Consider the following 72,089-nt stretch of genomic DNA (forward strand, 5'->3'; position numbering starts at 1 on the left):
ATTACTAGTTTACAAATTACAAATATCACAATATTTAAATTATAATAGTTGTATTTGTAAAACTATTAACTATTAATCTTATCAGTTATTTGTAAGGAGACTAAAGTTTTTTAGTCTCTCTAGTTATTTGTTATAGGTAATAACTATAACATATAATGGTGGCACACAAGAGTTGACGTAATCTTACGAGAGACTAGCACCCTCGAGTAATTAATATTCATATTAGCCCAAGCGACAATGAGTCACACAACCTAGCGGATAAAATTTATATTTATTGCTCAAGCCTTATTAGAAGAAGGATAAATTTCGTGCAAAATTGACTGTTGAATATTCTCTTGAATCTAGAAACGAAGGAGAAATACTTTTGCGCCAAATTTCGACATCCTGATCTTCCACTTATACAAAAAGTTGGACGTAATATCAGTGATGGTGATAATGAGATACCTCCATCTAACAAGACTTTTGGAGATCAAACCAACTTTTAGTTTACTCCAGCAACTTATGTGGACGTTGAACGTATGTTAATATGTTTAAAAATACAAATTCTGATTCAAAGCAAAAATTAACGGAAGAAAATCCTTTTAAAATTTTGATTTGTCGATTTATTATAATAGAAAAGTTCATGAATGATCAATATAAAACAACAATAGTTACTTTAAATTATCCTTATAAAATTGTATTATTTCTTTGAATAAAAATTGGTTAGGTTTGATATTTTGGGTGCTTATTATTTAATAATTTTGTGCTCTTTTTCATCCTCTACAAACACTCCATAAGACCTCTCTCAACTTCCAATATTGCTGAAAAATACGGGTATTTTTTTTAGTGGTCACACCATTGCAGATGCAAATAATGCACAGGGTAGATTAACATGTTTTCAATAAACACGTGATTCGCCTTTTTGAGTTCATTTAGAGAAGTCTGAATTCGGATTGAAGGCTGAGAAATAATTTTCGGAGGAATATGCCTCATATTTCTCACTTTATTGAAAAGGTCCCTGTCCTTTGGAGCATCAGAGGAATCGGCCTACGACATTGGTAAGCTGGGAACTAATCCCAACAAATGGTGCCTCGACAAAAATGAGGCTCCTAGTAAAGATGGGATGGATACCCTAATCCCCATGAGAACAAACAAAAGCACCTTGTAACATTACTCTCCCTTTTGGTCCATCCTCGCAGCCAAGGCTACCTTAAAAGTTCTATGAAATCTTTCCAGTATTCTATTTGACCTAGGATGATAAGCCTTAGTAAATAAACTGTTTCGCCCGAGGAATTCTCCCAGTATCCTCTTTAATAAAACAGTCCTTGATCTCTTCGTAAGAACCCCTCAAATTTCTGGTGGAATGTTTCTGAAGATATGATGGGTAGCGTTGCTATCATTATATTTGTATTCTCTTTGTCCTCGACAATCGTGTCTGTCCTGAATTCACTCTAGCGAACCAGATTTCCAAGTCCTCTTTATCAAACTGAGGAGAGCTTACATCATTGATTCGAGATCTTGGGACGGCTCACGTTGGAGGAGTTGCCTCCTACACCGTAGAGAGTTCTGAAGGTAGTTCCTTGGGCCTAGTGATTGGCATTATGCTCAAATGTTGGGGTTACCAATGAAGATGTCTACACATGTTGGTTATTTTACTTTAACTAATATTTATTAGAGTAATTCTACGAGACATATTCACACGGTATAAACAAAAAGAGCTCTAAGAAGTCCTTCAAACACATCTTCATTAATTTTTTTAAATAGTCTTAAAAAAATAAATTATGGAAACTGTTTAATAATAAAATAAAAGGGCCAAGCACATTTATCTTTGATCTATACCCTACTCATGGTAAATATAAAACTAGCCTAAATAATGGATGTTCTGTTAATACAGATTCGAATACATTTACAATAACGATAATCCTCAAAAGATAAACTTTCGATAGACCACTAATGTGTTTATATCCTAAATGGGATATGTGTATAACTATACCGGGTGTAAATGAATCTTCCATGTGTACTTGACTGTTTCAGACTGAGTCTTTAGAATCATGAATCGTCTCAGTTCTAGTCTCAAAATGAAAAAATCAAGTAAAATGACATCTACCTAGATCAAATATGGATTAAAAATAAGGTATTACTTCACTAATACAAAAATGTACTCGGTAGTTTGTTGTCAGTTGTTAATTTTCCCGTTTCTTTTTTAATTATTAGTGCTCTAAATTTCGATTTATGATTGAATTGGAATTATATATTGTTGTCAAGCTGTGAATAATTCGATACAATGATTGAATGATAATAATTCCATAATTGTGGAAAACCGACTAACAGCTATTAATTGATTTTGAGCCTCCCCCAGGGCGTCCACAGGATATATTTTGAGAGGGCGTGGTTGTAGGAATTTCTTTGAAAAAAAAAAAAAAATTGAACAATTATAATTTTTCCAAAAAATAAATTAAAAATTTTTTCATAAAAAAATGGAGAAATTCAGTTATTCTCAAAAATCCAGAACTGTTCACAAAAACAGAATTTTTTGTAAAAAACTTCTTAAATTAAATTTGAAATATAATATAGTTCTCAAAAATCCACAAAAAATTTCAAAAATTAAATATTCTAGTAAGAATCAAAAATTTATTAATTTGGGAGGCTATAACCCCTCCATCCCTCCCATCGCAGACAGTCCTGCTCCCTCCTTGTTTATTTTTAGAGGAAAGGTTGTGAGATAAATTGAAGGTAATATCGTAAAAAGGGTATTTCTCCATGTTTTTTGGCATCGACAAGTTAACAAAAAGTTGGACAAACTGTACTTGAAAGATATAAATATGTAATCCTCTTTTCTTTTCTTTTTTAATATGACTCGCTAAGCATAAGTTACACACTCTTGTTGTTGCATTAGATCAAGTAGTCACGCAGGTGTAAGCTAAGTGCACACTCAAAAATGAGTCATCAAGATACATACAGTCAAATTTTCCTTTATTAATGACGAAAAACAATTTTTTATATTCCTTTTACACTCTTGATTAAACATTATTGATATGTAAAAATGATTTTCTTAACTTTGTTTTCAAGGGGTTATAGGGGGAGGGGAGTGGGGAATGACTAACAAGTTTATTTTTATATTACCTCAGTTTTCTACAAGTTATTCTATTGCACAAATATTCATACAATATACTCTTTATATAAACTCACTTTGCATATGAATTTAATTTTGCATAAATATAAACATAAAATCAAATTCAAACGTATATCCCCTTTTTCGTCTTCTTTTTTTGTCTTATATATACATAGGTACACTTTGATAAGATCAAAGAAATAGCAACTTTGATATAAAAAATGTATAAAGAATTAAAAATAATCTTTAGATAAAAGAGCATTATTTCAACCCATTATGTACAAATATGTTATAACCTTTGTCTATTTGAGTATAGCTCACAAATTTCCCCGCGGATCAATTTTTTTCTTTTTATCTTGAAATTGGAGACAACATAAGAGTGAAAAGTTGTAATTCAAATATCGTAATCTTTTAATATTTTAAGTACAGAACTTTGCTATGCGAATTATATGATTCATGCGACAACATAACCTCCTTTTTCTAAAATATAATATAACAAGTATTATGAATTAAAAAAGTTTTATTTAAATATCATAATAATGGTATGCATTAAAGATTATTTTTTTTACATAGTTTTGAAAATCATATCAGGTAGGTGATGTCCCCCATTACCCATATACTGAACTTTGCTATTTTAGTACTCCGTGATTTTTTCATTTTTGTGTTTCTCTTTAAATTGTTTGCGATTAAGAGGTTTTAGAGAAATAGTTGTTTACAAAAAAAAAAAAAACATTTAATTGAAAAAATACTTTATGCCATACTTGTGGTTAGAGTCATTAGTTATTAGCAATTTAGTAAAGGTGTTAAAAAGGTTTCTTTTTTTTTTGTAAACAAATCTGTTTTCAATCACCCTATTCGGATAATCTGGACTGTTTTAAAATTCTAGTATGACAGCGTTTTTTCTAATTTAGAAATGGAAGCAATTTACTGATTTTCATAAATTGCAAAAATTAAATAGTCTGTCAAACCTTTTTTAGCAATATTTATCTTTGAAGGCAACCGCACTTTCCTCATTACTCCAAAACATGATAGCGAATTACTGTATTTCTAAGAAAACCTTATAATTTCGCCTCCTAAATGAAACACCGCTCACTTCCTTACTTCTTTTACGGTCTGATTGCCATGCACCATAATAAGGGAAGCTATGTTACAGCACCCCTCGATTCGAGAAAGATTTGTGTGACCTTACCAAATGAGATATGACCTCCAGGGATCATCTTTCTGTCCATGGATCAAGTCCAAGTTCCTTCTCTCCACCTTGACACTCTCTAAGAAAAGAACTTACAACTTCCTCCAGGTCCACTTTCAAGACCCTCCAAAGAGCTAATTGTCCTAATAACTAACGCAAATGAGTGGAGATCCCTGTCCTCCTACTCCAATAATTTATAATTCATGCCACTTCACTTTGTTTTGTGAAGTTCATTCCTTATTATTTAAATGTTGCAATAATTGAATTTCAACTTTTCGCATGGAATGTATCTATTTTCGAGATAGAAATATAAAATATGACTATATAGCTACAAACGATAGCCATCTTTTTTATGTATTGAACTCTTGAGTTAATTTATTTACTAGAAAAATCTGAGAGAAATATTCGAAAGAGAAATGAGTCAGCTATTAATTGCTGGCTGAAATTCGAATAGTTAATATATTATATTTTCACGACTTGCTTTTTGGAATAAGTAAAGATAAAATTTATTCTACACTGAGTTGTTTTCTTCAGATGACTCCTGCAAGATTTAAACCAAAACTAGGAAAGATAACTTTGGAATTTTGCCTTGGGATTACTTGCCGTGCGGAAAATACACTTTCTTTTATTTAATCCCCATATATAATTATGTTTTAAAAACATTGTTGAACCTTTAATTCTTTAACTTTATAAGAGGCTTTAAAATAGTCACTGAGATCCCTACATTATCCGTTTTTACAATTTTAGGAGACATTTTAGAAATTTGTTTATATATCTTAGACTGATACACCCTAAATAATCTTCTCAACATATTAGGGTATAATTTTATATTCAAATCAAATTACGGTAAAATGATCTAGAAATAATTAATAGTATGTTTTTTAAAACCTTATTGCTTATATGAAATAAAAAAATGCTAATTTTCCTAACGGTGTTCAATCTTGCGGCATATTTTCCATTTGTTATTTCTTAGATGAAAAATACATTCTTTTCAAAGATTAAAACATACATTCATACATAATGATAAACTTTGCTTTATTAGTTTATTGGCAGTAATACCCGGCATTGACCTAAGTCGGCTCAAATACAAATTTTTCTTTTATAATATAGAAGATAATTTTCCAAGAAATTCTAAAGGCTATTCGCTATTTTTATGAACGTACTCACACAAAACTATTCATATGTATTCCCGCCTCAATAATAAAAGAATTACAATAGGAGTTTGAGATTTTTTTTTAATTTTGAATGATTGATGGCTAGTTTAGTCATTAGAGCGCTCGCTAATAAAAAGAAACAAAAATCATTTTAACATACTAGCTTTTATATTTTTACATATATTTTCACATATACTGAAAATGCACATGAATTATGATATACGTACATCAGAGAGCAATCACAAAAATGTTTTCCTTGTATGCATTCACACGCCTGCAATATTTAAATAAAATACTATACTGTTATTTCTTAGACAAAAAATATGTTTATGATAAACATCAGGGAGCACTATATACAGTGCACCTGGAGACTCTTCTTCCTTTTTCAGACATAAATACTTTGCTTTATTGATATAGATAATAAATACATATTTATATTTATTCTAGAGTATGGACCAACTGCCTCTACGATCCAATTCCAGAAGAAAATGCTCCTATTGCTGAAAACATGTGAACCACCATATTTACTCCTTCAACAAAAAATAAAATTTATTTACCTTGTTTGCTCAGCAAAATTTAATAATATTTTTGAAGGAAATATTTTTTATTGACTCTGATGGAAAAAAATCGATTAAAAATACTAAAAAGTATTTCAACTATATACAGGTGTATGTATATATAAAGTACGTCATAATATAAATATTTTAATTGTTAACTAACTGGTTACCAAATCAATCGTGCGTGTGCACATCTAAGTGTATATGCACAGTAGAGATTGAAATCCAGTAGAATCCGTGATTCTCTTGGTAGAGATTATAATCCTATTCTCTCCTAGGACTAATTACAATTTCACTGAGGGAGATAGTAGCATTGAATATTTGAAGAGGCTCCGTGTTTTCGAAACTATGAAAACAAATCATACCCTCTATGGTAGCGTGACCGTTAACTTTATTCCCCTACATTTCATTCCCACTATGAAGAGGAATATTTAGTGACATGAAACGGTAATATTTTTATTGCTCTTCTTCTTCTTCTTCATCGTCTATCACTACTCGCTTCTACTCCTTCTCATCCATCGACAATCATAAATCGCATCATCCTCTTTTCTCTTCCCTTCCCCTTTTCATAATTCAAATCTACGTAAACAACTATAAGGAAATTGATTGGGGCCCTAACTTCCTTCTCCATGATCACTTACTCTCCCCTGATTCAAGCTCAATTCTGGATTGAATCCTACAAGTTTCAACAATCATCATCATTCAGTCCATGAAAGTATGCATACATTTCATGAATATAACATTAAATATATCTAAATAATTCATTAACATATCACAATCATAGATTGTGCTGTGCTCATTTCAAGACTTAACTTGTGCCTCGGAAAACAACTCGGTTCTTTGTAGCAAGTAACCATCTTCATATTACGGGGAGGATTTTGAAACATAACGAATGGATGTGAAAATATGGTTTCAATACCCTTCCGAAATAAAACATGATTTTTAGTGGTTGATAAATACAAAAAACATATGATCTCTTTAGTTGTCGAAATTTGAGGATTGAATAGGATAAGAATATCTTTACAGTTTGGGCTTTAAGATTGAAATGTCATTTACTAATATAATAATAGCTATAATTTAAATTTCACAGTCAAATTCAAACTCAGAAAGTCCATGCATAGGATGGAGCATTGGACATCGTTAACAGTGAAGTTATTAGGAACTTCCTTTTTAAAGAGTAAATCAAAATAGATTATAGTAATTCTTATTTTTGTAAAAATAAATGATAAAAATATACTTAAACTATAGATTTTTTTAAAACTATAATTATCTTAACGTGTGTACTAGGGTATCTGATATTTTGGATGATCTGTTGCTCATAGATGAAAAAAAGATGTTTCAAAAGTTTCAATCTTCAAAAACTGTTTCTTTGACCTATCTAGCTATCTATTATTTAAAGAATTGAGAGGTTTTAATTATAATTATAATGATATAATCATAGGGGTGTCCACAAGGGGGCTGGAGGGGATATAGCTAAATTTAAGATTTATTTTCTACAAAAAAATTTTGAAGAACTTTCTTCTGAAAGACAGGTTAATAGAGAAAGAAAATACTGCGTACGTCCCTGGTTCCGTTTGTTACTTTACAGTTGTTTGTGTGTGCAAATCAAAGTAACGATTGATTCCAATGTTATGAAATTTTCAACAAGCTTTTGTGATATAGTTCTTATTTTTACTTATTATTTAATATTATTATTAAGAAGTGACATCTTTTTCTGTCATCAAGGATGTCAAATTTTCTTTCAAAAATATAAATGCTTATTTATGCTGGAGACAAATTGGTTGAGATGTGCTGACTGTCAACAACATACAATTAAATTTGAAGCTACTGGAAACTTGAAAAAAGGTAGAAGAAATCCCTCACAGTCCTTACCGAGGCCAAAATGAAGGAAATTACCTTTATTATTCAATTTAATCCTTCAATTACTTTAAAGAAGATTGCAAGATACAATAACATCGCTGAAATAACTATGAAGAACTTATTAAAGAAATATTTCGGGTTTAAAAAGCCGCTAAATCCAAATGTTTACTGTATTACAACAACAGAAGCGAGTTGGAAGATTACGGCGGATTTTTCAACTTTCTCAAAAATAAGCAAACACCAAAGGGGTGGGAAGATGTTTGTCGTTGATAAGGTCATCTATTATCATACAGAGAGCACCTCAGCCAAGGCTGCTCTATCAGAATTAAGATATGTAGAAAAGTCCAAACATCCTGACAGAGTCATGATGTTCGGTTATATTAGCTCTGATGGAAAAGTTTTCCCCTTCCATATTTATTAAAGACACAGTAAATGAATTCACATACCCAAATATCATCAACCAAAAGGACTCCACTCTTTGAGGCTACCTACGGTGTAGGTAGAAGCTTTGAATTTTATTAATCACTCACAAGACATTATGACGCATACAGTATATAAATGTTCAAAAAATATAAAAAAAAAATTTATAATAATTTATATACATTTTTTTGAAAGGAATAGAAAGCAAATCAACTATTGAAATCTTTTCTAAAAATATAAAAATTAAATAATGATCTGTCGTCAAAAAAACACATAGATATTTAAAATATATATATGGCTATATATAAGGTATGTATAAATTGTAATTCTGCCTTTGACAATAAAGAAATAATTGCCAAAAAAAAAAAAAATCTTTTCAACTGATAAAAGTATATTTAACTAATCACAAATATAGTGTAAAATTATTATCGATGAAAAAACTTTTTTCATTATTACTGTGTGAATGTGTGATAAAACTTTTATTTTCAATTATATACAGTGTGGTCCATTGTTGATATAAATTTTTTTATACAAATTTGTCATTCGAGATTAAAAAAATGTAGTGTGTACTAAGCTACTTTGAAATATTTTTCAAAAAAAAATTCAAAATTGCCCAATGATGTCTATAGACTATAAATAACATTTGGAGACCCTAAGAACATTTTGAAAATAAACTGTCATGATGTTTAATTAAATTAGCTGTGATTAGCTAGAAATAGGAAGAAATAATCACAAATCCCACTCTGAATTTAGCAAACATAAACGTAGGAATTACTCTGATGTCGATACTCAATTCTACTCTAATAATTTTACAACAAATCCTCATCGTTGCTCTTCGTCATTCATGAGTGCACACACTGCTGGGTATACAAATTTGTTTTCTCCTCCAAATGAAAGAATAATGACAAATTAAAAGATTTTTCTGGTTGCAACTATGAAAAAATAAATTATAGGCTAATAATAATAAGGATTTGCAATCCCAAATATCACTATTTCAACCACAATGCTTCATAATTATAATTTAAAAAACATAAACAAATCCTATTTTTTGTTGTAAGCTATTGATTGGCTCTACTCTTGCTCTTTACTAATGCTTAAAGTTCTCCAGTCGCCATTCTTTGATCAACGCAGGTGCCTCATAGACAGTTATCAGGGGTGTCCACAGAATAATATATATTTATCTTTTTTTTTTGGGGGGGGGATGATGGTTCTTGGATTTATTGAAAAAATTCGAAAATCCATAGCTATTCTTAATAAATTATTTTTTGTTGTACAAAAATTCCAGTTATTTACAAAAAATCGTTTAATCTCATATATTTTTTAACTATTCCTATTGCCCATACCCTAAAGGCCGTACATTACAATAAAATTCTACAATCAACTTATACATGCATAATGTAGATTTATATCCTCACATACTTAACGATGTGTGGATTTTACTTCTATAGCTATGGCCTATTGTTATAGTATATCTCATTATTTCCCCACCAAAATTCATAGAAGACAGCTCATTATCACAAGGATATTTATAAGTAAATCGTAACATCTAAAGAGACTCTAAGGAAAAAGACAAATTGTCGGTTGAAATAATAATTATTCAAAAAACAAGTACCCAAATAGGTTCCCTCGTTCACACAGAGTCGATCAAGAAAGACTAGGGATAGGACATATTTAGTAGTTTTGAGACTTAGTCCATCCCCAATTTTTTTTTTTTTGTTTCGTTCGGTCTTAACTGATTATTTCTAGACCGATTTTTCCGTCCAGACCACGGTCTCAGACAGTGGACGGATTTTTTTCAGTCCTACCTTATGGAACAATTTTTTTTGGTCTCATATATTATGAGAGATCATATTTTTTTTTTTTTTTCTAGATCAACCATCATTGATTTTTTTCAAAAAATCTCAAAATTAAACGATATTTTCTAGAACAAATACTGTATGTCCATAAAATATCTATTTATTCATGCAATTATTCAAGCAAATCAGTTGAGTTATAAGTAATGAGAATCCGATTCCTCGCACATTAGTTAGTGCAGAAAATGACTTTATATTTTGTGACTTATATATTTTATTATTAAGTGGATTTCTATGTTGAAAGGAATCGAAGGAAGATACCTTTAACTTTAACATCCATCTCAAGAGATGCTAGAATTCAGAATTCCATATTCCACGGAACGACAGGATTAAAATTAATTCGAGCTATCTCTGTTTTTGTATGACGTCATTGTAGTTGAAAATATCATATGTTAGAAACAATTTAACTATCAAATAGGTATAGACCAATTTTTTTGGGACCGAACTTGACCGAATTTTTCCTTTGGACCATCTAGACCAAATTTTCCTAAGACCAATCCAGATCGATATTTTTGTTGGACTGAACTAATTCGATCCAACAAAAAATATATCGGTCTCAGACCGGTCTAGGATTTTCACACCAAAACACAACACTAATATTTAGTGATGTAAATCCTTTAGATTTTTTAGCTCCTACATTTTTTTTTTCTAATTGATCATCTGAAGAAAGAATTTTCTTTGACTTAGCAGTTTTTGCAATTTATTATTTAATTTTGAGTAGAAAACATTTTCCCCTAAAGAGATGCAATTATGATTTTTAATTTAATCAATTTTTTTTTTTTTGATACATCCCAATTTGATAAATCATTTTACTTTTAGAAGACACAAAAAACATTTTTTATTTTATTTTTATAATTATTTGGAATAGATAAAATTTTAACGAATAACCTGTTTTTTAAAAGTGAAAAATGGAAAAAAATGATTATCTTGAATACTGATAGGTATAAAATTGTCTACCTTTTCTATGAACATCTAATAATGAACATTATTTCTATTGTGATGATTTAATAAATTATATTAAATTAGCATGTACGGATGCATTGAAATCGGAATTAATCGTTTTTTTAAAGTATCAAATCCGTTATCGGAATTGGCATCATAATGCCAATTTCACCGATACTTGGGCCCGGATAAAATTATTTTTAATTTATATTTCAAAATATAATAAGTGTAATAATAATCTGTACTACAAAATTCAGGGCATGGTATGTCCTTGTTCTGAAAATAAATTTATTATTGTTGTTGCGAGTCGTTATATACAAAAATAACCTTTAAAACCTCTAATATATTCAGGGTTGGCCTTTAAAGTCCTTCAAAAAAATCACATTTTTAGGATATCTATACGATTTAGAACCATATTCTGCCGTAAAAGAACTATACAGACGTAAATAAAACTTAGTAACTATTTATCAACGACATTACAGAATTTCAAAGATGCATAACAATATTCACATCTATCCGATGAAAATCTTTTAAGCGTACAAATATCACACACAGATAAAATAAAACTTGAGAAACCTTTTAGTCCCCTCTCAACACAGAGGATGTGGCTATCTGAGACTAAAGGAGGTCAGAATTATGCGGAAAAAGAACCAAATCCTTCGCACCAGTAGTTCGCAAATCTGGTTTGTAAAGTCTCACGCATTTTGCGTGAGGTTTATACAATTTTTTTCTCTAAACATGATTTTCTTATATTTTTATTTTGTAAATTCACATAAGATCTCCAATTTTCAAGCAAGTTCAAAATTTGAGAGCCTTGCATCATTATATTTATTTACCCAATCTGAGTAAGAACCAATCGTCAATTATCCCTGGACAGTAGCTCTTTTATATACATACAAATAAAAACAAATCTTTTAGTATTTTAAAACACATATTCTTGCATAAATTCAATTTCAATCAAGTTAATATTCAGATAATTATTCATTATACAATAGAGTTGATAATTTTGAATTATATAACGCATATTTCACAAGAGCAAAGAGGTGCTAGAAATTTGCTTGTAAATACTTATCATATCTACTTGCATTCATTGAAAATGAAAGACTGTTATTTGTGCAGGAAATACGTATAATCCAATGTGTAATAGTTTTACAAATGACTCCGAGTAATGCCGAATACTGTCGCTAATAATTAATATGAACACTAATATTTTTCAGTTTATCTCTGTATACTTATTTTGAATCTAACCACTCCTAAATATTACAACAATTTTTACGTCTCTTGTTATAGCTGCAATTCCATTATCCCATTAATAAATAGGACACATTGTGCATACTAAATTAATCATAAAAAATAATTTTAAACATTTATTACGCTCTATTTTTAGAAAATAAATATAGTTTATAAATAGGTAATAATATATTTATATGTTTAAGGGTCTGAAGATAGGAAAAGGGATAAGATGGGGGAATGAAGGGGGATTATTATTACTATTGATAGGATAATATTTGTGTCAGGGTAACATTAGGATCATTACAAATAAAGCATGAATAAGGAACATATAATATATGTATTCATTTTAATCTACGCTGCTCTTGATCATCTCCACATTGTGGACATCGTCCATCCGCATATGAAATGGATTCTCCCATAATTATGAGTTTGCAATTCAAACAACTATTGTTTCGTGTTACACCAGAGTTGGAAGCGTTTGCTAAGGGTGAGCGTCGAAGCTCTGACTCCAATAAGGAATGCGATTTTGATATACGTCGGTTTCCACCACCAGGGTTTTTTGTAGTTCCTCCCTTATCTATGAATTAAAGAAGAGCTTTTTAAAAATATGTTAACAGACAATAGAACTCGTGAACAAATTTTTGCCCTTGGATTGAGATACTCTGTTTCCGATTGTTTTTACCTCAAAAAACAGGAAAAGAACTTTATAATCCGACATCTCCGCTTTTGTGAGCAGAACTTTCGGGTTATAATGTTCATTTTCGTATGCTACTCGAGCTTCAGGAGGTAAAAAAAGTTAAAAATTTGTTGACAACTGTAATAATTCAAAGGATCTCACCTTGTCTGGATGGAATGGCATGAATATTACTGCCTTTACTGTCTCGTCGGAATATATTTTCCTCCTCTTCTCCATGATTGATACTATTATCGTCGTACTTCTGTAATGCAAAAAAAGACATCAATACACGGATTATTTAATAGATGATACAATCATAACCTAATATATATATTTAACAAAGTATATCGGTATGAATGTATGAGAAACATTCACTGGGTGCTCTGTATATAGTGCTCCCTGAGACAAATCATAAACATACCTATAACAAAGAAATAGCAAAATAATCGTACTAACTAATGAAATATTGCAAATTTGTAAATATAGCATCCAAAATGCATACAGGAGCACTGTATATAACGCTTCCTGATATAAATCATAGGAATATTTTTTTATAAGAAGTAACAACACGAGCATATTAATGAAAAATTAAAGGCGTGTGCATGTAGCATCGAACATGTAGCACTGTTTCTGTTTGGTTTTGTTATTACTGTCTTATGTACATCCTAATTCAAATGCATTTTCAGTATATGTTAAGATTTGAATAAAATAAAAATTTGTGTGTAAAAATGACTTAACACTCTCAAGCGTTTTGTATTTAGCGTACGGGGATCTGGTCTGTTTCTTTTTATTTGTGAGCATTTGAAAGCCTAAAGTACGCATCAGTCCTCCCATCATATTATTTTTATTTTTTTCAAACTCATATCATTACCATTTTATTCTCGAGGATAGAACCCATATGAATTGATATAAATATTGAGTAGTTACGAGGATTTCTATTAGAGTTATTTTTTATGTCCTTATTTTGGTCAGATGGAGCTGCACTGATTAAGTATAAGTAAACATTATTATAATACAAAATCTCCATCTGACCTAGGAATGATCTTTGAAACCCCTATGCATGGAGTATATTTCCTTCTCTAGGAACGACCGCGACGCGAACCTACGTATTTACATTAAGTTCAAGAAAATAATTTCTCTCGAGAGTGTTGTCCGTTGACCTTCGTCGTTCTATTGTGAGTTTATTTTATATATCGGGTGTAGAAAAAGTAATGAACCCTTCTAAAAGTACAGTTTTGAATAGGTATAGTTAATAAAATCTTAAAATTATGATTATTTTTGGATAGCTTAGTTTCTAAGCCTTTGATTGATGTACATTTTGTCAACAAAAAATATGTATATGTCGTGATGGAGGCAAGAAGATTAATCATAGGCAATTTAATCCGCGCCGGGAGTACAACCTCGGACATCATGAAGGCCTTAAAAGTCAGCAAGCCCATAGCTTGTCGGGTCAGAAATGGCTGATGGAGACAACTTTAAGGACAAGCCAAGGGTACAACACCCACCAAAGTGAAGCCTGAATACATAATGGAGGCATTTCAGGTCAACCCAACGATAAGATGTCGGAGTACATAAAGAAGAAGAAGGGGCATCGGTCTACTATGGGCAAGGTCATCCAAAAGCCTGGAGGAAGGTTACTTAGAATAGTTGAGAGGCCACTCCTGTCCAACATCAAAAAGAACTCCGTTTTCAGCAATGTCAACAACTCTTAAATGATCTAAAGCATAACAATAACATGTAATTTTTTCTCTCTGATAAAAATACCTTTACCGTTGAACCCGTCTAAAACAAGTAAAATGATCCGGTTGTATGCATTGGCAAGGCTGACAATAGTAGCAAGATAGTCACCATGATCAAACATCCGGCCTGTGTGAAGATGATGGAGGTTCCTGTTGGATACGAGTTACTTGCGGCCGACTACTTGATGGTGTTCAAGAAATTTTTTGTCCCAGAGATCACCAAGACAATTAAGAAGTCCAACAAGGCCACGTATGTATTTCAGTAGGACGGACTCCGTCCCATAATGGCAATATTGTACAAGATTGAATGAGTCGCAACATGCACATCTAGTCCAAGAATCTTTGGCCCCCTCACAGCCCAGATCTGAATCCACTGGATTACTCCATTTGTTGGCAAGTTGAGAAGAGGGCCTGCAATGCCCGTCGTTCGAATATTGATACAATGAAGACTTCTGTTAACCAGCAGTGGAGGATCATGAAAAAAGACTATGCTATCAATATGTGCAAGGGATTATGGATGTGTCATTGAGGCTGATGTCGACCAAATTCATAATTAATGTGCATTGTTATAGTAAAAAATATTATGAAATAAAATTTTCTATGTACAACATCATCCTGATCAATTATGAGTATTTTAATGACTACTTAGAGGCATGTCTCAGTACTTTTTCTACAGCCGGTATGTTTGATTCAAAATTTATCTTCTAGCCGTACCCTAATACTCTGAGCAGTTCGAGGTACTACCGCTAGTACAAAATATAGTAATAAAATAAAAGTTCTACTTATTCAATTCATTGAATCATTTTTTTACTGCATCAAACTGCACGTTACTACTGATTATAAAAGATACTTATGAAGAAGGAAAAAAAGAGAACAATAATAAAAGATAAACGGGTTAATGTGCAGATAGAATTCATCCTCTCTATACAGGGAGGGAGTACATTTATTATAGGATTGTTTAAGTTCAATTCCCAATATCATTTGACTACAATTCTAATCCAAAAGAAAAATGTGACCTTATTTGGTCAAAAATAAGAGAGAATAGAAAAATACACTATACATATTCTTTGAGTAGTGAGTATTACTTGCGGATCAGGTGTAACTACTACTTGTTCCATTCTATGGTGAACGTGCTAGGAGGTAAAAAATTGGCCTCAATAGAGGCCTGTGCAAATTGGTTTCTGATTTTTTTTGGCAATAGGAACAAGGGCTTCTACAAAAAGTGCATTATTAAGTTGGGTTATAGTGGGCAACAAGTTATCAAACAGATCAGGGTATACATGGCTTAAATCGGATGACTCTAACACTTATTATAAAGCATTGATATAACACAAAAAATACGAAATTACTTTTTCCCCATCCTATTATAGTTTACCGTTTGATAACTTGTCATTGTATTTTTCAGACTTTATGTCGCAATTTTTTTTTCTTTCTTTTTTTTGTACCTCGGTAAATCTATATTTCCACTTACTATTTTATAAAAAACATTGGTTTTAATTTTTTTAATATATTAAATACAATATTCTTCAATAGTATCGTAAAATCCTTAAGCAATAGTGTTCTTGTGCATCTATATTTAAATAAAATAATTTTTACTTTTGCAGTAATGTAATACCAACTTAAAAAATGTTGGAATGTTGTAGGGATTGTTTCCAGAAGAAACATGTTCTCTCTTTCGATGTTCCACAGTATATACTACCTAAGGTAAGTAAGTTGCTAACCACTCTGTACTACATCCAAAATAATGCATCCTATTGAGCCCTCTGATTATCTCCCCAGACCGTGGCATTAAATCCAACCCTATCTCTTTTCTTCTTTATTTAATCTAAAAATTGATTTCGTTTTGATTTGCCCACTAAAAGCATTCTCAGCCTATTCTTTCATATTATTTTCATGCAATTAAAAAAACTCTCACTAGGGTCAATTTCTCTTCTCTTAAATGCAACTCCCTTTAAAATTATTTCTCTTTCTAAAATCTCATTTGCCGTAAATTCAACATTTTTATTAAGAAAACTTCTCCCAAGAACGATATCTTTATTTTGATAGATGAATACTTTTATTGGTTTAAAAAATATTATTCGAAATTTAAGAAGGAATATTCAAAATTTGAACTTAATTTCAAATCTTCAAAAAGGAAATAAATATAAGAGTCCTGCGAATTTATCTTTGCATGAGGTTCCACTCACACTAAAACTATTTCTGATTGCAAATATCAAAGTGTTTTTCTTATGAATATGATTACTTATCATGAATATGGTCCAGAAATTACGATTGTTGTATTTCCATTGAGTGCCTTATCAAAAAGTTCTTACTTTGTAAGAAAATTTGGGAAGAATTAGCTAAATATCAACTGATTTCGGCTTCTTTCCCCTCCTTTTTTCGGAGGAAATGCTGCTATGGAAGCAAATTTTATTGTATAAATGCATGGATATATAACAACAAATCACAAGGTGCACTATATATCCCTGATGTAACAAGTAATACAAGCATATTTTGATCTACGAAATATGCTTGTATTCGTAGACATGAAATATTGAAAGCTTGTTCTGTTTGTTTTTGTTATTGGTCTCCTTTGTATATCATGAATTATAATTCATGTGCATTTTCAGTATATATTAATATTTGAATAAAAATATAAACAGAGGAAAAGGGATATAAATGATATCATGAAGAAAAGGTTTAAAAAAATATGGGATTCAAAGGAAGAAATGTCTTTGGTGTTAGGAAGGCCATCGTAGAGGTTGTAAAAAAATTCTTGAAGGAGATCTTTCAGGCTTGTGTTAATCCGCCTTAACCACTAAGGATTTGTTAGGAAATTATATTCCACATACCTATATCATTAAAACAAAGCTCATTTATTCTTCGACGTCTAATAACTTCGGGTAATGCCACAGTTTAATAATATATGTAAAATGTTTATTTAAATCGATAACAAAAACAATATTATTATTCAGTTTGGGCTTAAAATTGAACTCAATTTTAAATTTGCAAGTGAGGATGGATGATTTTTTAGGCCTGTAAAGTGGCTGTAGAATGTGTACTGGACTCAGTAACTAATATCATTGAACTAATATTTACAAAGTTTCATCTTAGTCTATCTCATTTTTTTTTTACATTAATTTAAAATAATAGACTGTTTTTTTTTTTTTAAAGAATAAAAGTATAAGCTTAACAACATGAAAGTTTTTCTTGGTATTCAAGAAGAGAGTTTCTCTTTTTAATGAAATTAATAAATTAATTCTTGAGGAGTTTTTTTTCAGTTCCGAAAAATAAGGTAACTCAAAAGTTTATATCCAGTAATATGTACACAGATGGATATGTATGCATATTATTATACAGAAATAAGAAGTATGAAGACCTCTCTTCTCCTTGGAAAACTTCAAACTCTAAAGAAACTTATGAATGCTCCTTATAGCCTACTAATGGTATTTACAAAAGATGAAAGCTTAATATCCCTTCTTTCTTTTAGTGTTTACAAACATTATAAAAATACACGGTCCTATAATATGTCGTTTAATTAGTAAATTTGCCTTCTCCTTACCTTTAGTTCCCTTTTAAGTCTTACATGGTGAATAACTACATCCTACATTACCTTACAATTTTTCCTACATTTAGATCTTACAAATAAGTTTCATCCTCAAATGATCAACATTTTTATATTATTCTCCTAATCCATCATGACAATACGCTTAGAGGCTATGCAAGATTCTGCAATAGAGTAAAGATGTTCTCCTTTTGTGGGGCTATAAATGGTAGGAGATAACCAGACTTATATCCAAATTCTAGGAAGAGCCAGAAGTGTAATGAAATTTTTTGTTGGTCGATTCACTAGCCTCGGAAGACATTTACATTAAAGTTAAAAAAATTGTAGTTTCCAATATTTTTATGAAAACGCAAATTGTGAAATGATCTATGTATATTAAATACAAATGTCTGCGTGTGCGTGTGGGCGTATGTGAGTCCTGAAATCATGGCCAAACCATTTTTCCTAAATTTTTTATGCAATTTCTTAAGGCTCAAGATATGGTAATTGTAACCATTTTTGGCCGGCTCTTAAATAGCACTTTCTAAAAAAGAATTTTTGGACAAGGAAACTAGTATTTCATGTATATATATATATAGCATAAAATTTTAAGAATGATTCTCGATGCATGTTGGTTGATATCTTTGCATACTTTTTCAAAGAAGATTATAAGATTTAGAGAAGAAAAAAGGGAAATTAATATAAAGTATTTTTGACAATAATATGAAAGCGAGCGAACGATATTTTTATTTGAATATTTTTTATTTTTTAAATCATATGATATACTATAATCCTTTAATAACACCGAAGAATTCAAAGTAAATTTTAATTTCTCAATGATCCAGGCAACGCCGGGCAAACCTAATCCATCTCATTATATAAAAAAAAAAACATGCAAAGATAAATACCAACACCAACATACAACAAGAATAATTATTAAAATTTTAAAGTCGTCATTTTTTTTGTTTTATATTAAGCAGAAGAATTCTTAATCAGTTTTAATTTCTTAATGTTCCAGGAAACGCCGAGCAAACCTACTCTAGTTATTATTATTTGGCAAAAGCAATTTCTTTAAATTTTTTGTTATTGCTAGAAAACTCAGCGTTGCTTGGGTCAAGGAAGGAGTAGGAAATGACTTTGACAATTGTCAATATTATTTTTTCTTAATTTTTAGACCGCTTCGGTTGACGATCATTATAATATATGTATTATTAAAAAAAAATGTTGTTTAAACTTTAAATACCATTCTAACATATATGCATAAAATAATCTAGATAAGAAATCCATCTTTTATTTTTGTAAAAGAATTGCAAAATAGAAAATTAGCAGAAGAAAATTATAAAAAAACTATTTTGCACTAATATTCCAAAAACGTATTTTATAGCATTTATTGGCACTGTAAAAGGAAACATAAAAGTACCAAGATTTTTTTTTTACCCCGATAACTGGTTTATTTTTTGAAATATTGCATAATTTTGCCAGAAAATGTTCTGGAAACAGTTTAGATTTAAAATTTCATGTTCAAAATGAATTTTTTTGTGGCATTTCTTCTTAAAGATTAAAAATTGACATTCAATGAAAAAATTGAAACAAATTGAAAAACTATTTTGTAATTGATTTTTATTAAATTTATTAATTATATCAAATTTATATACAAACAAATTTCTGCAAACATTGTATTTTCTAGGAATCCAATATTCAATTAAAAATCCATTTTTTTCACCTAAAAATAATGAAACTATCATTTTCGCTGACTTTTTTTTTTTTGCTTCAAATAATTTTTTTACTCTATGGAGTAATCTTGTAATTAGCAGATTTGTACAAAAATAAAAATAAATGAATATATATTTCACTAAGTATATATGTGGAACATCAACATAAAAACAATATTGAACACAAATGAAGAAAAGGACAAACTCACTGTTTATTTTTTCCATCATATACATATATGAACAATGTAAAATTTACAATGTTATACAACCCACTGATATTTTATAAACATATTTTAGTCAATTATAGGTTTTGTATTCAAATTTTTGGGCTAAGTTCAGTTACTCAAGAATTTTAATTATGATTTATAACCTTTGTTTGATTTAATAAACTTAAATGACCCTGATATGCACCCTTTCAAATAAAATCCATTCATCTTTCATTTTTTATTGTGAAAATTGATTATGACTACTTTAAGTATAATTTGCGATACAACAAAAGGGTTAATATAAATAATTTGTGGACAGAAATTGCAGATAATTTATCAAAAAATACATATGTAATCCATATTAAATGTTGAGAAAAATAATTCCAGTTTTTGTTTTGTGTTAATGGTTAACATATATAGATTCGTCACAATTTTTTATTATTTCAAAACGAATTATTTATGCTGAAAAATTACTATATTAACATTATTTGCAAATCATTATATTAAATCGATCTATATCAATCACAAGAATAGATTCATAAAAAAATAGTCACTGAATCGATACATTCCTATTAATCAATCAATATATTTAAATGATCAAATAAATCATAATTAATAGGCATTAAACTATAGTATGACAATCATATAAAAAGGAAAATTCTGAAATTTAGTGCTGTTAACATAAATTTTAACTTAGGTATTTATAAATCAATGGGTCAAATTTTAGGTCTTGTCATAGATTTATAGTCTTAAGATCACTGTCATTTTTTCTAAATCTAATTTTTATGCAGTATACTTCGGTATATTATTTGATGGAGTTAATAACTGACTCTAGCCGTAAACAATTACGTTAAGATTCAAGCATGATAACTTAACTCTAATACTCAGTTGTGGCTTCATAAATTAATCACAAGAATAACAGGATTGAACACATCTAGGGATGGCTAGGTGAACCATTTAGTTACACTCATTTAGTGATATTTCATTAAATATCTAAAATGTTAGTTGGTTAGTAAATGCTTTGATAAATTTGGTCACACAGGAAATAATATGATCCTTTACATCAAAATAAGAAAATACAAGGGCGACCTTTATTAAACAACCAATAATATTATTTTTTTAACTAAATTTCATCCTAAGCTAATCGGTTGACTTTAATAAAACCAATATCAAATGAAAACTGAATACATAAAAAAAAATATTATTCAATATAATACACCATTTGGTATCAATAACGGCCTCGACTCGACCTTTGAAAAAGGAGCAGGCCTTGAAAACATTCTTATTTGGCAGATTCTGGTATTCCTCCCAGATCCCGGAAACCAGTTTGTAGTTTGTGTTTCGCTCAACTTCTCCCCCCCCCCCAAAAAAAAAAATGCAACTCTATTCCAACTAAAAACCATACGAATCCATTGCTTACACATTAAGGAGTATTCCGTCTCTCTCTCTCTGTCTGTGATAAGATTTGAAATGGAATATTACACTTGTGGCATCAAGATTTCAAGACCCGGAATATTGATTAAATAATCAGAAAGGCATATTTTTTTCAAAAAATCCAAAATCCTAGAAAAAAATAAAATAACCAAGTTATTACCACACCGAAAATCCAAAATCAATTTTTTTAAAAAGTATCCCCGTATTCAGGAACGAAATAATATTACCCGCTGGTATATTTAAAGAAAGAAATTCAAATAAACTTGACCGTCCTGATAATTTGACGAATGTTTAGGAGAAGAGAAGCTTATTAGATCAGCTGCCAGCAACTATGAGATGCAATATATACACAAAAACCTTACTAGCAATGATATATACCTTAATTACTCTTATATCGATCCTCAATTCAACTCTGCAACAAATCGTAGTGACTCTTCGTCTAGTAATTACTTTATACTTATATGTTCTCTATTGAAAAATTATGAGAACAGTCTTGAAAAATTACAAACACATATTCAGATAGCAACTCCTCTTTCATTATTATATTATTTTCACCTATTAGTTATCATAACAGCTTTGAAAAAAAAAAAAAAAAAAATAGCAAAAACAAATGCTCAGATTACCATCCACAAAAAAATCTTGAGAATTTTGATTTAAATTTATACTTTTGTCACTCAATTTCTGCATAAAAAAAATTTAGAAGCAGCCAAGAATATGCTTAGAATTTATAAGTTAATTTTTCCTATATTATTATATTTATTTTATATACATCTATAATTACATACACATACTATAAATTAAATATCACCTTGAATTTCATCAGGTATATTAAATTTATAAGTTATAGTTTAATTAATACATTAATATCAATTGAAAAATGGTTTATGTGCATTATTATAATATAAAAAAATATTAATATTTATACAATTAACTCTAATCAAACGAGACCAATGATCTAGTACCACAACTTCATATTTTTATTTGTCTCTCCTCTCCTAAAGAAGCTTATAATAATTAAATCTCCTATTAAAAATTCTCAGAGATGGAGAATTAGGTCAAGATTAACAAACAACGCTGCTTGATTGGATGTTATTTGTCAAGAATAGTTAGTATAGTATCATTAAAAATGATTATGGTGCTAGTGGTCTGACTCCACTTGAGAAGATTTATAAGCTTATTAATCACACTGGGGTTTTTTTTCTTTATGAGTTTCATAAAATAACCTGGTTTCCCTTGTGTAAATGTATAAGAAAAAATTGTATGTTTATCATTAATTCTATATTTTTGTCCAATCAAAACATATGTACTCCTCCTCATATGATGTAATAAAAAATGAGTTATTTTAGATATATATGTAGTTTTCATAGCTTGTCCTCCATAAATTATGTATACAAAAAAAAATCAATTATTTTATATACGTGTATGTATTCAAGAAAAGCAGAACTTTAATTTGGATTAGTATCTCCATCGTAAATACATACATAAATGCATTAAATATATCCTGTCTAATATCATAAATTGCTTCATTGTCTGTCTAATAAAAGATAGGAAGCATCATCATAGATCATAGCCTACCAAGAGCTTTTAAATATTACTGAATAGAGGTGTGTCTAAAATATTAAACAATGAACAAAAAAGAAAAAAAGAAGTATAGTCTACGTTTTGAATATCCATACTTTAATCTATAGTCTAAAAAAAAGTGATCTCTGGGTTTGTTAAAAAAAATACCGAAAATTAGCATGATAACCGTCACAATTTGATAATTGTTTGAAAACAGAGTATTTTTGCTGTCATAACTTCTCATTAGATAAGTTGCAGTGGGTTATAGTAAAATAACGCCGTGTTATATTCATATTTCGTCATTAGTAGAGTTTACATTTTTGTAAAGAAAAAACTAAGTTTAGAAATTACGAAAGGAAAAATAGTTGTTGCGAGTGCTCTTTTTTTGTTTTTTATTTATTTCCTTAATAGGCAGTCAGTGTATTAACCTTTCCCTCTAAAGTAAGCCTTCTCGCCTATCTATAGAGTAAATTGTTTTAAAATGCATAATAAAATAAATACATACGAATTTAAATATCATCGTGATATTTTTCCTGCACTAACGCCATTTAAAAAAAAGAAGGTTCCCCTCTTTAGACCAGTAATATATTTTTACTTCTTATAAGAGTAATCCATTTTCTCCCCCAAAATCATATAACATGATATTAACAAGAGTCTTAATTCAGTAGTATCGTATGACTCTCTCCCACCTTCTCCACACGCCCTTTTTTCTTTATAAAAATGTCAACAATGTCTAGTAATTAATGTAGGTATATGTAGTTATTTCTACAAAAATATAATTTATTGACTCTTTTTGATGTTATTTGATTAATAGATTTTTAATAATATGTACATATAGTATGTAAAAAAAAAGAATCTAAAATTGACTTCGTAGGCACAACAGTTTGAACAAGAGGAGAAGAGGAGCTTAACTGTCAATTTTTTAGATATTTTTAGTAGCTGCGAGTCGTAAAGAAAGGCAAAAAATAAGGAACAATCCCATTCCGTATCTAGTAAAGACATAACCAATAATTACTCCTATGCCAATAATTTCATCTACTCTGAGCTCAAAAAGGATTTATACTAATAACTCCACAACAAATCACCAGTGTTTCACTTCATCCTTCATGAGGGCACGAAAAAGCGATTACGTTATACTTCAATGTATAACTGGGATGATGAGGAAAAAAAACCGGTTGTTGCGTGTGCTTGTACTTTTTTTTTTTTTTTGTCATTATGGTACTATGAAAATTGCCTGCATGAAAAAAACCTTCTGGAAAGATGCCCTCGGAAAATTGCCGCAAGAAAATTGCACTCAGAGGAAAGTTGCCTACCGGACAATTACCCTCAATGGAAAATCCCTACAGGGAATTTGCTTAATTAGTCACAAACAAAAATACAATTAAAAAAACACGAAATAAAAGTACATGGAAATTATTTTTTTTGATTTCAAGAATGAAACAAACTCCTCCTTCTATTATAACCCAAAAAAAATGGATCTAGAAATTAAAAACGATTGAACTTCGGTCTATGATATAAGACTGCGTTGTAGACCGAAATATTGGACTAAATCGGGGAAAACCGAACAAGAGAAAAAATCGCTCTCGGAACGAGTTTCAACTATAGCCAATATAATTTTACATATCATTGGTGTCTTCAATGGAGAAAGAAAAATACTGAAAGCTCCGAAAATGAGGAAAGTGGATGATAAATATCAGAAATGTAAACGATTAATATATGTAGAGCAAAGGCATATAATAAATATGGTACAATGAAGGACTTTTGTCTCTCTCCCTCAAAACTTATTTCACATTCACTCTATTATGTACTTCTTCTACAATTGAGGTCTGAACTATTAATGTTTTTAGCTAAATGTATATCTATATTAGTTAGTGACACTATTAGTATGTGTAATTTTGTAAGGGAAGGTATATGAATCTCTGCTTGTGCACGTTTTTGTATCTATGTCAATTAGACTGCCACATTTTTAGGATAAAATCCTATTTCACCTTCACTAGTGATAATCAAAAAACTGAATATAGTAAAGTTTGAGACCTCTCAGGTCATTTTTTGCTTGTTAAAAATCGTTTAAATTTGAAAAATGGGGGGTTCCGGTCCTAATTGGTATTTGTAAGCCATTTTTACTGTCCCAAATGATACTATTGAGTCAATAGTTGAACTTTATATATTCTTCAGTATTTAGTTTATTAGTAAAAATATTGTACACATTGTAATTGTGCTCAATGATTAGCGGTTGGTTCCCTTATTTGTAAATATATATAACACAATACAGCAAAATTTAAACCTAGTTGAAATTATATTTGTTTAACAAAAAGAAGAAACATAATCTGTGAGGTCATTAACTTTCAAAAGTCATTAATTCTTTCAAAAGTTTTTGTGTAGGGAGTCAGTGATAATTGATAGAATTATTTAAATAAGGAAAGGGTTACAGTTCAAATCATCCCTCTCTAAGTATGTATGTATATAAAATTGAAAATCTAAGTGAAAGAAAGTAAAGTATGTATGTACACATAACGTACCATTCACACTATGTACATGTCAACACACTTTTTAATAATAATTTCGGTCGATAACATTTACCTCAGTCAACATTGGTGGCAAAGATACATTCAGCAAAAAACAAAACAAAAACCACATTCCTCAAATACTATAATTGTGACGAATAAAAACCTGATAGTGGAATAAGTTATATTGAAAACCGAAAAAAAAAAAATGCAGATAGGGATTATAGTAGCTGTAAGGGCTTCTAAAAAAAGCAGCCTGATAAGCAAGGGTCCTTTTTTAAATAAAATCACCTAGAGGCAAATAAAGGGGGGAGCTAATAAATATAAACTACTTAGGTGAGGTAAAAAAAAAAAAATAAGTGTAAGAGTTACTATGATAGTCCTTATAATATATAAAAACAATAGCTGTTAGCTTAAAAGGTAATCTAATAAAGATGTTAAATTTTTACTTTAATTATGGAAGGTCCTCTTTTAATCCTCCTAGTATTATTTAAGGTCTTGCATTAGACGTTTCACTGTTAATGAACAGAAGAGTTTGTCTAAATACTCAGTTAGTATAATAATTACACTTAATTTCCAATTAAGAGATTTAAAGGTTAAACTGACTATTAATCATTTTAACCTATTTTAAATTCTTACGGCTGCATAGATGCTGGGGCAGTTTTTTCATGCATATCCTCGCAGTATACTATGGCAACAGATGGTACATGCCCTTGAAGTATGACTAGATAGCAAAGTCAAGCGAGTTCATTCAGGACTGTAGGGGGGGGGGCAATTTATCTTTATCCAGATGTGAACCCTGTTGCTGTTTTCATTGCAAAAACTTTGTGTGGTTTTTTCCATATGGGCAGGGTTGCAATCCTGCTGGATGACAACTGCAAAGTCGATTCAGGTATTCTCGAGCTGATCAGAAATCTCTGTGGGAGTTATTTCCGACAAGAGAATTATAGATTGTCTCATTCTGTGGTCATTTTTACGGTACAATGCTGGAAACCAATGATATAATCAACAGTTCCTGATATAATTTCAAACTTTGGAATGGATTTAATCAATTTTGAGTTAAGAGAGTAAACGGGAGATCCCTCATTTCTCTGCAACAACCACTACACTGTACATACGATGTACAATATGACTACCTATTGGCTAAAAAACCAATATACTTATTACATATTCATTTATTCGATATTAATAAATAAATGAATAAATATTTGGGAAATGGTCCTTGCCAACAATTGTATTTACAATAATACCAGGACAAATATATTTACTTTGAGTGTTAGTACAACCATAAATATTTCTTTTGTGTTATAAATAACTTTCACTTTTGTAGGATTTAGATATAGGTATATAGGAGAGTACATTTAATATATGAGTATATTGGTTTGTTTCATAAAGCACATCATTCAAATATTTTAACTTTTCCTTTCTGCCATTACCTTAATAATCCCAGTAGATTAAAGCTTCGTCAGAAGTATTTGTTTTTTTAAACAAAAGTGTTGAATTTTTTGAAATTAAATCGCTTTTTTTTATTAAAAACCATTTTTTTATTATTTTGAAAATCAAAGAAAAAATCAATTTTATTTTACTTTAATAAAAATTTTTGAATTTTTGGTTAGAACCTAAAAAATTTTAGATTCAAAAGAACTCTACCAGTTTTTGCTTATTATTATATTTATAACTATAACTTTTTTCCAATCAGATTTGTAATTTCTCAAAAATTGATTAGGTTGTGTTTACAACACGGGAAAGTCATAAAATAGAAGTTTGTATTTTTTCTGTTTGATGATCCATTGCTCCATTAGCATACAAAGTATTCCGAAGAGTAGTTTATTGATATTTACTCGCTAGTGTTAACCTACTGAGCAAAAAATTACAAAATACATATGCGATTCGTCAATATATAAGCAATCTTGAACAAAAATCAAGGAAATCAGAAAATTCCATTTAATTTGTTTACTACATATATAAATATAGCCCAATATTTCAGAGATATACTTGAGTCAATTACAGGTTTTGTGTTCAATTTGTATGATGAATTAAAATATCCAAGTATTTGAAGCATCTACAAAGGTTTGATAAGAATAATTGTTAGATATAAATTAACGATAATGCGTTGAAGAATACAAATGTAATCAATACTCAATTTTCAGAAAAATCATTCCATTTCACTTTTGTGTTAACCGTCCACATATACTAATAATGTAATACAAACATATAAAAATAGACCACCTCTTCTGGTATATAAGTGAAGAGAGGATCTGTTTAATGAAAAAAAAATTCAAGTTGTACATACAAAATCTCAACATTTACTACACAACGTACATAAATCCATTCATCAAATTTAAGATATGAGAATATACTTTTGATTGCTACGTCTCAAACAATACAATATCAATTTGGGAATTAATCAATCTGATATTTGTACATTCATACATTAAAGAAGACGGGTTTATATTTAATAAAGCCACAATAATCACTATAAAGAGAGGTATGGCGAGCGTTCTTTTAAACTATTTTTTCCCACAAATTAATTATAAATATGTTATGTAAGTTTAAGGAAAGATTACATGGAAAGGTTATCAAAACTTAATTTTCAATCTTGGAAAGATAAAAGTAATTCAATTTTATCTTGTACTTATTTATAAAAGGTTTAGTCTTTTAATATAATGACTCCGCAATTGTTTTCTTTTTTTCAATTACATATTAATTTTTATAAGGAACGCTATAAATATTATCTTATTTTCTTAACCTTCATTTAATTTATTTTTCTTTGCATTTATTTGACATGCCTATGTTTTTAAATTTTAACAAACAAACAGGAAAGAAGAAAACAAAAATACAAAACAAATTAAACTTATAATAATAAAAAACAATTCATTATCCCTTACGTCATAATAAAGATTTTATAAAAGTACTGTTATAAATAATTTAAAATACTCGCGTACAGTTTTGGGATGGTCAAAACTCTTCCAGTGTTTTTTTTTTTCATTCCTTGACCTTAGAAGATATAAAATATACTGTTACTTTTTTGGACAGCTATTGTTGTGTTGTTCCTTATTTAGAACTGAAGACTGCAGTCCCATCTATCTCAGTCCGGTCCGGTACAGAACAATCTTGCACATCAGTTTTAATAACATATAAAGTTCAGTCTTTGATAACGTCATGAAACTTAATCAGTTTTATTACTGGCATTTCTAAATACTGACAGTCTTAAAATCGGTCCTAAGACCGGTTTTAAGACTGGACTGGACTTGCCAGAATAAATAAGGGTCCAGACAACACTAAGGACGGCATTTACTTTTTGACTGTCTGTCACACTAAAAAAGTTCAAAAAGTTATCCCTTCGGAGCTTGTACCCAAAATAATTATCTAAAACCGAAAGTACGTCTATATAAATTCCATTTCAGAGATGAAATTCTTATACAAATTTGTTATTATTTTGTATTATATGTATAGACAAAAGAGAAATCTCTACGTTTGCTTTTATAAAATTTACTTGCCACCACGATAAGTAAACCAATTTTTTTTTTTTTTTTTTTGCAAACCTTAGCAGTTTAATATTATAGGATCCAATAACTTCATGTATTTAAGAATGAAAGGAAAAAACAATAATTCATGTTAGGATCTATAATTTATGATAAAACGCTTATCTTATATCGTATAATGTATGTGGTTAATATTTGTTCTTAATGCATTAAACAAACTGCTTATAAATTACTATTATCGCTGATTTAATTTTTTTTAAAAAGAAGTGAACTCCAATAGATATTATTTTTCCATTATACTACATTCACTTTTTAGAGACTTTTCGCATTAGTGTTAACTAAAATTTAATTGTTTTAAAAAAGTAGATCGAATTTCTCCTATCCCTGATTTTTGATTTATAAAATTTGAGACACATATAACATATTATAACGTTATTGGGAGCATGTCCATCTATAAAATCGTACAAAGTTGTTATCTACTCATATTAGTCTTGTTCGCTATACCAATACTTTAGAGCAACAGGAGTACTGATGTATTTAAAATGGTACTTTACTAAATTGAGATTTATGAAAATCGTAGTTTCATTTATATAGGAAAATATAAAAGTAGGCTTTCATCGAGCGAACCCTATTACAATCAAATTGATAAAAGTAAACATCAATATATTTTATAAAACATTTATGAATTTTATAAATCATATTACTCCTTATTCCATCAGTTGACCGCTATACACATTTTTCAAAAAGTTTTAGAATTTTTTTATCTTTAGATGATTCATATTTCATAAAGAAGTAAACACTACCAACGTTATATATGCTTTTGTGGAGCGAAAATGTATTTAAAATAGCATAAATATAGGGAAAATATTTATAATTATTGTTCATAATGGCATAGATGTTTTTTAATATAACATCCAAAGCGCCAACGACAATCTATTAAATAATGAACAAAAAATAAACCTAATCTCATATCTGTTATGTTTCTTGACACTTTGCCATGCGTAGTCCTGAAAAATAATTTTTATGTTATATACATTAAGGTATTGCAGTAATTTTACAAACTGTTTCTATTATTCCTTTCCCTAAATTAATTTAAGGCACAGTCAGTATATATTAATTGATTTGTTGTCAGAATATGATAAATTGTCAATAAAAAACCCCCTTCATCACTTCTTGGACTTTCTTTCTTCATCATAAACACTTAGAATAATAAATGAACCATAGTTGGGAAATATTTTTCAACTACATATCAACTACATTTTTAAAACACTGGTTTGTTTCATTAATTAAATTTTTCTTCAAATATTTTTTCCTAAAAAAATATAAAGATCTATCATGTTTTTCATTGCTAAAATAATTTAATTTTAGCAATAGGTAACAAAAGAATGCTAAAGACTTTTATAACCTACTTCCCCCTTCCTTCCTTCCCCCTCCCTTCCCTCTCCATGATTAAACATCTTGGATTTTGTATACCCTCCCCTCCCCCCCTCTCATTTATGTAGACGATCTATAATACATCACTTAACAAATTTGTTTTGTTGTGTTTACGTATAGACAATTTTTGCCTGACTATTTTCATAGGTGTTGTTTCATACAGTAAGAGAAACACTAATTTATACTCTTTAAAGTTAAACCCTGCTACAGTCAAAAAACATGCTTTTTACATTGTATAATATTTTAAAAATTGTAATTAAAAAGAAGAAAATAGTTATGAAGTAAACGGAAATCTTTTTAGAATGCCCTAGAAGAAAAAAAAGTAGAAAACTTACTCGTAAATTCCGTAATTTGCTACTAATATAAAAAATAGAAACAGTGATGATCATTCCAACAAAGGCTCCAACAAGAACAAGGAGCACATAGAGTCGAACTGAGTCTATTGCTAGTGTACATTCATTTTGCGTTTCTTCACCGTTGTCAATTCTCCCCAATTCTCCCTTGTCTGTTCCCATTCTTTTGAAAGACATGAACTAAATGCTTAAGAACCTCTGGAAAAGTAGTTGATTAACCATAATGGAGGTGCAAAAAGTCATATTTTTGGTTTTTTCTCTCTTTTTTTCTGTAATAGAAGAATAATTATTTGTACAAATGTGGAATAAAGTAATGATATTTGATAAATATTTTAGGGGAAGCATGGAAAATCAGGGATCTCGCAGACGTTCATTTATATTGTCAGGTAAAATGATTGTGGATAATATGTTTGTTAAACAATGCATTGCAGTCAATTTGATCAGTAAGGATTTGATTATGATACAATTTCAATGTAAACCATTTGATAATTGTGTGCATTTTCATTTGAAATTTATATTTTATTGGGACAATCAAACTAATGTATGATAAGAAATTGTCACGAGAGAACCCATTTTATTTTGCAAACTATACCTCGGCCAACAAGTTGTGCAGGTACACAAGTGGTCCCTAACAGGGAATCCAAATCTTTCGCCATCGCTATTGTGAGTATCAAGGACCCCTTATATTATCCTAGAAAACACACTCCGCCCACGGGTTGTGCAAGGACCCTTTTTAATATCCTATTATACACCCGGGCCCATGGGCTGTGCAAGTGAACTGCTGGTGAAAAATGTGGGTCAAAAACAACCGTCGCCAATTCCATAAGCATCAAGGACCTGTGTTATTCTTCACAACTCAAGGGCTTTGTCGATTATTGGTATTGTATTTAGAGAGCTTTTAAAGATATATGAAACTTTATTGGTGATTAATGAACCACATGCAGCTCCTCTGCGACTGAAGGGTTCAGTTGTTTTTTAATACTAAAATGTAAGCCAAAAAGGTGAGCAATTTGAATGAACGTCATAAAATGTGGGTATATCAGGATGACTATAGCAACATTAAAATTTATATTAGAATTGTTGATCCTTTTTCATAATATTCGAACTACCCAGTTATATATTTCATATAAATATTTTTAATTTGTTCAAAATAGAGATAAATAAAAAATATATTTAAATAAACTTTTCAACATCAAATGTAATAATTTCAAAAAATCATCTTTTTGAACATACCTAACATAACTAATGTTACCTAAATATATTCTAAACATAAACACATCCACCAAATAAACTGCTTATGCTGCATGTTGTTCTATTATGGTATTTGCTAATTTAGAGGACAGAGGTGTCATTAATATTTTTTTTTTTCAGATTCACTTATTTGTTTAGTAGCGGTTGGAGATTGTACAATTGCCATTATCATCCGACATAATTGATGTAGTTCTCCCCATTGCAACTCTGCATGGTTCTGAGGTATGACATTTACGGCTGCAAATGAAACATTTTTGTTCTCCAGATACAAATTGCTGATTGTACTATATTGGCGTCCTACCCATTTTGGTTAATTGACTTGCAAGCTTTATCTGTTCGAAAGGAATGCTGTATGGGAGATTTAAATGCAGCAATTAGTATTTTCTATTAATTTGTGTTTCAAATGTTGCAAAAAAAATAATATTCTTGAAGTGGACCTTATCTCCCAGAAATCAAAATAATATCTCCTCCCAAAAAAAAAAAAAAATTCGAAACAGCCTTCTTGAGCTCCAACCCCCCCCCCCCTCTCCTTAGCCTTTCTTCCATTTATTTCTAAAGAAATACATACATACAATTTTATAAGTATGAACTTTTTACATTAGAAAACTTGTTTGTACCTACGTGCCCAGACTCCTAAATGGACATTCTTCCGATCTCTTAAGAAAAATAATAGAAAATAAGTTTTGTGTAAAAAAAAGCTTTTAAATATAATTACTTTGGACTTTCAACTTCTACCTATATATGATTAACGTTCTTACAATACCTTGGTAACTATGAAGAAACAAGAATAACTTACGTTTGTGCTGTTATATAGCCTTTAAAAATACAAACTGGGATTAATAGAGATAATTATAAGAGTTGAAACTCCCCTGTATTTTGCCCATCTTAAAAAAAAGAAACAAAAAATTAACATGGTCACCCTACAAATTTGAAGCATGACTTGGAGGATAAATGCTTCGGTGTCATAACATTTCATTCGAATAGCTACATTCAGATGTGAGAAAGGAGGAGGGGGAGAAGGACATTGGCGAGAATTACTCGATGTCGGTCCTCAATTCTACTCTGAGCCTTATATGACCACACGCGAAACTCAAATAAGGTTTTGAATATAATTTAATGCAGTTGGAAAGCAAGTTCACTACTCCAGAGTTGAATATTAATGACAACAGCTGAGTAAAAAAATTATTTTTTACATTACCAGTTCTAAAAAAAATTACCACCAAATGATTTCTGACCTTTTTTCTGTTTCTTTTTGGAAAAAAAGTTTCGTGATACAATAAAGATAACGACGTGTAGTATTCTTGGTTATTATATACATTGATAAAAACATTAAATACATAAATTTTTCCCCAGATAAATATTTATTTTTACAAAAATAAATTGAAATTATAAAATGGAGTCGCAATTATTTAAGAAAAGGAATTCCAACGTAGATAAATGTATGGTAGTGGGAATTTCTTATGTATTGCCAAATATATGGATGGTACAAATATTTACAGTTTACTTTATTTATTTAGAGTCTTTTTACTGACGTCACGTAGATTTCATAGTATACCAAACTCAATTCAATATTAAAGGCAGACTTCTTTTTTAAAATGGGCAATTTTCCAATCAAATAACTAAATAAAATTGATCTAATTTCACTCAAATGGAAAAATAAACTGTTGGAATGTTTTTAGTTTAATGGTAATTGAAAAGAAAGATATTCGAATAAAAATCTGCGTAATAGATGTTGAAAATTTCAAGAAAATCGAATCTTTATTTTTTCTCGCTTACCTATCCTTATTTGTATCCGAAACAATATTTCTATTATGAGTACTGTATAAAACCAACAGATCAATGATGTATCATCTCTGGATTCTCCGCATTAGAATAAATATTTGAACCCATATCCAAGAAACTACTAAAAAAATACTCGTATTTACATTTTCCATCATGAATCTAGTTACATGATGAGGTTGGCCACCAATTTTTATCTATGGATTAAAACGACGCACCTGTCCACAAATCTAACAACCCAAGCCTTTGTTAGAGTAAACATTGACTTGTTGGAGAAGGTCCCCGATGATAACCCATTGAAATATAACAGCGACCTTTTGTGGAGGCAAAGAGTTGCAGTATACAACATCCTTAATATCATCTCTCTTAAATGTCAATAAATGAGGGTACCAGATGTTTCTAATTAAACTATTAAAATGGGGCCCGTATTCAAAAAACCCTTGGAGGGAATGATTACTGCTAAAGAATAGAAATAAGTACATCCTAAGATTATAATTTTTTTTTTTAATAACTGTAAAAAATGCAATTGAAATAGCAAAGCTATTTTTCTTCTCTCGATGTGCCTTTTAATCCATTAATAGATACATACGAGTACAAACAAATAATTTATTTATTCCTGAGTGCTTTTTTTATTCACTATTATTTACATGAAAATTAATATGCAGTTAAAAGCAGAAAAAGGAACTCGTTGTAATCACATAATGTACACAACAGTCAACACTCAATTTTGAAAAACTTGTCTTGCAAGTATTTTTGAGTTTTCATTTAATATTTTGATTATGTGATAGTTTCCCTTCTTTCAGTGCCCAAACTGATGTTGATGAAAATATTGCACTTATTTCTAACTCAGGGTGAGATATGTATAGAATTGTAAATCCTAAGCATTTTTGAGATGTATATAAAAAAAGAAACAAAAATTCAAAATGATAACTCTGATAATTTGAAGAAGTTTTGACGAAAAATGTTCTATATCTATGAATAAGTAATCAAATTAAATAAAAAATTATGCATCTCGAAGGATTTGTACACCATTTTGTAATTTTTAAGTGATCCTATTTTTTAATGGGGTGTACTTATTGAAAGGGAACATTATCATAATATTGTTTACAATTTCACAAATTCTTAATGAACATGGAAGTATTTCTGTCTTTAATGAATAGAGATCAATCTAAGCAAATAAAAATCATATTCATTCATTAAAGAGAGACATACTTCCATGTTCTTTAAGAATTAGGACAAAAAAAGAGATCCAATAAATGATATCCTTAACAAAAGATGCTTGATTTCTTATATATATATACGGGGATAAGGATAAATGAAAATTTATCCTAAGAAGAGAACCAAACCAATGTAAGCTTCATACAGAAGTAGAGTGGATTCCTTCCTAGCGTAGGAATCTATTTGTCTCTATATAAAAATGAATATATGCAAGGGTTGAAACTATGACGGGATCAATTCACTTTCAGATTCAGATATAAGGCTCTGGATGTGAAATATAAAATAAGATATGTCAGTTACAAATAATTACTACAATTCGAAGCTATTGCCATAAAACTATAATATATTAAGAACAAGACATTGAAACAATTAAATAATTCCAACAATTTGATATTTAGGTATGTTTCTAATTTGACAGTTGCTAAGGCCTGAGACCATTTTTCAATCATTAAGACAGAAAGAAGTGGACTTTTATATTCATTAAAAGTTAGAAACAAACCAAAAATCAAGGGAATTGAAGGAAAATACTTCTAACTTGATTATCCTTGATTACTATAATGTTCGGATAACAAATTCCACATGGGACCACGAGATGAAAATTCATCCAAGGAAAACTACAAGATACAAAGATCAAAACAATGAAGAGATCCATTTACAATGAGTAACGAATTCTAGTATTTAGAATATAATAAATAATTATTTTATTTGAGTTTGTAAAAAATGCGGTATTATATTATGATATTAGTCAATATTATTTATTACAGGGGATGACGTCATGAAATTGAAAGTTTTATATTGCTAAAATAACCATTTTAATTAAGTGTTGCCAGAGTAATACTCGCGTTAGGATTTGATAGTCAGTAACAGAGGACTAAGTGAAATAAATTTTCTCCTTTGTATATATTTTTCTATCGTTTAGTTCATGCTATAGCATATTATATGTATCCATAGGATACACTAACAAGATATGAGAGAGCAAGAGTTAACAAATAAGTTAGTCGTCACAACAAACACTAAATTCATCATATACATGTTTTTTTCAAAATTTGGATATTTTCAAAAATTACGAGATATGGGATCAATAATTAGATCAACGATGACGTCATTTAGCAAAGATTAATATATGAAAGGGCTTTCGTGTTCCTTTTTCCTCGTCTCTAGGATTTAAGAGGGGACTTTTGTGAAATTTTGAGAACGATACATTCAAAATTTGTGGTATAAATATTACTCAGCTTGTATAAGCGAACTTTTTTTTTTATCAAATTCAAAAAAAAAACATTAAGCAACTTATGAAACATTCTTTATAGCATGATTTTTGGTAGTTGAGTTGTAATATCGATTTTCGTATTGGTATTTTTCGTATAAAGTTATACAAGGAATGAATGCTCTTTACATGAAATAACTATTTTGTCTACCATATTTTAAGTAAAATAGTGAACCCATTCACTACACGATTACTTTAACTCAATTTCCCTTTTGTTGTGAAAAGGGAGTGTTGTGAATAAGGGGTGTAAGAAGATGAGCCGTAGATCCATCTCACATGTCCTTGTATAATTATATATTAAAAAACAAATTTTGTCTGTCTTTTTGTAAGAAAAACATTTACGGAGTGCACTGTGCAACCTAATGTATACCATAGATATATTTTTGATCAAAGAAATAACAATATAGTCATATTAATGAAATATTGCAGTTGTGTGTATATAGCATTGAAAGTGTATACATAGTTTACTGTATATAGGGATCCCAGATGTATAGCATAAACATATTTTGATCTAAGAAATAATAACGTAGTCGTATTCATGAAATATTGCAGGACTGTCCATGTAGCATAGAATATCCAGCAATGTTGCTGTTGTTCAGTTGTATAAGCATTTTCAGTATATTTTATATTATAATAAAATATAAGCATTGCAAAAAAATAGTCTTTGTATGTGATCGCTCGAGATACTAAAGTACTCATCATTCATCCGTCAAAATATTTTTTTTTACAAACTCTTATTATTATTATTTCATTCTTGAGGACAGAACACATGTTTTGAGTATACTCATGAAACATGGAGAGTAACTCTGACTTGTCGTTTCTCTTTTAGTAGTTGACGGTTAATTACTCTAAGGAATGCCGGGTACTTTGGCTATTAATCAATAAGAGCCCAAATATCTTGTTATAGGACATCAAAATATATTTTCTCTTTAAACTTACACTCTCCGGAATTTCGACTCTGTTCACTTCCCCTTCTTATTTCATTTTCAAGAAAGTGCTCAAGTATGTCTCATATAATTAAAGTAACGTCAGCTCTACAATGAATGTACCTTCCATAATTGGGGGTGAGATCCACTAAGTAAGGCATGTGATCCTCTTCATAAAAGGACGATATCCCTGAACATATCAAGTTCAAGGCTGGAGGTGTGTGGCTAGGATATTCCAATGAAAATATACATTCAAAGGAACAATTCAAGTCCATATACCATGAGATTAGTCTAGTTAATCAATAAATTAGAGAACCAAACTGCTAAAATATTTGTTTACTCTTCACACACTGACCATCTAGAAATACAAGAACACACTTCTATCTTTTCTCCTCCTTTTTTTATTTCTTCTTTTTATTTGTATCTCTTTATGTAGCTACCCTCGGCAGGCTTCCCTTCCTTGTCGTTTAAGTCTTCATTGAAGTATAGAATAGATCGAAGTTTTAAAGAGTACTTTGAAACAATATCCCCGGAAATCACTTGGCCAACCCTAGCTATTTGTATTTAATAGATATAGTAACAAAAATTCCATTATTTTCGTAATAGATGGCTTTTGTAATGTACATCTCAGGATGTATTAGTGCAACCGATTTACGCTCGATGGTATTACAATTATAAGATTTTTTACTTAATAAACTTTCTGGACAGCTTTTTATTGTTTTGCTCTTTGAGCGTGCGTCAAAGATAGACACCAGCATAGATAAATTACGAAATATTTTACAGTCTTTCTTCAAATAAGGTGAAAATACAAGTTAAGACACAGAAAATTTGAATATTGTTTATGGCTTGATATTTTAATAGGTAATCACGCGCAATTTAAATGTTTTCCTCAATTCCTACTTGTTCATAACAAAATAACTTAGCTCATCATCACACAAGTTTAGACAACTTTTTTCACATCTCTAGTATAGATACCTATACATATGAATTTCTTAGCAAATTCTACATATATGAGCCAAAGAACAGTGAATATAAAGATTAATATAAGAAGGGACACAATTTTTATAGAGATAATATAGAGAAATGTAAATCAGCCTACTTTGTATCAAAAAAAATATACATGTATTTATTTTAATAAGGAAGGAAATATATATAAATTATAGGTAAAAGTTTTGTATAAATAATGAAGGCACTAATCTCATTAAAAAAAACGAATCCTCTTAAGATATATTTAAATTGTTTATCTATTCTAATTAAATACATAACAATAAATTATAATTCTTTCTATTCACAGTTCATATTAGTGAGGTAAACAAATTGGGGTTTTACCAAGCCTAGGCTTAATCTAGGGAAGAATGCTCACTATCAAGTTGAAAAGATCCATGGCAATTATAAAATAGAATTCCTCATAATTGAACGGAAAAAGGAATATTGATCCTACTCCAAAATACTGCAGGGGCGTCTGCAGTGTGGACTGGAGGGGCTGTCACCCAATAAAGGATTTTTTTTTTACAAGAATATTGAATATTTGATTTTTTTTTTGAAAAAATTAATTTTCGGAATTTAATTTAATTTTTCTATTATTTTTCTAAAAATTTAATGTTTTATTAAATTCTATGTATATTTGAAATTTTTCTCCAAAAAATGTAATATTTGAAATTTTTTTCGACAAAAAAATTATATTTTTGAAACCTTTGGATTTTTTTTTTTGTAAAGCTGTGAATTTTTGAAATTTTTTGTAAATAGCTTTGTATTTCTGAATTTTTTTCCAAAACAACAAATATATCTGAATATATAGATGAAATATTTTAATTTTTTTTTTAAAAAATTAAAAAAACCAAGCCCTTCCCCCCTCACAAAAAAAACCCAGACATATATATATAATCCTGTGGACGCCATTATACTAAGAATGGTTACACGTTTTAATACCCAAATAGTTCTCGAAGTCATTTATTCTATCTTCTAATGAGGATGAGTAAGAAGAATTAAGGACGATGATTGGTTGTACTACAAATGACGTCAAATCTTACTCATAATGGGAACTCTTGCTTGAGCCCCTAGGATAGAAATATTTCCCTCCATTTGGTCACATCGTAACCAAGATACTTAGAGCAGAACTAGTAAGGATCAATAAACACTATTAATACGAATTATTCAATGCATGCCGTTATTAGTTATGTAAAGTGGATACATTTCCGGGGGGACGGTAACCCGATGATACACCTCCAAATAAAAGGGAAGTCTGGTCAACCTACTATTGAATAACATTATTCAACTAAATTTCTTAAACAAGCCTATATTGTGAAGTTCTGTGCACAAGCTATTACCAAGCTTTTCATCTTATTTGACTAGCCAAGCCCAAGCATTTGAAAATGTTCAACAAGTCCTTCATAAACCAAGCCAAACCTTAGCATAGGCTTGTTTACAATATTGGTTCATATTATTGATATAATTATACGTGAACTGTCAATGAATATTACTTTTATATTTAATAAAGGAAGGTTTTGTAATTATTTTTTGGATTCCGGTTCAATCATTCTTTGTGTATGAACAACTATAATAAACATTTCGTAATCATGAGTGAGCAATAAGCCAAAAGGCAGTGTATCTCAGATCTCCTAAATGCTAAAGTAGTGGTGTTGATAATTATGATTAAGAGATATGGCCACCTTCCTCGCCAGATTTGAGCCCTTTGCTGTTTGGGGCACCTTTGAGAGAGAAACCAACAAAGCTCTACAGCCAAATGTGAACTCACTCAAGGCTGCCATAGTGGTTGTGTGGGACAACATGTCTGATGAGTTTATTATCAACTCCTACAAGGCCTTCTGGCGACTTTTCCAAGTACTTGTTTACAAGTTTTGTAAAAGTTATAATTTTTTTAATAATTAAATATAAAAAATTGATGGAGTATTTCTAAAGCAACCTTTAAGGTCCACGTTTTGCTACTCCCCCCCAGTAAATAGTTACTGTAGACAAACAAAAAATTAAAAAATTACTTTAAAATAAAGCAAGAACAAGAACATTAAAAAAAATCAATAAATATTAAAAAAACAAAGCCATTAATTAATGGTAATTTAAAAAGGAGACTAAATTATTATTTGAACATTCTTCTAAAGTTTAATGAAATTTAAAATTATATCGAGGTTGTTTTATTTTATAGTGCAAACTTTATAAAGGATATATTTAAATAATAATTGTATCAAGTTTTTCAATACTCGAAGTAGAGAAAAAGTTTTATTTACCCATTAAAGAATGATTCAATTTCACACCAGTTTTAGAAATGATCATCAAGCTATTTGGTATGTATTTTTTTTCAAAGTGTAAGCATTGCAAACATGATTTCGATAAGGCATCGATACTCATCTTTTTCAATTTAATTCTATGAGAAAAATCACAAGAGAAAAATATATATTATCTACAACAAAGGTGTGGAAAATTTATCAACAAGAAAAAGTATGACTGTAATCTTAAACTATGTCAACAGAGACAAAAATAACCAAAAACCCTGGGCTTATAAAATAGAAGAGAAGAAGACAGGAACTCAAAGATGAGAATTCCTTGTAGATTAAAAAGAATTTCAACCATTTTTCATTTTTATATTAAAAATATTCACTCATTATGTGACATCTAATGTCATCAAAACGAAAGTTCGATACCATACATTGAGTAATGAACATTGATGAGATTTCCATTGGACATACACTACATAATATTTGGGTACAGTTTTTTTAAATCATTCTTTTTGGAAGTTATCAATGAAAAATATCAATTTGGTAAGCAAAAGTGACTTCTTAAACTGTATCTCGTATCAGTTAGTATAAAAATGTCTAATAAAAAATTAATTATCTTGTCAGTTAGTTTCCTAGAACAAGGCCCACCAATCCCCTTCTTTAAAGGAATTTGTTCAGTGGAAAGAAAAAAAAACTAGTTACTGTGTTTACAAACTCCTCCAGTATTTTTTTCTCCAATACATTAACCACTAGGATAATTTTATATTTATAACAAACTTCACTGGTCTTGTTTTTTGTTTTCTGCATATAACCCTAAAAATATCACAAATTACAAATATATATATATATATTTTAAAATCACTTACAAATATATATATATATATTAAAATCACTTACAAATATATTTTTTTAAATCACTTACAAATATTATAATATTAAGTAAAAATGTACATGCTCTCTCATTCTTTTAGGAAAAAAATTATAAAATTTTTAACCCAATGGTTGTGATCTGACTTGAAATTTAAGAAATCTAATCTCGTATGAGTACCCACACCAGTGGCTATAGGAGGCTGAAACTTTGGATGGGTGGCACTTTTGAGCCTGGGCAAGCTAAGATGGGGTACCAATTTTCGGGGAGGGGTCACATAAGGGGGGCTTATTCTATATCCAAAACAGAAAAAAATGAATCTTTTTTGGAAGTCAAAGAGACTAGATAAGGGCTTGAGTTATAAATCAAAAGGTGACTGGCATCCCACAGAACAACTATTGGAATATAGACGTTTTCTAAATTTATTCAAAAAAAAAAAAAAAAATTATGGGTAAAAAAACAAATCACTGAAAATTGCATTTACGTTTTAATTATTCATTTCAGCTGAAAAAAATGACTTTACCAATGGAATTCAATAAAGTTTGTAGAAATTTGTCTGGAACTTAGTTTCCATAAAAAATTGAATTGAGGTTTAACTGAAATTTCTGTTATTTTCTTAATAATTTTTCAATTTTTTTCATTATTTTTCTCTTTTTTTATCAGACGTCAACAATCACTTTTATTATTTTTTTGAATAAAAAGTTTCAAAATATTAAGTTTTAGGAAAAAAATTAAAAATATACAGCTACTAAAAAAAATTCATAGCTGATTACAAAATATCCAATTTTTATAGAAAAAGACAGCTGTTTGCATAAAAATTATTTTTTTTGACAAAAAAAATTTTAATATTAAATTTTGGAAAGAAATTTTTTAAATTCCAAGACTATTCTCAGTAATGAAAATTTTTGGACAAAAATTTGATAAATTAAATTAAGTTTCAAATTTTAAATTTAAAAAAAAAAAAAAAAATCAAATATTTCATTTTCTATTTAAAAATAAAAATCTTTTTTTTCAGGCTCTCTACCTGCGGACGCCCCTGGTATATAAGTAAGTGTAAGGGATATAATTTTTGCAGAAGAAAAATCCAGCTTTTTCTTCTGCTTTGCGCTATACAAAAGATCCTATCCTATTTTAAGTCATTATTACTCTATTTTTATATCAAAGTAGGGTTCATGATTGAACATAATTTAATTCTGCTGTCTATTTTAAAGTCATTAATATATATTATGTATGTAGTCATTACGGATTAGGAAGACCCTTAAACCCATAATCGTATACCCTTCAGCTCTTCTGCACAGATAAAAAATAATGAAGACCTTTACATATAAAATTTTTGTAAGAAATTCTCGATTGTGTTCCATTGCTACAATGAAGACACATTAAACAATCTTATGATGTTTTAAATATAAAAAAAATAGTTTTAACGTCATTTTTGTCAATAGAAAAAGATTAAAAAACTTATCTTAATATTTATTTATTTAAATATAACTTCTTTTTTTCTTTCCTATGATAAAATTGTATTAAAAAATAATTTTTAAAAAGATAAAGTATACTATAATTATATGTAAATATTTTAAATTGAAGTTTAAAGTAATTATGTTAAAAAAACATTCAACAGAAAATATTTTTTAATAGATTACAATTTAAATTTATAATCCTTTTCCAATTTTACTAATAGTTTTTTTTAAAACGTTCTTTTTTAACACAAAAAAAAGAGTTTTGACTAATGGTAAGTTATCATACAATGTACAAGGTCATGATAAAATAAAACATCGTTTATCTAATCAAAGGAATGGAGCTATATATTTTGAATGGATTGTAAACAGTTTCTCATTGGTCTCTTTCTCTGCAAATATTTGCGTCTTTAATTAATTATATTCGTTTGCTTTTTCTTGATAAGCTACAGTTTTAAGAATAATATATTTGTGTAAACATAATTTATAAAGAGATATTTGCTCTCCCATGGTCATTTAAAAGTAAAAGGATAAATAAGGATAGTTAAATTTTTAAAAAATTGTTTAACTTTTACATATATAGAATTGGTTAGAAAGTGTACATAGTAAGGGATAGGAGTGTGATGCAATTTGGAAATTTATCCAATATTATTATATATGTGTAGGTAGAAGCGTCTTAAGCGGGTTCCACGTTACTTCTGAATTATATACAAAATCGGACCTCCTTGAATTGAAAACAATAGATATAGAGAGTGCAGCCGTTTTTTAGCAATTAACTTTCAGCGCATACATAGGTGGGACGTTGTTTATTGCTTTACAGGACATCCAGAAGTGAAAAAAACTCCATGCTAGACAACAGAAAAACGTTGATCTGTTTGTCATATTATTTTTTTACTTTGTTATACCCAGTATTTAGCCTCCAAGCTCACTCGACTTCTTTTAACATACGCAGTTGAACAATACTTCAACATATTCTTCTCACTAATGAATCCAAGCTGATGTCCAGGATCCAGAAGAAATTCTAGAATATGCCAAAGGAGACTGTCATCATAAACTCCTCCTGTTACTGAGGTTTAGACGAGAACATATATTTAATATTATTTTTTTATTATTATTTATCTTTCATTTGGCCAAAGTTTTTATTAAAATCGGATGGGTTATTCAGGAAAAAATCAATTTATACATAAATTGTCTTTGTTGCAAAATAGAAGTGGCACCCTGTAGAGTATGGTTTTAAATCACTCATCAATCGTTTCATGGTTTTTTGTGAGTAACAAAGTTAAATGAAAAAAACCCTTCAATGCCTTAAATAATTCGTCGGATATATCGGACTGTTCTAAGCTGTTGGTGTTACCAACTAACATTATATTTATTTTGCATGTTTCAATAAATTAATATTCGTACTGTAGGAACTCGATCGAAACGAAGCATATTTTATTTTTTTGAGCCTATTGCTTAATATTTGAGAGTAGGTTCAATTTATAGTAATTTTCTACGAGTTTTAATTTAGTTGAATTACCAACTATTGGTGCGCTGCATTAGCTACGGCTCTTTGAGACTGTTGAGCATACTCAATCATGAGCCATGACTCGTGATTGAAGTACCTCAGAGTACTTTTTTCATATTCATTAATTTTCTTCTGAAAATCAGTTTAAATTCTTAAACTCTTTTTATTTTGTGAAAATATAATTATTTGTGTTTAATTTAAGAATTAAATGTTTTTATTAAGTGAAAGATTGGTGTTTGAAGTTAAAAAATAGTTAGGAGGCTACTGGTTCCCTTTTGTAGGATCAAAAACAACAATAAAATAAATTTCTTAGGAATAATTTAAAATTATCGTAATTTTTAATATTATGTACTATAGTTAGATGAAGCTCAAAAATGTTTATATGCAATTTATTATTTATTTTCTACATATATACAATATTAATTAAATAATATGAAATTCATATTTTTAATTTCATTATTTTTTTTTCCGTATCAAACCCACATATACAATTTTGTTTTTCGCATATCAATTCTGCTCCAAATTGCCTCATCGATAGGCACAATTGATAAAAAAATCCAAGATTGAAATTGATACAATAGCTTAAGTATGATTAACAATGTTATACAAAAGTCGAACCCTGCTTTGAACTTTGCAAACTCATATCTCTTTTACTTCTACAAGTTGAGTAATATAGCAAAAAGTGATTAGTACACCGAATAGCATCACTCTACTTACTGTATTTAGACAAATAACTATGCACAGCGTTATCCTACGAATATGAAAATGTATTACTAGGAAAAGCTATTATTAGAATGTTTACTATTCCCTACAATTAAATGAAATCCAATTTTCCAACAGTTTGGAAGAATTTTGACGAACTGATTTTTTTCCTTTTTGCTTTTTTTATAAGAGTAAAATACAGCTTGATATAGTCATTAGCTTTCACCCATGATAGCCACACATAATTTTCTACTCTAAATTTTGTAACTTCAGGCAGATTTATTTCCAAACTGAAAAGTAATTTCCTTTCATGCACTCTAAGATGTTTTTGGTATCCTGTCCAGTACTGTACCAAATTTGTACGTGTCCGAATTGGAATAAAACAACCAAAGATTTCAACTAGTTTGTTGTATTATATGGCCTAAATTAACAATATTGACAAACTATTACCGTGCACACAATATTCTTAAAGTTGTATTACACTAATTCAGCTGCAAGCTGAGATACTTTATCATAATTAGTGTTATTCCCATCCTAACAGATTTGGTCTATTCAACTTTAGATCCGTTCCTAGACTATAACTTAATGAGATAAGTTCATAGGGACGAAATATCTCATTGAACTCATGAGGGATCGAGTTTTTTATTAAATTTTGAGGAGTAGAAAGTGGAACTAAGCTGGATCGTTGGGTTGAGTCTTAGATAAAGACCAACATATCACATATTATAATATTAGTGGAAATGATGCCGTGTAGAGGGTATTTAACGGTTTAGAGAGTTTTTCATGGACCAATAACAAGGATGGAACAGGACGGACTGATTTTAAGTTCCATATTATGGACTGATACAATCCTACTAGTTATCATTCAGATCTTCAAATTGCCACCCAAAGCTATGTCAAATAGTAACAAATTAACTAATGATTTGGATGAAGATTTAATAATATATTCCTAGAAAGGAATATTTTCTCATATGAAAAAGCCATAGGCGAGAGTGGGCATACTTGTTACGGAGGAGACATGTTACACCGCCAATAACTTTAAAACGTAAAGTTATCTAAGAACCCTGTTCTTATACATTTAATGTCTTCCTTTGTTTATCCAATCAACATAAAACCAGGGTTGCTTAATGCTTACAGTTATAGATAATTTCGATATTGAAAAGTTTCGTTGCAGAGGTAACAACAAAAATCTTTTAAATTCCTTTATCATTTTGAGTAGTAGTTGACGAGTTTATCACGAATCTGTGATTAGTTTTTTCGTATCAAATTTTTTTTTTTTTTTGCAAATTTTCAGATTGAAATTTAAGGTAATATTTTAAAAACTTTTTATAGATTTGACCCAACTTTTGAATACGAAAAAGGAAATCACTTATATAAAAGTTAGTTTAATTTACAAAATAATATTTGGTTCTACAGGGTCTAGTTGAGCAGCAGTATTGATTTAAATTTAATTTTATTGAAGTAATAATCAATGCAAGATTGATAGAAATAATATTGAAAAGCTAGAGTGTTTACCTATTTATTTACGAATATAGTTATTTCCTTTTAAATAAAAAAATCATATCAATATTGTAGCATAACTAGACCTTTTAGAACCAAAAATTCTTTTTTAAATCAAATTATATTTATTTGCACTTCAAATAAATTCCTTTCTTGTAAAAAATATTGAAAAACTAAGTTGTTATTCCTTTTCAAATAAAACCGACAACATATGATGGTTTTTAACCTATTATTTGCAGTTTCTCAAGATTTGATGATTACATAAAAACGTAAGCACATATTTGAAAGTTGTATAAAATTTTGCAAAAAGTAAATGTACTTTTATGTAAATTATCGACTTCCTTCATACGTAAAGTTAGTTCAAACTAACTAAAAGTTGTAAATTAACTAAAAAATTCGAATGGAAAATTATTAAAAACAAAATTTGATTTTAAAACAAATATTACAGACTCGTGATAAGCTAGTTAAGAACTACTATAATTGAATGCAGAATGTCAAAAAATTTAGTAAAATTAAAATTTTGTTGATTTGTCTTAGTTACGTAATTTAAAAAAATAGTGTCATTATTTACAACCCTTCGACTATAATCCAGGTCTTCATAATTGTTTTACATTTCTGACTATTGGAATAACTCATAAATAAGTTATTAGAGGCGTGGGGATTACTTTGTGATGGGTTTTTTGATTTATTTTTTTAATTTGTCATAAATTCCTTATAGTGTTTTCCTCTAAAGAACCATATTAAGTTAAATAAAAGTTTCTCAATATGAACTATTTTTAGTGAGTAAATCTTTAGACATAGATTTCTAATTTTCAAAAACGAATTTTAGCATTTATAAATAATTACATGGTTATACAACCAAGAAATTTAATATAACCATTTATTAATAAGTATTATTTAAAAAAATATAAAAACAAATTGTTAGATTCCAAGTAGAGTCGTAAGTGTGAATCAAAAGTTTTATATTTATCATCTTTAGGGAAATTTTAACTTTCTTAGTTTAATAAATTTAGCTACTTTGCCCCAGCATATCGGCCCTCCTTATAGTTGTAAGGATTTCAATGGAATTTAGAATTATGACTAAGTATATAATTTATTACATATGTTTGAACATTTGATAGATTATATGGGATTTATCAAATTAACTTTAAAAAAAAAATCAATCTAAAGTATTTGTATACGTCTTATACATTTTAAATGCACTTCTATATGAAAAACAGACTAATGGTATCTGGACTATAAGAGATATTACTATGTATGTCAGAAAAAAATGATTTATAACTAAATATATCAAATTTGGCTCTAAGACTTTGAAATAAATCATTGTAATGACATATTTTATAAACGTGAGTGGGGCCTATGGCAAAGATAAATGTGCAAGGCTTATTTATTAATTTTTAAAAAAAATGAAGTTCATTATCTTTTTTTATATATATTTTTTTAAATGAAGTTTATCATCTTTTTCATTAAATAATTGCACTTATTAAAAAAAAAAAAAAACAATGCAGACACATTTTTTTTTATAATTAATAAATTTTTATTTTATGGCCTCCTATCAAAAGTCCTATCAATGCTTTTCCCACTGAAACATGCCCTGATTATAATTTTACAAAAGAACAAATGAATAAACAAAAAAAATACAGTACCTTTGTATAATTTGGAACAAGGTCTGAGAAGAGATTGTTAGAAGACCTTTTTTTTTTTTTTTTTTTTTGTTATATCCTTTGGTATGAAGATTGATTTATTAAAAAGATTTATTCAAATAACGGATGAAAAAATCCTCTACTTTTTCCCGGAAAAATGCATGAATGAAGTGAGCTGTTCTTATTTTGGGCACGGTTGAAATATTACTAAGTTATAAATAGGAGAAATAGGAGAGGAGAACAAAAAAGAAAAGAAGAAGAAAAATCATCTGTATCCTTTCCCCCCTCCCCTTTTTTTTTCTTGTAAGACGAAGAAGGTAATGCTTTTTTTTCCTTGCTGTTTTTGGCGATGTTTGAATAAGCAGTAATATAACAGAGTAAATATTGAAAAAATAAAATGTAAAAATGTGAATACAAGTTAATATCATTTACAAATTGGTAAAATATATGTACAGGATCATAATTCTATTTTTTTCTTTTTTTGATGTAAACCTGATCGGTGTTTTTTATTTTCTAACGCTGTAATGATTAGTGTTGTATATAATATGAAAGTTTTGTAGGAGATCAGCTCTGTTGTCATGACGTAACAATGAATTCGCTGTGGTATGAAGGAAAGAGACACTCAAAGGCCCACTCCGTATCAAGAAAGGGAAGGAATAACCTCGTTGTCGATGCTCAATTCTGCTATGAGTCCAACACAGACTTACACCTATAGGTAACTCCGCTACAAATCCTCAGTGTTAATCTTCATATTTCATGAACACACGCACTATTGCTTACTTTATATCTGGATGTTCTCTTTTCAAGAATAAAGATACAATCGATATATACATAAATAATTATACAGTTCAAAAGGAGTTACATGGATTTGAGTTCCACCAAAACTACATGGAATCTTTACACATGTGTAGGAGTTTAGTGCAAATAAAATTTGTAGCCTTAGCTTATTCATAGAGCAAGCAAGTAAAGCAGTACATCATGATTTTCAAATAACTTGGGAAAAATTCAATGAAACTATGAAACCTTTCAGTCAGCACCTATTTCAAGCTGTCTTAGAATACAACAGTAAGTAAGAAAGAAAGAAATATGTGAGTTTAATTTAAAATTGTTAATTTTTAAGAGAATAAAAGTTAAGTGGAAAAATATTTCCCAGATATGAAGCTGTTTCTTACTTCTATTGAGAACCCCAATATGCATCCTTTCTAAGAATGTAGCAAGCTCTTGACATCAATTTATTCCATCTCAGAAATATGGAAGGCACCAGTTTCTGTCATGGTTGCTTTATTCTTTTACATACCGAAGATGCTTAGAGTTTAATAAAATATGTATATACAAAAAAAGATGTGACGAATCAAATTCCTTGAAATTTTCAAAATATATTGTTAAATATTATAGGTTTGTGGATATCTTCAAAAATATTTCTTTTCGTTTGAAGTTTTTATTTTACTCTTTGCATATATATCTATATTTCAATCTTTTGCCTCTTAAAATATTCGACTTTAAATATTTCATGTAAAGAATGGCAAAATAATGTACATATATTGTACATTATTACCATAAATAAAGGAAAAGTATTGATAGAGGCTTAGATGCAAATATCTATAAGTAATCCTTAAAAGTAGGAATGTATTTCTTTAGATCCAGTGTAGAGACGAGCAATTAAATTCCAGACTATTTAATATACATAAGTAATTTGTAGCTATATATATATTCTTAATTACAAAAAATCTTTAGAAAGAGAGAGAAATGTATTTACGTAACTAAGTCATTTACCCGAGTCATTGATGAGTGATGGGACTCAAGAACAGGGGCCCTATGTTATTACCTATGTAAAAAAAAATTACTCATTTTACGATTAGAGTGAAGAAAAAAAAAAAAACTCTGGGTACTGGTTGTTCTTTTCGGTTCATTCTTTATTTATCGTTTGATGAAAGAATAGTTTAAAAATATTGAAGTTTTCTTAGGAACAGAAGTTTCACAAAGTATAGCAAAAGTTTTCAGTACTATGCTATAAGCTATGCTGTATTCCCATCATACCTAAGGCACTAGTTTAGTAGTAATTTTGATTGAATTTTTCTTGAAGGCAAAAATCACTGAAGGTCATAACATAAATTTTTCGGGTTAAAACGCCCATATATACAATATCAATAATATGCATTGTTCTTAAAAAATAAATAGTCTAGTAATGGGGAAAAAAATTAGAGTAAGCTTAGAGATAAAGTATTTAATGTGTTTAAAGAACTACAACAGTAAAGAATTTCAACTATATTGGAACCAAATGCTACTGAATGGTGTTTATCTAATGATTATTTATTACTTTAATTAATAGAAAAATATTATTTTGCAAAATAAAACTCTATTAATTTATCTATAAGCAATATCTTGATGGATTTATTAATAAATCAATTAACCAAAGAAAGTAAGATCAATAATTATATACCACAGTGTCATTTTAAAATGAATTAAAGTATGCCATTTTTGTGCGATATATATATATATATATATATGCAAAATGCCCAGGCAATCTATAAAATGTGCAATAGAGTGGTCAATGGTCATTTTAATTTCATATACATTGTCAGATGAAATTATTGTGGGTCATTTGAATTTTAAACGAGTCATTGCTAAGCAATTTGATCATTAAGGATTTGATTATGATACAATTTCTTTACAACTAATTTGATGCTCTGGTTTATTTTCATTGAAATTTAAATTGTATTCACAGAATCAAACTATTGTATGAAAAAAAATTGTCACGAGAGGTTCAATTTTACTTTACAAAAAGTACATCGACCAACAGGTTGTGCAGGTGCACAGCTGGCTCTCTATCGCCACCATTATCTTGAGTATCAAGGACCCCTGCTAATATCCTATGATACAGCCCGGCCCACGAGTTGTGCAAGGAAATAACTGTTCCAAAAGGTTGATCATTACCCACAATCACCGCTTCCCTAAGCATCAATTACACCTTTTAATATCCTATAATACACTTTTATTTACCCTTTTGTTCACTTGTACAAACTGTGGGCTGTATCATTGAAATGGTCCTTGATACTCAGGATAGCGGCGGTGATACATTTTGATCCTCCTTTTGTACAAGCGGCTCACTAGCGTAACCCGTGGGACAGGGTGCATTATAACATATTAAAAGATGTCTTTGATACTTAGGGTAATGTTTGTTTTGATCCACCATAGGGACGAGCTGACCACCTGCACAACCTGCATGCCGAGGTATATTTTGCAAAATAAAATGGAATCTCTTGTCACATTTCTTATCATACTTTAGATTGATTGTCTGATTACAAAATAAACTTCAATGAAAATTCACCAAACCAGGGATGTCTAACCTTTTAATATAATTGGCGTATTTGCTACTTTATATATTTTAATGGGCCACAGAACCCATTAAGATAAATTTCTTGAAAAATGGGTATGTAAAACATAATTATTAAATACAAGTTTATTTCAATTTTAGACCAAATATTAAAAAAGTCAAAATCTAATTTTTCAAAGCCAAACTACTTAATAAAGCTAATCTGTAACCCTGAAAGAGTTTAAAAAAATACGATATACTGCTAAATATTTTTCAATACTTGTATGTATTATGAGCGTTCTATGATATTACGACAGTATTAATAAAAAAATACTTGTTGAAGTGAGAATGAGTAGTGGGCCCCACCTAAACATTGGACTCGGCACAATGCACCCTACAATCCAAAAGTTGGATATCTACGCACTATATGATCTTATTTTCTTTTGCAATGTAATTGTATTTTAATCAAATCCTTAATGATCAAATTGCTTGCAATGACTTGTTTAGTAATCAAAATTCCCACAATCATTTCACCTAATAATTTAAATGAAATTAAAATGACCATTTACCCCTCTATAGGAAATATTATAAATTGCTCGGGAATTTTGAAAAATCCCGGATTTTCCACATTCCCCGTAACATCCATATATATTAAATACTGTTTTCCACCTCATGTCCAACATTGTCCCATGGAAAAATATCCGTTCGAAATGCTATTGAAATTATTACAATGTTTATGATTCAAATGTATATATTATTTATGCAAATACAAGCGTAAGAAACATGGGGCAAACATGAGCTATTAATAGAATAAAGATTATAACATATGGGCTGAAAAGTCCCAGCCTTAACAAAGAAAAATCTAGGTTTTTTTAGTTAAAAATTGGCTTTTTAAAATTTTTTTTTTTTTTTTGTTGCATTTGCTTTATGGAGAAGAGTCCCAACTAGGCTTTTCAAGACATTGAACAGTATTTTTTTCCGTCAAGAAGCAGTGTAAAATTAAAACATGGTTTTTTTTTAATACATTGTTTGGGAAATCTCAAAACTAGTTTCACCCTTAGCACAATTACTCACAAACTAAAGAACAGATTGACATTAAGTTTAAATTTGACAGCTGTCTTTTGAAGGTTGATACTAACTGAAAATAAGAATAATTTAATAAACGACATTTACGTGTGAAGCTGGGACTTTTCCGCCCAAATGGTTATGTATTTATAATATTTATTAGTATTACTATCTGGCATTACCTGGAGTTATTACACATCGGCTAAAAGACACAAATAGCTTTAATAATATAGATGAATATTTCCCAAGAAATCCTCAGTGCTACTCTACGTTTTTCATGAGCACACTAACAGGTAGCTACTCCCTACATACTTAAACCTTCTATGCTTAAGAATACAAAAATAGTAATAGCAGCTTAAACGAAATTAATATGATTTGTAAGCCGTGTAGTACTTTATTTCTCTGTTAAACCTCATTCAAAGTAACATTCATTTTTCTAAATTCTATATAAAGTTCTTCCTCTTTTTCTATTTTAATTTGAGTTGAACTAAACGCCCGAAGTGCTTCCTGCATATTATCCTCCTTTTTTTTTATATATACTTTTATCAGTTTACATCAGAGAAGACTATATATAGTGGACCCAGTGACTTATTTTCATACATACCAACATAATATTTTTTTAAATGTTCCTTTAATTGGTTTTATAGAGTTGCACTAATTAAGTATAAGTAAACATTATAGTATTACAACTACTCCATTTAACCTAGAAATCTTTTGGGGAAATCCATATACATATAGTATTATATTTCTTTCTCTAGGAATCACCGGGGCGCAATCCATCTAACCAATTAAAGAAACATAAAAATAAAAAAAATCTTTCTAGATGGTTCTTCAGTTGAATCAATCTTACTTTTTAAATGATTAAAAAATATTTACCGATAACTTTTTGTTGACATAAAATTTTAGCTATCCAGTGGCGCCATTTTCTATTACTTGCGACAACAGTTAAGAGCTGGCAAATAGCAAAAACCACAAAAATGTTGGTATGGTATATAAATGTTTGCCAAGACATCATTTTTGAGTGTTACTACTTGATCTAAGAAATAGCATTACAACAAAGAGTATGTGTAACTCAAGCTCAGGGGGTCATATTAAACAGAAATCATGGTTGGTTATTCGTTGTATGCTAAAGATTTGATATAAAAAAAGGTTTATATATGTGAATGCAAGACAAATTTACTACAAATATTGTAAAAATAAAGTCTTGAAGTTTTTATTTTTCAATATTTTTCTAGAATTTTATATTGCGAACATCAGCTGTTTATGAGATAGTAGCACGTTATTGAAGATATAATTTCTTGTAAATAAAAGTTCAATAAGTATGTGGGAGTGTAAGTGGGCCTAAAAAGACCTCAAATTTAAGATAGGCGTGTATAACAAATAATGAATGAAAGTAATGACTTCCAGTTCATTATTATTATTTTTTTTTTCATAGACACTTAAGATAAAAGCAAGTATATTCCTAAGAAAAATAATCTCTAAACATCGTTATAAGGGTTACTCTTATCTTATTTTGATAGGTTTTTCATTTATTATTTAAGATCTTGAAATATTGCCAAAGGTCATGGAAAAACATTAAATTATAGATAGAAAATAGTAATGTTGTCCTCTTATGAAGAATATAATGAAATAAGGGAGATTCATATATTTAGTTGAACTTAAAAATACTAAAAAAAATAGAATGAAATATTTATTTGGATCCAATATCTATCAAGTAATTGTATATTAAATATGATCACGCTAATTGACAATAAATAACTTTGCAATATACAAAAAAAAGAAAAAAAAAACAACTCCTTAGATACATGTTAGACATACTAAGATATGTAATCCAACAAACCACCTTTTTCATCCTATGGTTGATATCGAATATATATTTTGTGTGTGTGTGTTTAATTATTAAAAATTATATATTTACATGTTGACACTCGACTATTTTTGCACGTTTATATATATTCTTTTAAATACTTTCATTTCTTGACACATCAATTTTTCTTTGGTTTTAATTTACTTTTTTATCAGTTATATGTTATAAATTGACAAATGTCCCTATGAATTAGTTCTGTTAGTTTTAGAATTAATCTATTTTGGCCGTCACTTCCAGTCATTAACAAAATAAAAAATGTAATAATAATTAATTTTTTAAAGCTAAGTGTAGATAATAACTGTCATGTTTTCTTAAGAGCATTTTTAGACAACGTCATCAATCTGAAAGTCGTCCTGTTTTGTTTGCGACATCAATAGAGTATAAAAACACTTTAACGTGTGCAAGATTTATTCTTAGTTGGCAATTTGAAGTGTGTTTTTACCTCCGCCAACGAGGTAGCAAAAAACGTTCAAAATGTATAATCGACCATAACGATGAAACATATTGTGGTACAGAGCCAAAATTGGTGTTCGTATGTAGGTTTAACAAAGATGCTTCATATAGAAAAAAATCAAATTAAGGAAAGTGACCATTAGAATGTTCCATTAATTTTCTGAGCAGAAGAGGCGTAATTTTACACTAATTATGAAAATAGTAAAAATAAATAAAATGTGCTCTCCCACTCTACAAAGTTTTGTAAAAATTTACATCTTCACAAATTTAAACCGTATGTCTAAAATAATAAAAAAATAATCTTGAGAAATATTTTATGATCAAAACAACAATGGGCGCTCTGTAAACGCAAAATTTCCGCCTATGGTCATTTATGGTGATACCTTGACCTTGGACTTTGACCTCTCAAAATTTAATGGCCTCTTACTGTGACCATATATAACCGTAGTACCAAGTTTGATCCAAATTCATGCGTAACTTTTATTTTAATTTTATAATTCTTCGAATTTTTGTAAAAATTTACATTTTTCCATAGTTAAACTGATTGTCTAAAATAATACAAAAATGAATATTGAAAGGTATTTTATTATTAAAATCAATGATCCAAAATATAAAAAATGATATACGTAAAACTTAGAATTTAAACTTATTTTTGTGTGAAAAATTTGGGGTTTTTGCTAAAAATTGCAATTTATTTCTTATAAAGCCATCTCTAAAACTAGCATTCTTTACACTTTGTGAAGCATCTGTTACTAATTAAACACATCTTTCCACTGATTGCGTTTTAACAATTTATAATTTCTTAATTTTGACCATGATTTGAAGGTCCTCATTAGAAATATTTCAAAGAACCGGTGGCGCTGTAACTTGACAATCGTCCCACACAATAATCTTGGTGTAATCTTTTCTATAAAAGTTTACTTTTGAGGGTTTTATATATTCTGCTTTTATTGCTAATTTCAATTCTCCTAGCTTTTATTATTCTTCGCAATGCCAACTCCCGAATGTGGTCCCGCTCATCAAACAACATACTGACAAGTAGGTTTTCTGGGTATGCAAAAATAGCATTTCTTTCAATAACAGAGTGCACGACAGATCTAAGATTTTCTGGTAAAAATCTAGAGCAAACAATCAGTTAAAAAAAAAATGCTTGGGTCCATCCTTGAAAGACTTTTTTGCTTGATTAGGAACCACACTGGATGGAAGACTTTAAGCACGTAGTTGACAAGCACTTGCAAGTTTTTTGATGGATTATGAGTACTTGCCTAAAGTCTGAGTTAACGATTAGCAGTAGTAAGCCATTATGAGTGTGGCAATTTTCCAGGTTTACAGTTTGCCAGCTCAGGAGTACATGAACCTGTTGAAACGGCTTGATATATTTATACAGATATTTTTGATTTTGTACTTAGTTGATTGACCACATTCTTTGGCAAATTATGCAAATCACCAGTCACTGCAGAAAAAGGAACGACAGTTTCATTTTCACAGCCGACCAATCGTTTTCCAATTGGTCGGGAATCTTATTTAGGACCCAAAACGTTATACATTTTATCATATAATTGAGCTTTTGATCATATGATTGATTGTTGTATCATTATAAGGTCTAGGCTATACAACTTGATAATCATCATCTTATTCGAAAGAAAAATAAATCTACTTGTATCGACATGTTTTTATTCTATATTGATTTAGTTAGATGTATAGAGTTGATAATCGTTTGCATAATAAGAAAACGGAAATGAACATTTGTAACATTACCATGGTCCAACCGAGTCTCATTCACTCCAATATCAGTTGTTGGCCCTTTAGAAAATAAAATTGATGATTCCAACAGGGAGTCAGACTCATATCTTCACTAATAATCCTCAGCGTTATTCTCAGTTATTTGTGAGCATCCTTGCTCGTGATTAGATATTAACTCCATAAAAATGAAAGAATAACAATAACAACTTTAGATATATAATATTCATCACTTGCTTAGGTTGGCAAAAGCAACAACAAAACTCGTACGCTAAAAATGCTTAGGATTTACAATCCTATTGATACCATCCTATGGAAAGAGTCTGAACGAATATCAGTCAACTCTACGCATCTACAACTCAAAAGTACATCTAATATATCTTATTATAATCGATTCAACATATTATTCAATTAATATTCACGGGGGAATGAATACAAAAGAAATCTTTCATAGAAAAAAAGCAGAATATTTAATTTTTTAATATTTGCAAGGCTTTAACATATATACACATTTCTCCGTTTATAATTGTATTTATTATATAGGTAGGCCTATGAAATAAGGGAAGAAAAAAAACTTGAAGAAAAGGAATCAATATTCAAACTGCTTTCTTTTTCTGAATGAAAAGAATAAACGTTTGTTTCATTGATGTTATAACTACATAAATGAGTTGGTATTAACTTAAATTATTATAATATTAAAGTTTTTAAAAAATTCTATGATATGCTGCGTATGGGAGAAAATGTGGACTTTTCGCTACATCAGTTGAAGATGGTTCTCGGATTAGACACACACTATTAATAAATGCTATTAACAACATAACTATTTACAAATATAATTTCTTTAAATATTTAACTAAAGGTGTTTTTTTGCCATTTGTATTTGTTAGTGTGGAACTTAAAATGTTTCAACCATTTTCGTCTTAGTCAAGAGTAAGAACATCTGAATGAAAGAAAGTGCAGTTCTCCCTTTTCATTTAGCATCTTCAGGCCTAAAGTACATTATTGTATATTTCTGTTTCTTTGTTTATTATTATGTTTAATTAAGTGCGTTATCCTTTTTTAGTATTATGTGTTGCAAAATTGGGAGACAACCCCACTCTGGAAGATCAAGGAAGAATTAGAATCCATTATATTTCCCCGATTCCTAATGATCAGCATATTGATTGTACGTAAAAAGACCAGCAATTTTTTATTCAGAGTAAAAATAGGCTATTCTTCAACCAAAACACTCGAAAGAAGTTTTGAATGTATTAAATTTAACTCCTTGCCTTTTGCGTAAGCCGGGGTCATACATTTCTTCGTGAAGGAGGTATGCCATAACACGCTCACTTTATATATGTATTAGTTATAACAGTTATTAAATGACTTTTTTTATTTAAAAAGATATTATAAACAATGATAAATTTATAATCTGTATCTTTTTAACAAATTACTACACGCCTTTATTAATTCTCCCTCTTTTTTTTTTTTTTTTAAATACATTTAGACTTAAAATGGTATACTCTCTATTTAAGTACGCACTTCTATTCTCTAGTACTATTTGGCTAGAGCAAGAACAAATAATATGTAAGTTGAGATTAATTTAACACATCGGTCAATAAGACCCAGGCCTAGATGGGAAAAGAACATTATTTTGCCAAAATTCATTTTTATTCATCAAATAATCTCCTTTTAGAACGATACAATCATTCCAACGTTTCTTTAGCTTTTCGATACCACGGGTGTAGAATGATTTATCGAGACCTTCAAAATATGCTTCAGTTTCGACTGAACCTCATCTAAGCCAAATCTCTTTCCATGCAGCATCTTTTTGAGTTCTGGGAAGAGCCAGTAGTCGCTGGGGGCCAGATCTAGAGAATACGGTGGGTGCAGTAGCAATTCAAACCCCAATTTGACCAATTTTGTGGGTGTTTTTATTGACTTGTGACACTGTCTTGTGAAAGAGTATCTTTTTCTTCTTCAAATGAGTTATTTTCTAGTTAATTTTGGCCTTCAAACGATCCAACAAACCAATTTAATAGTTGCTGTTGATTATTTTTCCATGTTCCAAGTAGTCAATGAATAAAATTCAATCCAATCCAAAGAAAAAAAAGAGGCCGTGACCTTCCCAGCCAATGTTTGCGTCTTTAGACGGCTTTCTCCGTCTGCACACCACTAAGTAGACAGCTATTTTGATTCTGGAGTGAAGTGGTGAATCTATGTTTCATCCATTGTAATGTACTGAGGCAAAAACTCTTTCCTATTTCGTGTGAACATCTCCAAACAGCTCTTTGAATCATCTGCTCGTTGTTGCTTTTGCTCTAGTGTGAGCAAACGCAGCACCCATTTGGAAAACAGCTTTTTCATAACCAAATGTTCGTGTATGATAGTTTAAACACTACCTTATGATAACTTCAGAGTGTCAGTTATATCTTACAACTTCCCTTTGCGATTGCCCATGATGATTTTCTGGGTTTTTTTGAAGGTTTTCCGGAATAACTGCCTCATTTGGCCTACCAAGGCGTTCAGCATCATCGGTATTGCATACGACCACGTTTGTAATCGGTAAACCATCGTTTGATGGTTGTTTTTGATGGAGCAGATTCCAGATAACATTTTTCAAGGCAAGCTTGGGCTTGAACGGTGTTTTTTCTAGAGTTATTATTCTTTATATCATTATCCCCGAAAAATAACACAGCTTCTTACAAATTACGATCTCCTTCCTTCATACACAGCACTGCCTTCCAAGATGATTTTATAACAAAATTTGCATCCTATTACTTATTCCGTTTCCCATGCTGTAGGTGCTTTCCCTATGGTTAGTCTTCAATACTGAGCTCTCATCTGTCTCAGTTTACTATCCCCAACTCATTTATATCTCTAACTAAATTCTTTTTATCAATTATATTAAATATTTTATTCTCCTTTTAAGCAATTTTTTTAACTCTACATATGTCAACAATTTTCTGCAGTGTGGTTTTCATTTCTCGATTTTCTATACGCTTCATTCTTGTTTTTTCTTCCCATTCTCAAAAAATCATTTTCTTCAAACGTTTTTCCTTCTATTTGACATGTAGAGTAAAACTTTACCTTATCTAAAATTAAATTATACATATACATACGTACACAAATCCAGATAAACTTTGCTTTATTAATAAATATACTTGCTAATCATTTATTTGAAATATATTCATAATATAGATCAGAGGTTTGCAACTTTTTGCAACTGAAGGCACACTTGTGATTGTCACTTTCCTTAATAAATAAGTAAAAACTGGCTGAAGTACCATTCAATGTCGCTTTCAGTTTCCTTCATGGGTTTGATTTTGTATTACATTTTTCATTTTTGGTGATATACAATACGAGACCCCTGTTTGTAACACTACAAATACTTAATCCTAATCGATAAAAATAAAATTTAAAATAATTTTATATATTAACTATAATAACATAAAATGAATAGAACAATAAAAAAAAATTATTTTATACCTGCTTAACATAACATTATTTCCATTCAAATAAAAACTGGGGAATGTGTCCCAGGTTTTATATTTCAATTTGGACTGCTGTAGATATAGCTTTTTAAAAGACAATAAATAAAATGAGGTAGTTTTTAAAATAGAAATATATATTATTTTCGGAACAAAAATGTACTTAATATAAATACATTTAAAATGGATATTCTAAATCTATATAGATGTAAAAATAGTGGAAATCCTCGAGAGCAAACATGCAATATTTAAACCTGCTCTTATTATGTACTTGCCGTATTACCCGTCATTGCCTTGAGTAATTAGGCGCTGGCTAAAGGACAAACTTTGCTTTATAGAGGATAAATCCCAAAAAAAATAATGTAACTACTCAATACTTTTAATCGATTTATATGTGTTATATCCTCAGGAATGAAATAATAATAATAAGGGTTTGAGAACTCACAGACAAAACACTTACGAAACGCCTGCGAGAGTGAATTCCTTTTACTTACCAACGTTTATATTTTAATAAAATCTTAACATATACCATAAGTGCATATGAATTAGGATTAGAATTGGAATATTTGTACTGAAAATACTACCTTTAAGAATTAGAAAAGAAAAAACAGTTTTTGCATTTTTGTTCATTATTTTATAGGTCGTTGTGGGGTTAACTTCTCCTTCTGAAAGTATAATATTTGGTGTAGATTGTTTAACCAATGTATAATAAAATATAAATATAATTGAAATATTTTTTCTGCACTAATGATATTTGAAATGTTGAAGGTTCTCCTCAATATAGCGGTAATTCATTTTTTCCCTCTTCAATCATATAACTGGCACCAAATATTAAAAAAAGTTCTTAATTCAGTAGTAGCATATGTCTTGCTCCTTACTTCTCCTTACACTCTTCTTTATGACGAAGATATCATATTTGATTATGATATACATAAGAGAGTAATAAAAAAAACAGAATCGATGCTCCTTGTATACATTCACATGCCTGCAATATTTCATTAATGTGACTAGATTGTTATTTCTTAGATCAAAACATGTTTATGATATACATGAGGAAGCAATATATACAGTGCACCCTACGCCTTATTTTCATGGATTAAGACATACATAGATACCGATAAACTTTGGTTTATTATTAATATTTCTTCCTATTTTGAAAATTCAAACGTATTGTGAATAAGAAGTACTATAGTTTTATAGTGATTCCTCCCAGGAGAAATGTCGTTTATCAAAGTTACCAACATATACTTTTTTATTTAATTTACCCTCATTTTGACAATTTCTACATCCCTTATAATACCTACTCTAAACATCAGAAAAACAAATTGAATACTTTTTTACATTATATTTTATACCAATGAATTTCTTATTAAATATAGTAGGTGGGTGGATATAAAAATAATTAATTTTCTAAGCTGTATACATTATTTCTTAATCAAGAAATTATTATAAAAGGAAACATATTCTCTACAGAATAAAACAATTCCCACTCACCTTTCCTTTTTTATATTAATCGCTGGAGTGGATAAAAAATAATATGAACGTATATAATACATTCTTTGAAAGTTACTTATTAATATCATTTGTTAGTAACTCAGACACTGATAAAGTATCCTCCCTGGAAAATTGGATACAGAAAGTATATGCTCCATAAAGGATTTACATAAAAAATGGATTGTGAGCAGATGAAGTGATATTTAATATGTGACTTTATACTTTAGTTCAATTAAAAACAATAGTATGGTGAATACTATATTCAAATTAATTAGTGTTATTTTGTATAAAAATATTTTTTTAAATTATATTTATTAATGAACATAATATAAACACGTGATTCAAATGTAGGTAGTTGGAATCTTTACTGAAAGGTTAAATATATGTATATACATATTTAATGAATAAAGAAAGAGCTATTATGAAATTATTTGAAACTGTATCTAATTACATAATTTAGGTAATAGTAGTGCGTATGGTTGGGTTTAAATCTATAGGCAGTTTTCAAGCTGTGTTAATGAACATAAATTAAAAAGTTTTATTTTCCTGCAACATAACACTAATAAATTGACACATACGATATATATATATATAGGATTATTATACTATCATTCTAAATTGAATGAAATTATGCAATCGCACATATCACAATATATTAGATTGGGGAAAATGTAATTGCGTTTTTTCTTTTTATGTCCTTTTTTAACTTTAGGATATCTGATTCATTATTGCTAACATCGGATCAAACAATAAGGTGTTGTGAATATATACTACAAACACTTTTCTGATACTATTGGGCTTGGCCGGTTCAAGCGTGAATTATTGCATGTAGAGTATGGAGGTTTCAAAGGAAGACATTCGCCAAATTTTTCATTTTCATTGAATTAAAGGGTAAACGCGTCATTTCTGAAGCGGATTGTGACTAACGATGCAAATTGGATCACTTACGTCAATGTCAAGCGATCACTCTCGTGTTCGAAAGCCAACGAAGTGACCCAAACCATGACCAATCCATGATTTACTGCCACGAAGGTGTTCATGTGTGTTTGGTGGGTATGGCAAGGAATAATCTACTTTGAGCAACTCCCCTATGTCCAAACACTAAATTATATCCATTACTTTGAACAACTCGTCCGTTTCAAGCTATCAATCGAACAGAAGTGCCCAACATTGGCGAATAGAAGACTACAAGACATCATCAAGACTACGCCAGGCTGTAAATATCTTTGATGACGCACCAGAAGCTTTGGGAGGTCGAATAGGAAGTTCTTATGCATCCAACCTACAATCTAAACCTGATATCAAGTAACTACCACCTGTTCCTGTCTATGAACAACGCCCTTCGGTGTAAAAATTTGACCTCAATAGGGGACCATAAAAATTGGTTATACGATTTTTTTTCTTCAATAGGGACAAGGGCTTCTACGAGAAGGGCATAATGAAGTTGTATTCTTGTTTATAACAGGTTATCAAACAGAACGGAGTATATTTGGCTTAAATAGACACTTCTTATAAAGCATTCAATTAAAGCAAAAATACGAAATTACTTCTTTGCATACTTATTATAAAATATATTTTTTGTCAGAATGAATTTTCATTAGTCAAATTGTCCTTCAGCAAATTTTTGGCAACTATATCATAATGAAATTTTATTCTATTGGATATAAAAATATCCCAAAGAACCAACTGGGGATTAAACAAATAATACTTTTTTGAAAAATAAATGTCGAGTGCTTGCATATGGCAGCAAAGAACTTTTGTGACGATCATTCTTGGAATTGCTGAATTCATCTATATATAACTAAGTACATATTGGTTTCCCGGACCCTTCCATCCAGGTTTTTTTTTTTTTTTTGTTAAATTTAACAGTAGAACGATGATATTATCGCGTGGACTTTGACATAAAATATTATCAATTTTTCAAACCCTATCCTTTTCAGAGAAAAGATTTGGAGCCATTTAATTTTTAATCATTCCTAAAAAAGTTTATGCTACCTCAACGGACATTTGCGTACACATCAATTTTACTTTTTCAAACATGTACTTAGAAGTATCCGAATTATTTTTTTTTGTTTAGCAGCAAGCAAATACTTTTTTATTTATTGATTATTCTCTTATTCTTCTCAATGAAAGAACAGATTCAAACATCATTCTTTTGTTGGTCAGCATAGTTTTGAAACTTTGTTGGTAACATTTTTTTATACCAGCAGGCCGTAAAGGAATGTGTTATACCACTATACATCGTTCTTGTTTGGATTTTTTTTTTTTTTGATTAAAGTAAATTTAGAGTGTTCATTAAATCTTTTTTTTTTTTTAAGTAATGTTGTAGATAAATTGACTTAAAAAAAGGTTTGTTCAATTTTGATAACAACAGTTATCAAAGAGAAATACTTATATTTAAATAGTTATATTACTTATTATCAATAAGGGTTTCTTTCCCAGTCTCCCGGAATATCATTTTCACTAGATTTCTTGGGGCAGTACTATTTTTATTTTATTAGAAAGACAAACTTTGCTTATATTTTATGATAAAATTAAGAGGATCAGAAATCAAGTACTTTTAGTATTTGTTGCATATTTTCAAGTTGAAAATGTGGAATATGAAGAATATGATCAGTGATGCATAACATTTTGCAACAAGTTCTTCGCCCATAAAACACGAAAATAGTTGCCCTTTAAAGCAATTTCTTTTAAAAAATCTCGTTTTTTAGTATTATTTCAATTTAGAGCTATATTTTGAGATGAAATAGTTATATACATGAAAGTTTAATGAAAAAATCATTAAAAAAAGATAAATAATTATTTTTAATTATCTTGAATAGAGTTGCTATCAAATGTGTTTATTCATGCAAAAATCCAGTGAAATGATAATATATAGAAGCTAATATATTTTTTAATCGCTTTATTGTACAGCTAAAAATAAAGAATAAACCTTATAATACAACTTTGAAAGATATTTAAACAAAAATAAGCTTGATATTGATGGATTTTATACAGAAAATGTAATAAATAATCAATGTAAGTTGCGTGAAATTGTTTCAATGTTAACTATAATTAAGTCAATTATTTGACTAATTATAATATTCTATCAATATTTTAGAGGCATAAAGATTAACCCAATTTTAAATATATTTCTTATTCATTGTATATGATTAGTCTGTATTGACTGGATCTAAATAATCATTTACTCGACTTATTTATATTTAATTTCTGATTTTTTTCTTCCTGATTCTTTATTATATTTAATTCTACTCACTTTAATAAGACCCTCTACTTATAACTCCCCAGCTAATCCTCATTGTTAATTTTCGTCTTTTTTAGATGTTCTATCTTCAAGAATTGAAGAATAATGAGAACATATCTGAAGGATAATAAACCATGTTCAGATTATCAAGACGAGAAAAGTATCTATAAGTATGATGTACACATATGTTGTATAGAAACCCGTTATATGTAAGTCACATTCATAATAAAAAGAAAATCTATCCATCATAAATAATAATGTTTCTTATATCACAAATAATAGATAAGTAAAATTGATGATCCAGAAGATAGACAATACATTTTTACGTGTGTAATAAATGTAAAACGTCTACTAAACAATGTACATATTTTTTGGTATCGTAGTACATTGTACAATACAAATCCTAGGAACATAACATATATTGTACAATATGGTATTCCATACCACTATTATTTGATTCTTTATATATGTTGCACACGGTGTTACATCGCCAACACTAAAATGGTTGTCACCTGTCGATTTTCTCGTCTGACTTGTTGAATCACGCAATCTTTCCTCTAAAAAAACCCAGAGTCATCTGTTAGTTAGCCAAATAAGTCAATAATTCCAAGTATTATGATTTTAACTTCTAGGAAGATTCCCTTGAACGTCTTTTACGTATTTGCCTTCTAACGCTTTTACCTTTTGCGAAGAATCACTAGCACTCATATGCAGTCCATTTCTTCATCAAAAGGCTACATAAATTGTATATTGAAATATCTACTTACATCATGGACTGAAAGATAACTATCGATCAAGATTATGTTGGGGACCTCGTCGATGAAAGTCTACATTAATTTTCGAATAAGATATATAATATATCTACATACTTTATTAAATTATCACAATGATAGAGTGTGCTGTGCTCAATTCAGCTCTTCATTTCTGCTTCTCTACCTGTATCTCAGGAGAAAATTATCTTCCAAAATTTTGTGGTTATATCTTATGCAAATTTTGTAATTTTATGTGTAAACCAAATCATTTCTTTGTGGCAATTTAATATCTTCTTATTACTTTGAGGATTTTGGATCCAAACGGGTGAAAGAAAAATAAAGTTTCAAGATCTTTCCGAAATAAAACATCCTTTAGTCTTTCATAAATACAATATCCTGATTGATCTATAGAGTGGTCGAGCTTTAAAGATTGAAGGAAATTTTCACAGTTTGACTTTAAAAGTTGAAATATCATTTACTAATATAATAATGGCTATAATTATTATTTCACAGTCACTTTCAAACTTATAATGTTTCAGAAAGCTTATTTCTAGGATAGGATATTGAACATCGATGACAATGAAATTTCAAGAGAACTACCTTCTTAAAGAGAAAATCGAAATGAACGATAATTTTTTTTTGTTTTTGTAAATATAAATTCAAAAATATAATACAGTCAAGGTGATATATAATTACTAGCGTGTTTCATTTTTAGATGGTCTGTTAATTTGATTTTCTGTTGTGTATTTATGGGAAAAAAAATCTTTAAACAGTTTCCGCCTTTAAAATGCCGTATTTGTGACCTCTCGAGCCATTTGAATATGTCTTTTATCGACTGATAAATCAATTAAGAGAATATCGACACTCTTAAATGATCTTACAATGGAAACAATACGTTTTCTGTCATGTTTTGAGAAAAAATTACATATAAACTGTTTTGTAATATTACAGTTTTGGATCGTGGTAGTCGTCAGGAACTTGATGTTATTAGGTTTGTTTTTGGAGTCTACGTCTGAGGCAGATTAAAATGTATGTCTTACTATTAACTATTTTCAAACGATTGCCTTACTATATAAATTGCAAAGAAGTGAGGGGCCATCCGGTGATGTGGACCTTGTTGTACAAATTACTTCATGATTCATAAAATATATATAGTTTATTGTCGACACCATAAACACATAGATATATGTCGACAAAAAAAATTGTAAAATTTGTCATTTACACCCTTCCCAGTACTATTTTCTTGATGCACATGTCAAGTTTGAAGATTGTATTTTAGTATCATTTTTTATTTAACCAGATTATTTAAAATATATTAGTACCTACATGGCCATTGTTTGAACAAGAACTCTACACCCCTGTAAAAATATCAAACGACCCTGTTGACTTTTCAAATTTAACGGTAATTTTAGTCGTAACTTTACTATCATACTTATGTAATAAGTTGACTCTGATAAGGAAGGTCTTTTATAAATGCCATCCCGTACGAAAGAACAGTCTATATATATTTTTTTTTTTAATAATTAATGACTATAACACTTTAAATTAAATTAGTTAAGGTTTACTCTAAAATAATCTTTTTAAAAAATGGAATAAAACTTTTAACAAACCATAACAGAAAGTATATTGTGTATTGGATAACAATAAATGAAAACTTATATTTCAGCTATTGTAACCATCAATCTTCATTACCTTACATGATCTAAAAGAACTTACACTAAAATGAAATAGTTCATCATACAACTGTTTTAATATTTAAGTTATGACAACAAAAGATTGTCATGAAATAAAGTGAAATGAAACACGGTGTCCTCACCTAAAAACACTTTTGTAATAATTTATATATTTTCAGAAATATAATTTAGTAGAACCTACCAAAAATATATTTTTATTCCTAAAAAAACTATTAATTTGTAAAAATCTTAAGTTTGTGAACGTTTTTACATCTTTATATAGTCAATTTAGTGCAATCGATGTACTAAAATAACAAATGAAGAAGGAAAATATAATTATTTCACTAATGATAAATTGTAAATAACAATGATTTATTGACGAAAAATGATTCGAGACGACTATAAATATAAATACTAGATTTGAGTACTTTAATAAACAAAAACATCTAACTTAATTAATTAATCATTAATAATGTTTTCAGTGATACATCTGCAGTCCAGCTAAAAAAATTCAAAACAAAAGACCAAATGAGGGATATTTTAGTGATATAGTAACAAATATAATTATTATTATTTCACTACAGATCCATCATTTCGTGTTTAGTTTAGTCGGACGTCATTCTCTCCATTTGAAGAAACTTAGTGAGACGACTGGAAAGATCAAGTTGCCAGTTGCCGACATAAATTTTTCCAAATTCTTGTCAATCAGAGATATCTCCGGTTCTAGCATTCAACAGAAAAGATTCTCTTTGAGGTTTAGGAAATGTTAGCCGACTAATTCCACGATTTTTTTCTGTTCCAATGCATATCTTATGTAAATCAACATTCAAAATAACCCTACCTTGTTTTGCAAAGTAAAATATATGAATCATTGACTTTCATGGACGAGGTCCCCCATCTTAATCTTGATCTATAACTCAAGTACAATCCTTGACGTATGTAGGGATTTCAATATATATTTTTATGAACTTTTGATGAAAAATACTTCGGATATGAATGATAACGTTCTTTGCAACAGGCCGTAGCAGTAATCGTTTCCTTTGAAACCTGCATATTAATAATTAAGGTTTGAATAATAGTGATTTTTTAGCTTTTTTACCTTTTTTGTTTTAAATTTCTCCAAGCTGGAGTGCGACTGTAAAAGTTCCACTTACAATCCTTTAGAACTAAGAAGAAGTAGCATACCCTTTATTATTATCCAAGGCAAAAACGGGAGAAGGCGAAGACATCACATTGCAGACACGTTCGATGCGAAAATGTTCAATGGCTATTTTTGTTTCATAAGAAAAGAAAAACAGAATATTACCACTTTTAGATATAAAGTTCTAAAAACTGAAAAGAAAACTGCATTGTAAAGAATCCCTAGTTTAATTTGAATGCATTTTGAAAAGTGTAATGCTTCAAAAAATCTGCAATGCCCACTTAAAGATTGCAAAGTATTAAATCAGATTATTAGGATGCATTAAAATTTATGTTGGTAAGATTAGATTCTTAACCGGCTGATCTGAAATTATTCCTCTCGTTATATTTTCAATCTTTCGATGCCATTGTTATATTGATTTAACATATTTTTTTATAATTAATTCCCCGATTTGTTCTTCATCTATTGACGATATCTCTTATAGTCAAACTTATGGGCAGGGAGACAATACATTTCGTTATGCGTATGTAGAATTCAAAAGTATCTCGAAAATGGTTGATCCTGTTCTCTAAAACCATTGGATCTATTAAGAAACAAAACTCTTTTTTTAATTGGATTGAATCTGAATGTGTTTATTTTTGGCGAGATCAATGCGTAGAAATGTCTTTTATTTCTCCATTGAGTCATGAAGCCTATGTGTTTGGACATTTTGGTGCCCTGGAAAGGGAAGATCAAAAGATTAAATTCAAAATTAGTGGATAGAACATTTGTCTCGCAAATGTTCTTTCCTCATGGCTATGGGAAAATCCAGAGCTCAGGGACTTCACACTCATTACTTGAAAAATGGGTTCACTCATAAGCTCATAAGAGTGAACTGGAAATTCATCTATTAACCCGTACAATAGAAATATTAATGAAAGAAGAAAATATATTAAACATTTTCTGGATAACTTAATGGAGGATCATGTTATTTTTCTACCGGGAAGAATTGTATCTCATTATGATCTTAAAGCAATTAGTTTCCAAAGTCATTGGAATAGGGAATTTATACATAAATCATTATGTTTTGATCGAGGGTACAATAAATATTGCAGTATATCCACATTTATTCGTCATTGGAAGACTGTATGCTCTGAATTGGGTATTATGGGACGGTGAAGCAATGTTTGTCATATTTTTTATTATCCTTCTCAAAAATTGGACTAATTATTTGGAGAAGCGATGCAAAAAAAATCATTTGATTGATTGGACATTAAATATTAACGACAGTATTAAGGAGCACAAGCATCATGTCCAAAGGGAACGTAGATATTACAATAAGAGAGTTGAGTAGGCTCAAATCATCAATAAGAGGTTATGTAATTAACAATTGACTTTTCTGAAGGTAAATCAATTCCTTACTTGTCAATTCAAATAGGAAATATACATTTTATTACTTTATACAAAGTTAATCTTTTTGCTTTTGAGAATGACGGAAAAGGAACATCCAATATTTATATTTTTGATAAGGCTGAGTAGGCATATTTTTATCTAAGGTTTTCAGTCTTTGTAATCTTGTTCTAAAATAATTTTAAGAAACTATTAAGAAAGGCACAAATTGTTTGGCATCTCTCTTATTTCATGAATTGCAGCGTATAAGTGGTGTTCTGTATCTTCAAATTCAATGTGATAATTTTGGGTAAGAAAGTTGAAATAAGATGGGAAGTTCTTCTACTTTTAACAATTAATTTCCTTTATAGAGGCCAGAATAAAAGATATATAATTATGGCTTTTGTAGCATGCATCGTTAATTGTGCTACATTTGAGGAAGTTTCCGTACACTTTCTTGTTGAAAATCATTCAAAGTTTTCGCCAGACCTTGGCTTCGGTGTAATTTCCAAATCTTATTATAGTCAACAAAAAATCGAAAGTGAGGAAGATTTAATAGAAGCTGTCGTCAAAGCATCAACTAAATTCAACGTTTTGTCCTCAAAGAAGAGGTATATGGTGATATAACTGGAGGAAATTTTTAGACAAGTATTTATGTGCTTTAAAAGGAATAAAGAACCATCACCTATTCAATTTGAAATCTACTTCTCATGAAGTTGTACACGTAAAAAATTGTCCGATTGTTCAAAAACTCTTATTTTCAACTTATTAAAGCATGGAATTTCGTCCAGTGAATTGCTTCCCTCGATTCCTGAAGAATATATCAGAAAGAAAGAAAAAACTTATCAGAGGAAAGAATTGAAACTCTTATAATGAACAAAATGAAACAAAATTTTTAATAATTTGGCATTTGAAAACTATTTCTGGAGAATCACTTCTACATTTCGAATTCTCAATATATGGCGTTTTTTCCTCTATGTCAGTTTGTTCTTTTTTTCCTCTTCGTCTACATATCTTATTTCATTTCTAACTTTGTTAAAAAATAGAAACACTTTTTTCTTGATCACTGACATAGTGTGATAGGAGATATTACTCGATATGAGGTAGTTTAGAATATTGAGAAAGGGTGTAAGCTAGTTCTATTGAAATTATTAATACATGGAAAATTACTCCTAAATTTTCCTTTAACAGTTCATAAAATCCAAATTAACTCATTAACCCCATAATTGATTAATTTTTGTTCAATTAATTTTATTATTTCTAGTATGAAATATGCAAAGGAAAATAACATTAAATAATGGATATAGAAGAAAATAAATATTTATTTGTTATTATGAATTATTTTTTTACTTAAATCCATTGTGAGGTTCATATTTTAAGGGAATTGTAACCATTTGGGAAATGATATTTTCGAAAAAGGAATGTAAATTTGTGAGACGAATTTTACTATTGTTTTTTTTTTGTGATACAACAATACTAAATTTTTAGTACATATTTATGTTAATTATCATATAAAATATTATATTTAGTTGTTATTAATATTAAACTCCAGAATAATTTATCTGTATTTTTGTTTTGTTTTTAAATTTTTATATAATTTTTTTAATAATTCATGAATATACCTATAAAATTTTTTAAATAAGTAATGTTTATTGAGTAGTTAATTTACAAGGTCAATTTAGTTTTTTACCTAAAGGGTGATTAAACATCAGATATATCGTCATAATAAAAAAAATATGTAAGGGAATTAAGATAACCATTTTACACATATAATTTCTAATAGGTCACAAGATATAATTTTGTTAATCTAAACCTAACTATTCAACTATTTCAATTATATGATAACTCATGTTATAGTAAAGTCTAATGGTGTGAAATTCATTGCTAAATTATGAATATCTGTAATAATCATAATCTTTTACAAGAAAACATAAAGATTATTTAAAACTGGATTACACTATAAAATCACTAAAAGTAGATCAGAATATATTATTTAATTTTTTATTATAAAGTATAAAACCCATTACTCTAAATATTCCATAACTTTCAAAATAAATATGTTCTAACTTCATACTTAAGTAAAAAGGTGACTTTAGCAAGTTGGTAAATTTCTATTTTAAAAACTAAAGCAATATAACATGAAATATACACTAGTCATGTCCATCTGTAAGATATAGGGGGAGGTAGAATTCACATTCTGAACCTACGAATTCTCTGTTAGGCAGCATTCATACCTGTTTGT

At 29.3% G+C, this 72,089-nt stretch overlaps 1 protein-coding gene across 1 annotated transcript; it reads right to left on the bottom strand.

The window, feature by feature from the left end:
* Positions 1-12,420: 12,420 nt before the first annotated feature.
* LOC121127720 (uncharacterized) lies at positions 12,421-48,722 on the bottom strand. Its single transcript, XM_040723206.2, has 4 exons — positions 48,271-48,722; positions 30,908-31,194; positions 13,138-13,237; positions 12,421-12,876 (listed from the first exon to the last, which is right to left on the bottom strand). The coding sequence occupies exons 2-4, from the start codon at positions 31,100-31,102 to the stop codon at positions 12,641-12,643; spliced, it is 531 nt and encodes a 176-aa protein (XP_040579140.1). The 5' UTR covers positions 31,103-31,194; positions 48,271-48,722; the 3' UTR covers positions 12,421-12,640.
* Positions 48,723-72,089: the final 23,367 nt, after the last annotated feature.

Source organism: Lepeophtheirus salmonis, chromosome 1 (genome assembly GCF_016086655.4).
Source record: "Lepeophtheirus salmonis chromosome 1, UVic_Lsal_1.4, whole genome shotgun sequence".
NCBI classification, from domain to species: Eukaryota; Metazoa; Arthropoda; class Copepoda; order Siphonostomatoida; family Caligidae; genus Lepeophtheirus; species Lepeophtheirus salmonis.

Excerpts from the sequence above, each read along its gene's own strand:
- LOC121127720 (XM_040723206.2), bottom strand. The coding sequence starts at position 31,102 with ATGTCTTTCAAAAGAATGGGAACAGACAAGGGAGAATTGGGGAGAATT. Across the intron at positions 13,238-30,907 it reads GCAAATTACGGAATTTACGA|AAGTACGACGATAATAGTAT; the intron begins GTAAGTTTTCTA and ends TTTGCATTACAG. Across the intron at positions 12,877-13,137 it reads TGCCATTCCATCCAGACAAG|ATAAGGGAGGAACTACAAAA; the intron begins GTGAGATCCTTT and ends TTTAATTCATAG.